This window comes from Tamandua tetradactyla, chromosome 4 (genome assembly GCF_023851605.1).
Source record: "Tamandua tetradactyla isolate mTamTet1 chromosome 4, mTamTet1.pri, whole genome shotgun sequence".
NCBI lineage: Eukaryota > Metazoa > Chordata > Mammalia > Pilosa > Myrmecophagidae > Tamandua > Tamandua tetradactyla.
The window spans coordinates 92,588,461-92,660,549 of NC_135330.1; the positions used below are offsets into that span (position 1 = coordinate 92,588,461).

At 41.2% G+C, this 72,089-nt stretch overlaps 2 pseudogenes; both read right to left on the reverse strand.

Moving 5' to 3' along the window:
• Nucleotides 1-9,896: 9,896 nt before the first annotated feature.
• On the reverse strand, nt 9,897-37,974 carry LOC143680400 (ATP-dependent RNA helicase DDX50-like; annotated as a pseudogene).
• Nucleotides 37,975-53,251: 15,277 nt separating this feature from the next.
• Nucleotides 53,252-54,097, reverse strand: LOC143680402 (olfactory receptor 8K3-like; annotated as a pseudogene).
• Between the last annotated feature and the right edge of the window lie 17,992 nt (nt 54,098-72,089).

Sequence of the window (72,089 nt, forward strand, 5' to 3'; positions counted from 1 at the left end):
GAATTTAGCTCAGATTTATCTCACAGTGAGTTCTGTGGGTCCTTAGACCCATTTGGCGGTCATTTCCCAAGTCCCAGAATGTATAATTGGAATGCATATACACAGCAACTGGCAAAATCCTGATATTGGTTCTCTGACTCATGGATTGAGGGCTATTATGATAGTGCTCTAGTTTTCTCGCTGCCAGAATCCAAGATAGCAGAAATGGAATGGCTTTGAAAAAGGAGAGTTTAATAAATTGTACATTTATAGTTTTTAGGCCATGAAAATGTCCCAATTAAGGCAAGTGTATAGAAATGCCTTATCCAAGGTATCCATGGAAAGATACCTTTGTTTAAGAAGGCTAATGAAATCCAGCCTTTCTATGTCCACTGGAAGGGCACATGGAGAACATGGTAGTACCTTCTAGTTTCCTCTCAAGCCCTCTTCCTTCATAAAGCTCCCCAGGGGTGTTTTCCTTCTTCATCTCCAAAGGTCATTGACTGGTAGATTCTGTAGTTCTCTCATCATTCTCATGACTCTGCTCTCATTCTCCCATCATTAGGCTTACTTTCTGATCATTCTGAAGCTTTCTCCAAAACATCTCCTCTTTTATAGGATTCCAGAAAACTTATCAAGATTCATGGAGAATGGGTGGAGAAATGGCTCTAACTAAGTAAGTTTAATACCCACAATCGATTGAACCACATCTCCATGGAGATAACCTAATCAAGTTTCCAACCAATAGTACTGAATAGAGATCTGAATAAATGGTTGCTCCCACAAAATTGATTAAGATTAAAACATGACATCTCTAGGCTACATAAATCCTTTCAAACCATCACATGTAGGAAAGGTGAAGTGGAAGCTACTAGAATTGCTCCTCCTCTGCAAAATAGCAAATCAGGAGGATTCTGACCCACCAAGTCATACATTTTGACATCAAAGCAGCAGTCCATATAAAATGTAAATGCTGTATTAGAGATAGCACTTGAGCAAGTCCTGAAGGCACAGTATGTTATATGAGGAACTCCTTACTCATTACTCCACTAATGAGGCCAAATCAACTTCTCTTTCACAGAACAGAGCCATGGCCTCTTGGGGAGTTACTTAGAGTCAGTTTCCTGGAGGAAGTATAGAGAGTATTGCCACTCATAAGGACTTAAAGGATGTAGGTGTAGTGATTTCCACCACATCCACATTCAACTCATATTTGGCCTGTGCAGAAAACATATGGAACTTAGAGGATGAGCATGGATTATCATAAACTTAACCAGGTAGTGAGTTCAGTTGCAGCTGCTGTCTCAGATATGGTTATCACTGCTTGAGCAAACCTACAATCCCATGGTACTTAGTAAGCAGTTATTAATCTGGTAAATGTTTTTTCCCAATTTCTGTAATTCAGAACCAAAAGAAACTGCATTCAGCTTGCAAGGCCAGAAGTATGACTTCAATATCCTGCCTCAGGGGTATATCAGTTCTCCAGCCCTATGTCACAATCATGTCTGCAGGGAACTTGATCATTTCTCCATCCCATAAGACATCACACTGCTCTATTATTTTGATGATATCATGCTGATTGGAACAAGTACTCAAGAAGTACCAACTACTCTAGACTTCTTGGTAAGGCATTTGAGGGTGAGTGGATGAGAGATAAATCCAACAAGAATACAGGAAATTCCACCTTGTGACACATCAAGGTGTCCAGTAATGTGGGTCATGTTGAGATATTCCTTCTAATTTGAAAGGCAAGCTGTTGCATCTGGCTCCTCCTTCACCAAAAAAAATGCACATTGCCTTGTTAGCTTTTTTGGACTTTAGAGATAGCGTATCCCTTATTTGTGGGTGATACTCTAGCCCATTTACCAAATGACCAGAAAAACTGCTAGTTTTCAGTGGGGACTGAAATGAAAGGAGGCTTGGCAACAAGTCTAGGTTGTTGTGTAAGCTGCTCTACCATTTCAACCATATGATCCAGCAGATCCAATAGTGGTAGAAGGGTCACTGGCAAATAAGGTTGCTGTTTCGAGCCTTTAGCAGCCAGAATAAGAGAATCATAATGCAGACACTTGAGATTTTGGATCAAAAACCTTGCCATCCACTACAGATAATTACTCTCCTTTTGAGAAACAGCTTTTAGCCTACTACTAGACCTTAGTAGAGATGGAAAGCTTGCCATGGGCCACCAATTTAGCATAGTACCTGAATTGCCTATCATGATCCAGGTGTTGTCTGACCCACCAAGCCATGCATTTGGGCATGTGCAGCATCAGTCCATACAACATGTAAATGCTATATTAAAGATAGGGCTTGAGCAAGTCCTGAAGGAACAGGTAAGTTACATTAGGAAGTGGCCTAAATGTCCATGGCCTCCATTTGTGAGGCCAAATCAACTTCTCTTTCACAGAACATAGCCATGGCCTCTTGGGGAGTTACTTAGAGTCAGTTGAATGAGGAATGGAAAACTCAGGCAAAGATTACAGATAATTATACATGATATGCAGGGACTACCCAGAAGTGTACAGCTGCCACATTACAAACCCATATTGGTATATTCTTAAAGGAGAGTGGTGAGTGGAATCCTCCCAGGGGGCATAACTTTGAGCAGTGTACCTTGTTGTTAATTCTGCTTAAAAGGAGAACTGGTCAGATGTGTGTTTGTATTCTGACTCATATTCTGCTGCTAATGGTTTGGCTGAATGATAGGAGACTTGGAAGGATTATTTTTAGAAAATTGAGGATAAAGCTGTTTGGGGAAGAGGTATGTGAGCCAGGAAGCTCTGTATGCTGAATCAGCATTCACTCTATGGTGCAGTTTCTCCCATAGCCAGGATTACAAGTTCAGGAATCAAGGGGTAGCAATAGGAATGGCGTAACTGTCACTCCTCATAATCCACTAGGAAAATGATTGCCTCATATCTTTGAAACCTTAATTTCTGCTGGTCTACAGTTCATAGTTCCAAAAGCAGGAGTGTCCCTTCCAGGATACACAGAAGTGATTCCATTGAAATGAATATTCAGACTGCTTTAGGCTTCTCATGCCACTGAATCAGCAGGCATGGAAGGGGATTACTGTTCTGCCTGGGGTTATTGATCCTATCAAGGGGAACTAGGACTGCAACTACACAATTTGGAGTTCAAGTACTGATTTCCTGGGATACAGGAAATTCCCTAGCATGTCTGTTAATACTACCATGCACTGCGATTAAAGTCAATGGAAAACTGCAACAACCCAATCTAGGCAGGAATACCAACTGCCCAGAGACTTCAGGAATGCAGGTCTCTGTCACTCCAAGTGGCAAAGAAACATAGTCAACTGAAGTGTTTGCTGAGGGTAAAGGCAACATGGAATGTGTAGTAGAAGAAGGTAGTGATAACTGTGAACTACAATCACATGACTAGTTACAGAAATTAAGACTGTTATTGTATGAATATTTCCTCCTTGTTTTGTCATGTGTATGCTTGCATTTGTACATAACCAAATATCTTGCTTTCCTATTATCATATGGGATAAGATGCTTTGTTCATGTTATAGTATTTAAGTCAAAGGATATGAAGTTTGACAGTAAATGTTACCTAAGAACTTGAATCCTATTCTGGAGAGATGTAGTATGTTTTTGGTTGAATATGAGACAGTTGAGCATTGTTAGGTAAAATGTATCTTTGTGATTGTGTACTATTTGTAAATTAAGCATGTTCCAATAGTCTGTGTATAGCTTCCAAGTTGACAAGGGTTAGACTTATAGTTAGATTCTGATGTCAACTTGGTCATATGATCGTGTCCAGTTGTCTGTTCAGGCAAGAACTGGCCAGACCATTTCTGTAAGGATATCTCATGGCTGGTTGATAAAACAGAAGGCTGGTGTATTAAGTCATCAGTAAATTGATTGCAACTGTGCCTGATTAGGCACACATGGTGATTTGATAATCCAGTTTGTTGAGGTCCTTTTTTTTTGACATGGTCTGACTTTGGGAATAATTGAAGGCTTTTAAGAAAGAAAGAAGAGAGACTCGTTCACAGCTTATGCAGCTAGTGAGGCTCCCCTTTATAGTTCATCCAGATCATTCACTGGAGCCACCACCTTCACAGCCTACCCTATAGATTATAGATGCCTTCATTCCCAGAGCTTTATGAGACACCTTCATAAACCTCATATTTACAAATCTCTCCTGTTAGTCAGGGTTCTCTAGAGAAAGAGAACCAACAGAGAAATATCAATATAATGATTCAGCAGTCACACTCTTTGGTGAACTTGTCTTCTCTGTTATAACTCCTCCCTCTACTTTGATCATTATCTCAATCTTTAGTGGTATATGGGATATGCCCATTCGAATATTTCATGTTGGAAAATATGTCACTAACCAGGGTAAGGAGATGGAACTGGTTGATGTTTTTGGAGAGGCTGTCCCCTCTGGGTTTCAGGAACTACCTGGCCTAGGAACCATCTAGAGGTTGTAGGTTTCTGGAAAATAATGTTAGTATGCAAAACTTTTATAGAATCTCACAGAGATCACTAGATGTTCTTTTAGGTTTAAAGTGATTGTTAAGTTGGTTTTCAGCAAGCCATGCTAATTAGCAATATCTAGGTTTAACTTGTGTCAGAGTAGGCTCCAGAACAGCATGTCAATTCTATTTGAACTCTCTTAGCCACTGATATCTTATTTTGTTACACCTCATTTCCCACTTTGTTCAGGAAGGCATTGTCAATCCCACTGTGCCGGAGCTAAGGTTACTCTTAGTAGTCATGTCCCATGTTTCCAGACAGACTTTCACCCCGGGTTATCAAGTCCTATATAGGGGAGTGGGTGCTGACTTTCTTGGCAGAGTTGGGCTTAGACAGAGAGAGAACATGTCTAAGCAACATAAGAGGTCCTTTGGAAGTAACTCTAAGGCATAACCACAGGAAGACTTAGCTTCTCTGCTAGAGAAATGTTTCCCAAAATCAAACTTCAAGATTAAGGGCTTGGCCTATTGATTTGGGGGTCTTTAATATCTGAGAGAATATCAGGGATTTCCTTTGAGGTAATAGTTCCATATTTTTCCCCAGTACCTCAAGAACATTTTTTTCTGCCCAACATATTCTGGGATATATCCACATATTACATTAATGTAAATAAAATTACAAGCCCTCGTTTCCATTCTGAGCTCCATGCATTTGGGTTGTTTGATGGGCTATCCAGACAGGTTGAGTTAGATTATGTGCTCCAGAAAATTTAGGTTTTGGTCAAAATAAACCTCTCTTCCTTTGGTCTTGTACAGTAGGTAAAGCTTTAAAATATAAACAATATCTTCCTTTACACTGTATTCTGATTTATCTTAGTCCCAACCAGATGAACTTCACTCTTATCTCTAATTGATGCCTGATCACCTTTTCTGTTTCTTTAACAGCTGCTGCAGGTAGCAAGGTGCTGATTTCAGAGCTGCAGAACTACTATTCTGAGTCTCAGGTGTCACAAAGGAAGCCAAAGTTCCAGGGAGCTACCAGGTTATACAGGTATAGCACAGCAACACAATATTCAAAACTAATATTTACAGCTCCAGACTAAATGTGACTGTTATAAAAGCTTACAATCTAGACACTAATTTTTATAAATATTTTTAGAAGAGACTACACAATATTTGCTCTTTCATCTCTTGCTTATCTTACACACCATAATGTCCCCATGTTCATTCACCTTGTACTTCACAACTTCATTCTTTTGTGCAGCCACATCATATTTGATCATATGTGTACACCAGAGTTTTCCATTCTACTTCTCAAACAGCATACATTTTGAACACCTCCATCCATTGAACATCATGTGTAATGTCAAAGTAAACAATCCATCTCTCACATTATGCTCACTTAGTTGTACAATCATCAACAGTCTGAATTTCAGACAATTTTTATTGCTCCAAAGAGAAAAAGAATAGGGAAGCACATCTCACCAAAGAGAAAATCCAAACCTCCCCTCAACTTTTGTACTTATCCTCATTATTTACCATTGGTAGTGATGTGCTGTTGTTGATGTCTTATTTTTAAATATAGGCCATGGCACTCAATTCTAGTTTTCCCTCTATTTTTCCCACAATCCCTCAAGAGACTTTACCAATGAATTGGAATTTTTTAATAAGTTTCATACCTTTGAAGTAGTCCATGCAAGGACTTATTTATATTTGGAGTGTTGGTTGGTAGAATACATCATTCTATACAACCCCTTTAAATAATGTTCAACACCAATATGGCAATATTACTTATAAATCCACTAATGAATTGTCTTCATTTCTATCCATTCACTTATATTTAAGTTCAACCTCACAAATTAACCATTCACCCACCTCTAGCTTATGTGTGTGCATATTGTGTGTATGTGTTTTTACTGTGTCAATGCCACTATGAGATCCAGCTGATCCTCTTTCCTGTATTCTCTTGGTCCTATATATTCAACATTATAATCCAGTGAATTTACCTTTAACAAGGTCATAATAGGGAAATCATGGAGTCTCTGTCTTTTTCTGTTTGACTTATTTCACTCAGCATTTTGTTCTTAATGCTCATCCATGTTGTTATATGCTTCACCACCTTATTTCATCTGACTGCTGCATAATATTCCGTTGTATGTATATACCACATTTTGTTTATCCACTCACCTGTTGATGGACATCTGAATTGTTTCCATCTTTTGGCAATTGTGAATAATGCTGCTATGAACATTGGCATGTAAATGTCTTGTTTGTGTCAGTGTTTTCAGCTCTACAAGGAAGATATTCTAACAGGATGTGGTCCCCTGTTTCTACCACTGCTGTTTCTATAATGGATTTCTTCCCTGGACACTTTCCCCACATAAGAACCTTTAGTTTTGAAGGTCTGACATGTCCAGACAATCAAGATAAAGATCATAAATTTGAGGGAAGTGGCTGTGACTCTTCCCACTCTACTTGGTCATTGCTGCATGAACACAGGTGCTCCACACCACTCTTCCACTTGTCTGCTTGGAGCCTATGTGATTGATCACCCAGTGCTTCACCTGCAAGTATTTTGGATGCAAAAGAAAAGGTGAGATCTGGTCTCTGAGGCATAATTGGTTAAATTCAGTGTTTCCCATTTCCTTTTACCCTGTGCTCCCATTTGGATTGGCACCAAGTTGGGCTTAGTATAAGATATAATACTACAGAATTATAGTAGTATTGACTTCCTCATCACTTATGTTTGCCCACAGTAGGGCTGATCACTGGGGAGGGAACTGATCAGGAGTTCAAAGTGAATGCAGCAGTCTTAAGACTTCTCAAGTGTCCAGGATTCTGGATTTCCAAAGGCTTTTGGGGAAATTAACTAGCAACACATATCAAAATTTAAAGTACAAAGCTTTCTATTTTACAGAAAAGTATAAGTACACACATGCACACTTGGAGAGGATTCTATGTGTGTGTGTGCCTGTATGCCTATGTATTTGTTTTGTGTCAGTGCCACTATTAGATCCAGCCCATTCTCTTTCCTGTATCGGTAAAGTCATTGATGATTTCCTTCTAAGTGGAAAATAAAAATTGCAGAACAATGTTTCAAAAAGGTTTGGTTTTCTAACATATTAGTGATGTACATACAGGTGATTTGAACAAACACAAACACACATGAGGTTTGTGTGTATTGTATGAGAGGTGTGGGGAGACTCACCAATACCTACACTGCCCATGTGAAGCCAGGAAGGTAGGAATGCCATTCTCAGGGGAACGCTGACCTTCAGGATGACCTCCTGTGCCACCTTGTTCTCTGGATTTCTGTGTGAATTCTGTAAAACATGAGCCAAGATAACTGCTCCAAAGGGTCCAGGGCACCCATCTCTGGCAAATCTGCTCCAGTGCAAAGGCTTACCACCCACCAGTGGCCTGGAAGGAAGTAGAATCTCACCCTAAGATAATGTAACAAACAAAAATTGGTGAAAGCTTAAGCTACCTAAGGATTTCTGCAGAAATTTGAATTGAGCTATTCAAGACAAAGCTTTCTCTTACCTGGCACCATTGCTGCCCAAGATCATAGGGAGATGAGATGGGAGGGTAAAACTTGGCATCCAACATACTTTATTTCAAATTCCATGTTCCATGAGCCAGATAATTTTGGGGAGATGTTGCATCCTAGAAGCTCTCATTTGTCATGGTGTGTGGGGACCTCAGAGACCACCATCCCCTGGCCTGGTTCTGGAAAGGGCTGCTACTACAGAAAATGAAAGCTCTAACCACATGATCTTCTGGCCATGTGATGATGCATAAGGAATGAGATTGAAAAGGATTGTGTTCTAGTGTTTTATCTGCCATATCTTTCAAGGAGTAATTGAAGAAGCATATACAAAGAGAGAAAAAGAAAATGAAATATAATAATAAAGGAAAAGCTTTGGAATAAGTCTGGAGAACCAGGGGGAGCCAGAGAAAGTACTGTGTGGAGTCTTGGAGCAGTTGGAACCACAGGGAACCCACCTATGTGAATATGCAACCACATGTATATAGATATGTGTGTATATATATATATATATGAATATACATTTGACCTATATGTGCAAATTTGACAATGCAGGGGAAAAAGGCCACAAAAACCTAACCTATTCCACATGTTGCTAGAAGCAACCAGTTGCTTGGAGTGTAGGCCAGAACTATGGCACATACAATACTCAGTCTATTCTGGAAGGGATTATTGGTCTCCTGTCTCCACACTGGAATTTTGGTCATCTAACACATGATGTTGTTAGTGATTAAAAGGAATTAATACTTCAGCAGGAACAACCACAGCCAGAAAACAATGCCTTTAGTTAGTAGAGGAATATATAAACCCTTGGGGAAAGTTTTTCTGGAAGATATGTGTCCAGGTTTTTACTCTTCATCATCTAAGCTAAGGAAGCATGGTCCCTGTGTTCAAGTAGAAGACATATGCCCCGTGGGAGATGGGTTCTTGTGCATGAGACAATGAGGCTTTGAGTCTGGGAATGAAAAACTAAGATAATGCTCTGCACCTACCCTAAATAGGATGACCACTCATCCTGGCTGGCCCAGGACACAGGGACTTACACAACTTCCAGTGTTCCAACAAGAGTATTCCAGACCCTTGGGATAAGTTGGTCTCCTGAGCCCAGGAAGCTGTCTTCAATGTGGGGGTGAAGGGAATTCCTATGTGAGAGTGAATGCTATCTCTAGTTAAGCTAATTTTTCAGAGGCTTCAGAAAGGTAAGTTTCTTATGCTTTCAAAGTCTGCAGCACTAAGGTTTCTAATCTGTAAAATGGAGACAATAATACCAACCTCAAAATGTTTCTTGAGTTTTCTAATGTGCTCAACTCTTTCCCACTTTACCTTGAACAAAACAGTATTTCCATGGCTGGTTGATAGGGGCTAATGAGGAGGAAACCAGAGTGGTTTCTTTGGGCAGAGGTGTTTTAGTGATTGCCCAGTTAAACATGCTTTACACATCAGGTTGGCTTAGAGATTTCAATGTGAAAATTCAGATGGATTCCTTCCCTCCCTTACTAATCTTGGGTGCTTCATTTTGGGCGTGCCTGAAGTATACAGAGAGAACCAGACTGTAGTAAATATGACTTAGGGCAGGATGAATGCTTAGTGTCTGTGATGACTTCCTTAGTAAGATGGGGTCCTAGACATGCCCACAGAATCTTCCTGAGAGATGTATTTATTTACTGCATTTATCAAGTACTTACAAAACACTTGGTATGTACCAGACATTGCTCTATGTTTTTTTGAAGGAGATTTGTTTATTCAAAGTTATAAATAGATATGCTAACAACCATTCTTGTGCAATACTTTATTAAAAAATTATGAACAACTTCTTTTAAAATAGTAGACACATACCTTCAGTCTGATGACCTAGTTTTTGTTGAGTAAAGTACATGATTAGGCAGAAGTAGGCAAGCTCACACTGGCAGATTAGCTATCAAATGCTCAGTCAAAATTCCATTTGTAGCCCCAACTTCTTGATTGATTTCTATTCCCACATTTCTTCTACTTTAATCTCAATTTCCTGAATTACTTCCCTGTCTACTCTGTCTACCTGACTGGCCACCAGATCAAACACCTGACCAGCCTTAATGGCCATCTGACCACAACTCAACTGTCTGAAATTAGAAGGCTTAGTTCCATTATATTATTCTTTAATTTCAGGAAATTTGGCGGGCACTGAGAGTATCCAGTCTGAGTCATGCCACTCTGCCTGTAATCTGATTTGGATGTAGAAACAAGAAAGCAAAAACCCCTATTTCCTTTTAGGAGAAGGAAATACAAAATTTGGTAATTTGGAATGCAAAAATACTATGCAGCCTTCAATTAAGTTCTTTCCAAGCACAGCTGACATCCTGTATTTCCTCTGTGCTTTCCAGAGCCATAATCACGAACCCCTTATCAGAGTTGATCAAAGATTGTTCAAAATTTGATGCACCAGAGATATGGGCTAATGCTGCAGCCTCTTTCTCTTTCTCTTCTATCAGTCTCAGAGCTGATGGTTGGAAAAATTCAACAACAGCATAAGAAACAGAAACCAGAGACCTAATGGCATCCATCCTTGTAGATTTAACCAAATCCATTGTAGAAGGAACACCTACATGTTAAAAGTAATTCTTGATTTTTGTTTTACATATCTTAATTGACCTCTTTCTCTTGGCTGATAAAAACATATACAGGTCGATGTCCAGCCAGCTCTACCTGTGTGCATCCAGAGAGAGAAATAGGACACAACATCCTGAGGAGGAGAAATTTGAATCACCAGGTCAACCTCAGGAATGCCCACACCATAGGCAGCAACATTGGTTGCCACCATAATGTTACAAATAACTTCTCTGAGTATATTGTGGCTATGCAATGTCCCCATGTAAACACTGGACATTCTCTTTTATGTGTGGATTAATGGCCTTTTCCATCACATTCTTCTTTGATGCACAGAAAATAATAGGCCTCTCTTCATTTCCACTGTAAATTTGGAGAATATTTCCAATAACTGCTGGCTTCTGAGACCAGTGGCACTGGATGGCCAAGTATTCCACAGAAATTGCAGCCTTCTGGGCCATTTTTCCAACAGGTGAACTTGTTTATATCTGGATTTCATGGATATTTTTTCAACTTTGAATACCCACTGTGGGCAAGTTGTAGAAAAATATAAAGTTTGAGGATTATCTTTAGAATGAGTTTGGAAAGACACATGGATACTATTTCAACTTGTTCAGCAAAACTTAAATCTAGTACTTGATCCACTTCATCAAGCACAGGATGGTGCAGTTTTAAATATCCAATCAGCTGCTCTGCAGATGGTCTTTTATGTGACCAGGAGTCCCAACTAATATACCAATACAATTTTGAGTATGATTAATTTGGCTTTGTATTAAATTCCACCATAAAGACATGCTATACTGAGTTTTCTAGTTATGTCTTTGAAGTCTTTGGCTACTTGGTTTACTAATTCCCTTGTTGGAGCCAATACAAGGAGTTTTGGTGAGTGACTTTTAAAAATTGTCTCTTGATTTCTTTGGAGTTTTTCAATCAAGGGGATGGCAAAAGAAAATGCCTTTCCTGATCCTGTTCATGCTTGAGCAATTAAATATTTTACTTCATATACAAGAGATATGCCACCCCTTGACCTTTCTGAATTTTTGTAGTTACTTCAGAAATAGAAAAATTAAAGAAGAATACAGTTCTAGTCTACCAAAGCTACCAGAATGCAACACACCAGAGATGGATTGGCTTTTAACGAAAGCATATTTATTTCATTAAAAAAGGATAGTTCTTCAGAGGAAAGTCAGCTAACTTTCAACTGAGGTTCTTTCTTACATGGGAAGGCACAGGACAATCTTTCCTGGCCTTCTCTTCAGGCCTCTGGGTTCCAACAATTTTCTTCAGGGTGATTCCTTTCTGCATCTCCAAAGGCCTTGGCTGAGCTGTGAATGCTGCTATGAGGTATGCGGAGCTGCTTGGGCTGTGCTATGTTAAGCCCTCTCATTTAAACATCCAGCCAATTAAATCAAGCATCATTCATTGCAGCAGACATCTTTCCTAGCCAAATGCACATGTAATCAGCAACAGAAGAGGTTCACATGCCATTGGCTGATGTCCACAGCACTAGAACTAGGCACCTTCACCTGGCCAAGTAGACACCTGAATGTAACTACCACAGCTACTTCTTTCTGTTCACATGTTAGGGTCTCCTCTAGTTTATTATCTCTTGATTTATGGGTGAAACTACCCAAGGATGTCAGTCACTTTTATCTTTTTTCAATTCATCAATATCTCCATTTGGGAGATCGTCTTTTGATTTTTGACATTTAGAGAATTCATTTGAAAATCTATTCAATATTTCTTCAGTGTTACCATTTAGCTTCTCTTTCATTTTAGCTTTTTTGGATTTGGGAACATCCAGGTCTTCTGTAAAATCATTTTCTTTTGTTTCTGTATTCTTATCTGAGTCATAATGGTGCTTTTATTCCCTTCCATCCCCCCAGAAGTGTTTAATTTTTTCAGCTTATTTTATTTAAATCTTCACAACAACCCTTTAAGGGAAGTTTAGGTCAATAATCACACATCTGAAATTCTGATAGCCAAAAGCTCTTTCTCCTTTCCTTCCTCTCAATCTCAGACACCTTCAAGGGTACCTCCATCTCTATAATGTCCCCTCAGAAGTTTCCCAGGTATCACTCATTGCCATCACCACCACTGCTGCTGCCACCTTCCACTGGGCACAGTTGCTACAAACAATTGTTATATGTTTTTTTTACATATGTCAACTATTTTATTATAATAACCTGTTGCCTATTTACTATTATCAGCTGCAGTTTGAAAATAAGGCAACTCATACTCAAACAGATTGACATGTCTGTGACACACAGTTTGTGGGATGGAGTGCAGATCCAAGCCAAGCGGGCACTGTTGCCAAGCATCTATCATTCTATCAGCAGTGTGGTAGGACAGGGCAGAGGGAACCCACCTCTGTGACATTAAATGTGGAAAGGGACCTCAGGTGTCACCTATAATCTTGCTACCCACGGTAGTCCCTTGTTAGAATCAATGCCAATCCATGGAGCTTGTTGGTAAAGAGCCACTGAATCAGACTGGTTTTAACAAGGTCCCTCCAGATTCACATGTGTAATCAAGTCAGAGACACTGCTGCTTTACATGAACCCCTCTCTGTTAACAGATAACAGTGGGTCCTGGCAGGGAAAGTGACTCAGCTGGTGTCACACAGTGTGTATGAGAACAGAAGAAAAATTTAATACACAGTCCAACTATTTCCTCCTACCAAAAGCCAGAGGTTATGACTGAAGTGGCCATAGCTCACAGAAGTCAACCTGGAGCTGCATATTGAGAAACATGCAGTTAGAGCCTGTTGCTTGAGTTTCATTTTGGGTGTTCCTTGGGTGGGCTCACCTGGTAACTCTTGACACTAGGAGTTCCCCAGATAGGAAAGAGGACTGAACTGAGTCAAAACACCTTTGCTTTCTGCCAAGCATGGCTTTTGAATCTGCTATTATTGCCCTCAAAGACTTCATACTCTAGTGGGGAACCAAACCTCTGGGGCAAAGATTTTGTATGTGTGAAGGCTGTGACAGAAATGTGGACAAAGTGTACTGAGAGACCAAAGTGTAGGGTTTTACAGTGGAGATGATACGTATGTGAACAACTTGGGAGGAAAACAAATTATAAAGTGGCATTTGAGACATGACAGGCAAATGGTAAAGAACAACAGAGCACCATTGGGGATAGCTAGAGTTTTGAATTGCTAGCTCTATTAGTTCCATAGTGCTGTCATAAAAAATTGTCACGAAATTCAAGACTTAAAACAAGAGAAACTTACTCTCTCAGTTTTGTAGGCAAGATGTCAAACCAAGTTGTGTTGCAGGGCCTTGCTCCCTCTGAATGTTTCAGAGGAGAATCTTTCCTCAGCCCTTCCAGGTTCTGGTGTTTCTAGTCATTTGTTGGTTTGGTTCCACCACTGCCACTTCTGCATCTTTTTTCACATGGTCTTGTCCTCTTTTCTCCAGCTTAAATACCCTCTGCTTCTCTCTTATAGATACTTGTTGTTGGATTTAGAGTCCACATGGAGAACCCAAGATGGGCTCAACTCAAGAGACTTAATTTAATCACATTTACAAAGATACTTATAAAGTAAGGTTTCCTTCACAGTTTCCAGTAGTTTGAAATTTAGTCATTACATGAGGAGAAGCAAATGAAAAAAATGAAAAACTGGGAGTTGAGTGCCAAGGAACTATTTTAGAAAGAACATTGTGGCAACAGTGTGGGAGGTTAACTGGAGAGGGCAAGTTTGGGGAAACTAAAGAACAGGTTATTACTCCAGGTACAGAAGACCTTAATGTAATTGATTTTGGAAACGTTGAATAGGTAATTCAAATAAATGAGAAACTGAATAAATTGATACAGTGATGGACTTGGGAGGGAGAGATAAACCAGTGTGAAATCTGTCATTAGATGTTATTTAAGCCTCATACATAGGATTGATATACAGAGTGAATACTGAATGGGATTGGGATAATTTGCTCTTTACAGATCAAGTTTTTAAATGTATTTTTATGGAAAAAAGTGTTTTTTATGAAAAGAGAAATAATCAAGATACAGCTTATTCTGTGGCTAAGACATTTACCCAAAGAAACACTTGGGTATTAGTCCATTTCTACACAATCACTGATTTATTTTCAGCCTTTAGTGTGAAGTTATAGCATCATGGCCCCTTCCTGGCCAATTTAGCATGGGAATGCTATCCAGCAACCTTTATGTTTCTGAAGTCTAAGCCAAACTCTAGTTAATGTATATGACCAATGTTATCAATGTGTCACTCTTCCAAGACATCAACTCAGTGGAAAAATCTGGGCAGTTATCTCATTGCATTGAGACTCTCACCTGTTTTTCCATCTACCAAACACTTCTTAACTTCATGACTGCTTTAAATCTCACCATAGCCATTACTACCACTAATTGTTAAATGGCCTCTCTGCTTATTTTAATTCCTGGCCCCTTCCCACCTGCCCCACATGCATAGACATAAACTTCAACAGCTCTTCTAGAAATTAGTAAAATAAAGTAAAAGAATATGAGTATTCTCCCTAAAAGTTGCTGCAGGGAGTAAAAGTTGCAAGTGAAAAAAATTCAAGTAAAGAATATATGTGACAGAGGGTGGTATATATGATAATTCTGGTATTTCTCAAATTGAATGTGCAAAATATGATAATTCTGGCATTTCCCAGACTTGAATTTGCAAGAATATTTCTGGTGAGATTCTTAAATGCATGTTACCAAGTGTTGTGTCCTGCTGAAACAACAGTGGTTCACCCCAAAATGTGAAATAAGGAAAGACCCAGGCAGAACTGCCTCCAACTGCCATACAGTGGGGCTGGCTGTAGTTCTGATGAAAGAGGCATTAAATAAAAGGGTGATTAGTTCAAAATCATTTATTAAGGGAAATAACTGAGAGCAAAATTTACCTTGTGATGGACAGTTAGAGAGCAGTAAGGTCATTAGCATAGGTCTGCTCCTAAGGAATCCACCCAAGAGAGTATATATGTTTGAGAAATAAGTGTTGCCAAATTCTAGGGACTTGTGTGTCAGTATTGGGAAGACATTTTGGTGTGTGCTGTCCTCTCAAAGCAATATGTGACTGGGGATGTGCAGCACTCAATATTACAAGAGCCAGGGTTCAGTGGGATTCAACGGTGTTATGGGAAGTGGTGCTTGAGGAGGAGGGGAAGGGATGAGGTCAAATTTACTTCTTTTTGCTGCTCACACTCCTGGCCTCTGTAGGCCCCCTGTGGCTCACATCAAGAATGAAATTAACTACCTACCCCACTTCTCAGGAACTGGGGCCTAAGGACTCTGCATCTAGGGAAAACACAGATGTAAACTCCTTGGTGTATTTCAGTTAATTATATACTCTCATTATTAAGAGTTCATAGAGAGATCACTTCATTACTAGGATGTAATTATTTTATATTACATATTACATATTGGAACTGGAATATGTTCTATCTGCTTGGAAGAAGAAACACTGTAGGCATTGTTTGTGAATAGCCTACAGTCTGTTACTTGGTAACTGCTGCATAATGAAGCACTAAAGCATGGTACTGATGGTACTGACAGTAGAATATGGGTCTAACCCGGGTCCTGACACTTGCAGAGTTACCACTACTTCCCTAAAGTTGCAGAGTTATGAATTCCCAATTTTCTCACCTGTAGAATGAACTATCTTCCTCAGGGCATTGCCACAAGGATTAAACTCATAATATGATGTATGGATAAAACCTGACAAAGAATAAGTGCTTGGAAATATTACCCCCTATTTATAGATTTAAAGTAAATGCTTGTGGAGCAAAGGAAATTGGACAAATGTGAACCAGAGAAGGATGTGCTTCTAAAGCAGTCCATCTGGAGCCTATGCTCGAATAATATTCTATGGGCCAGTTCTTCTCTTCCTTTTATGTCCATACAGATCACCAGGGCACCTTGCTAAATTGCAGATTCTGACTGATCATACCAGGGCAGTGGCTGAAATTCTGAATTTCCAAAGGACTCCCAGAAAATGCCCATGCTAATATTTCATGAGTCACACATTGAATAGTGAGGGCATTTTTAAATCATTTTTTTTTATTTTTGTAAAAAAAAAACAACAAATGCAAGCATTCTTAACTTTTGATCATTCTGTTCTACATATATAATCAGTAATTCACCATACCATCACATACTTGCATATTCATCATCATGATCACTTCTTGGAACATTTGCATCTATTCAAAAAAAGAAATAAAATGAAGAAAGAAAAAAAATAATACATATCATACCACTTAACCCTCCCTTTCATTGATCACTAGCATTTCAAACTAAATTTATTTTAACATTTGTTCCCCCTATTATCTATTTTTATTTCATATGTTTTACTTGTCTGTTGATATGGTAGATAAAAGCATCAGACACAGGTTTTCACTATCACACAGTCATATTGTGAAAGCTATATCATTATACAATCATCTTAAAGAAAAATGGCTACTGGAACACAGCTCTACATTTTCAGCCAGTCCCTCCAGCCTCTACATTACATCTTGACTAACAAGGTGATGTCTATTTAATGCATAAGAATAACCTCCAGCATAACCTCTCGACTGTTTTTTGTATCTCTCAGCCATTGACACAATTTACTTTGTCTCATTTCACTCTTCCACCTTTTGATCAAGAAATTTTTCTCAATCCCTTGATGCTGAGTCTTAGCTGATTCTAGGGGGTTTTTCAATCCTTTGATGTTGAGTCTCAGCTCATTCTAGGATTTCTGTCTCATGTTGCCAAGAAGGTCCACACCCTTGGGAGTCATGTCCCATGTAGACAAGGAGAGGGTGGTGAGTTTACTTGTTGTACTGGCTGGAGAGAGAGGCCACATCTCAACAAAATATTTTCTTTTGGGGTGAATTTTATACCTAATTTTAAGTAGGCTTGAACTATCCTTTGTGGGGTTAAGTTTCATATGAACAAACCCAAAGATTGGGAGCTCCGTCTATAGCTTTGGTTGCCCACACCGCTTGTGAGAATATCAAGAATTCAACTTGGGGCAGTTGAATTTTCCCCATTTCTCACCATTCCCTGAAGGGGACTTGGCAAATACTTGTTTATTCACTGTTCAAATGACTTCAGGATTTATCAGGGCATTACTCTGGACAAACCAACAAAATCTCATGCCCTACTCAAGGTTTCACGTACTTACGGTGTTCAATTAAGCTCTCTACATGGGTTATATTAAGAAACGCACTGGTAAAAATATAAATTTTGTACAAAATAAACCAGTTTTTGCTTTAGTCTCACACATAAGTTAAAATTTAAAAATACTAATTAACATCTATTTTCAGCACCCTGCAGTAATGACATTCCTTTGTTCTTCCTCATGCAAAAACATTTTTTAAATTTGTACATTTAGTCACTATCATTATACACTCTAGGAATTCCTAGATTATACCATCTCAGTCTTTATGATCTCTTTCTTTCTGATTTCATTTGTGCCACCAGTCCTCCTCATTCTATTATTCAGTGAGGGCATTTTAATAAAGCACCCTCTCATGGTTGAATGTACATGAGAGCTCAGAAAACTGTTCTACATCTCAGGAGGCTGTACACATTAAATAAGGCTCATTCAATGTTATTTTCTAGGAGTTATGACATTGCCAGCTGTGGGATAGCTTCTGAAATAAGGAGCATTGACTCAGAAATTTCTGTAGGATGTAGTGAAGTGTATATGAATGTGAATACCCTTCTAGGGAAATGGTAAATGAAGCTACTGTCTCTTGAGTATTGAGTATAATTTATTCCATTTTATATAATTTTCATATCAAATTTCTGAAGAATATTATAATTGACAGTTTATACTCAAAGAAAACCAAAGCTTACAGAGTTAAGCATGGTCTTCAGGGTTGCACAGCTATGATTAAACAAACCTGTCACTTTCAGTGTCAACATTCTCCAGCTCACTGCCCTCCTAGCATAACATTCTGACAATGGTAACAGAAGCATAAGATCCTGCATAGTGGGCATGATACCAGTGACTTTGTACTTGTCTCAGTCCTGGATATCTCTGGGTCATTTGTCCATTCCCTGAACTTCTTTTCCTTTGTTCTACTGGGCAGTTTCTTTTCCCCATTTTCTCTTTGGTCCATTGGACATTGCAAGAAAATGGGTGTTAAACAGAGCTGGAGGAAAAAGTGCAGACCTTTGACTTGCAACTCTGCTTGGGGCAGTGAGATGCTGTGAATGCAATACTTCTCCTACACATTGTTCAGCATCACAGACAGGGACAGCAGCACCTTCATTTGTTCTTGAGCTCTTTAGCCCCATCTGAAAAGGCTATTTGGGAGTGCACAAACAACTAAACCTATTTTCCCCTACATCCTTTAATTAAAAACGCCTGCAACCACAATATCCAACCAGATAACCATGAATAATACTCATTAATGCACAGGATAAGATTAGGAGATGGGGACACTGTTAAAATTAGCCATGAACAAATAGATTCAGGGGCAGTGTGTGTGGGATTTCTAAGACAAATTTATCACAGCACATATGATCCATATTTTCAGAAACTAGATGCCATATCATGCATCAAAGAGGCAGCTTAAAATCTCTGGACCAGTAGCATCAGCATCATTTGGGAACTTGCTAGGAATGAATACTGAGGGTTAGGGCCAGCTCTCTGTAGTTAAACAAGTCTTCCAAGTCATTCTTATGTTTCAAAAACCAAGGTTATATTTTTGAAATGAATTTAAAATTCAGTATTTTCCCAGACCTTTGAAATGTGTCTCAGGGAGAAGAGAGAGAACAATCATAGACCAGTGGAAAAAGTGGTTAGGAGTAGCAAATCTGGAGTTGTGTAGACCTGTCCTGGTCACACCCATGTCCCCAATGTCACTCACTAGTTGTCTTGGACTAGTGTCAATTTCTCAAGAGAGTGTTTGGGAGCCTGAGAACAGGTATTTTGCTCATAAAAAGACAAGAGTGACACATCACAGCAGCTCAATGGAAGACAAATATTAAAATTCTTTCCTCTACAAGATACTGGCATTTAAGTAGGAACCCACTATCACATACCACATGAAATGACCAAGTATTGTCCAACCAATTCTTTAGTTATGAAATCTTTGTCCTGTTATTGCCAGTACCATTTAATGCATTCAGAAAGGAATTAAATGAAATTTGGGCCAGGCATCCATTCTACACCATCTAGTTCCCCTACGGCATTACCTTAGGGACAAATAAATCATCTTTCAGTACTTGGAGCCCATTAATGTGATGCTGTGGCATAGATGTTCTTTGAGGAAAATATTCATTTATCAGAACTTCTTCCTTCTCTTCACAATCCATCTACCAAATAATGGATCTGATGTTCTCCACTGTCTACTGATGTCTCAAAATCTTCCCTTATTCTCAGCATTTCAAATAGATTCTCTCTCTGAATAGCATCAAAAAAACATCCAGGTTGTAGTACAAATTCCCTTTGCTCATTTGCTGCTTACTGTAGGGAAAATGCATGTCACAGTGAAATCACATTTAAAAATCTGTCATCACAGAGCACTCCTATCTAAGTAGGAACTGCAGCAAATCCCAAGGCATTTCTGAAGCTATCTTGTAGGTAAGACACCTGGGGCAGGAGCAGACCAGATGCTGGCCCATAATCTCCTGTATAATTAAAAGTCAAGTTGAAGGTGTTAGTAAGAATCCAAGCAAACAAGATTTTTATAGATTTAAGGTATTAAAAGTAAGCCGCTTGATAGCCACAAAGTACACAACAAATATCATGCAAAATTTAGGAACAGAAAGTAGATTACAGGTTACAGAGTGTGGGAGGCAGAGGCAATAGGAGTTAATGTAAAAAGAGTGTTGGGTTTCTATTTGAGGTGAAGGAAAATTTCTAGTAATGAATGGTAGTAAAGATACAGCAGCATTGTGACTGTGATTAATCCAACTGAATAGTAATCTTAGGCAGGTTTAGTAAGGGAAGATAAATGTTGTCTATATATCTCCACAATTAGAAAAAAATGAGAGAGAAATTAGAAAGATGATAATTAACAACAATACATGATACTATATGGGATCTAAGAATAGAGGGAGAAAAGGTTCAAAACAACATTAGGAGACAAGAAAAAATCAGAATTAGAGTGTGAGGTTATATTAATATTAAGTGTCCTGAACTTCATAACTATCCTTAACTTATGATATTCATAAGTGAATATCATTGTTTGTAAGAAATATACATAGAAGTATTGTTTTCAAGGATTCTGTGCACAGCCTCCTTTCAAGTGTTCAAAATATAGATGGATAGGAACATAGGAAGATAGACATACAGACAGATGAGAAACAATGGTAGGGTACTTAAGGCAAAATAATAAATTAGGTGGATCTGGGATATGGGAATCTGGGATGTGGATGTGTGTATACATTCTCTCAATAGGGTTTCTATTATCTTTACAACTGTCATGTAGGTTTAAAATGATTTCAAACTACAATGTTGAAAAATACAGTTGCTGTAGTATCAGAGGAGAGCCACCAACCACTATGGTTAACACAGCTCTTGGGTGAATAGTTAGAAAAGAAAAACATGCAACAGAATCCATGGATAGTACTATTAGACTGCACATGCTTAAAATCTGAATCATTAAAAATTCTGATGTTTCTTCCTGATTTTTAAAGGTGAAATTAGGGAAGTTATTTGAAACCCTATGCAGGGTCCCTCATAACCTCTCTATTATGCATAGCATATGAAGGTCATTCAGACACAAAACAAAGAGCCCACTGTGATTCATAGTCTTTCTGACTACCAGAGTCAGGATTACATCACTAAGACCAGGGAATGAAACGTTTATTTATGAGAAATAATGTCTGGGGTCATCATTGGGTACTGCAAATCCCTTCAGATGAAGCATCACAACCAGACACCCAAATGGTTATAAGTTATGGGAAGTCATTTATCTTCTGATTTTCTCATGCAGCCAAGAGGGTTCTAGTGCGGCCAGGCCATAGATAATTCCATCTGGCCTATGGAGCCTGGTCCATTTCCCCTGGGTCATGTGATGGGTTCACTGATTTTGTGGGTCCATGTGTGTGGAACAATGAAAGGACTTTTTCCTTCCCCGGCTCCACCTCCATGAGGTCTGCTTGATTACCAGGCAGTTGAGTAATCTATATGGTGTTGTAGGGACAGTTTCATGCCCACCAGAGGTGACTCAGCAGAGGTCTTGGGAACCTCAGAGAGTCTGTACATAGCCATGATGCTCAGTGCAGTCTTGTCCTTCATGACCTTGTGTCAGCTGCTGGCAGCATTGCTAGAGGAATTTGAACCAAGACCAGATGCCCAAAGAAGGCTGTGGGAGATGGTGATTGGTGTATTCATGCTGGGAGATTTTATTTCAAAATTGTTTTCTAATGCTAGAAGGAGAGAGAAGACACTTGTGGCTCACATTTCTGTTCTTATAGAAGAAGCACATCAAATTTTCGATAGGTTTCACCACCTTGAAAGGGTGGTTGGTGATCATCAATCAACTATAAAAGAAACTAAACTCAAGAATGAAGTATCAGAAATTGTAAACATGAAGACCATGAATAAATAACTGGAAAGTAACAGCTCTCTACCAGGACTTAAGATCAATATGTATAGAAAGTTGTTGAAAAGAAAAACATATAAATAGTTACAAGAATTTCAGATGAAGGCTGACATGGCAAGCAAGACTCCTTCTCATGAAGACTCAAAAAGGCAAATCCAACATCAAGTACCTCCAATCAAATCATACATCAAAATCCCTCAAAAGAGCAAAAACATCTTCACACAGGAAAAACAGATGCTTTGGAGGAAAATTCCAGACTTGAAAATAACAGAAAACTATTTTCACAGGAATCTCAAATATGGAAGGAAAGAGTGGGCAAATTTGTTAAAGAAAAAAAAATCTCAGAAAACTAAACTGCCAATGGAGCCAGTTGTTAGCAACAAAGTGGATCAAGTTAAGCTTCAGGTGAGCACCTGTTAATGATGAGTGATTCAGCTGCTTTTGTTGAGGAAGATAATATGGATTTGGGGAACACTGAACTGTATATAGTGAAGACATCAGAAAATGGACAACCCATAGATGAATAACCCAAAGGTGTCTTGATTGATGGAGTGGAGTTAAAGAATTACATACAAACTCTAAAAGAATAAAGAAAACAAATGTACATGAGACTAAAAGAAGAAACTGAAATGATCATTGGGCTTAACAATCACATGGAAAGATCCCAAACTGAAAAAGTCTTGCTCCAGTCAGAAATCACCCAATTGGAAAGGGAGAGACCAAAGCTCCAGCAGAAACAACAAGTCCATCCCATACTTCTCTCTGTTCTGAAAAGTAAGGAGGAACCTCTCCAAAAGACCTTTGCTAAAAGAATTCCCTCTCTGAACACTTATCTCCACTAGTAACAAGAGTTTATCAACACCTACCTCTAGGCTTCCTACTCTGTTTATATAACCTGGAAACAAGTATTTCACCTGCTATGTGATCTTCGTTCCATGGAGTCTACTTTGAACATCCATAATAGTAGCAAGATAATTTTCTGTCAATGGATATACTTTATTTTCTTTTTGTTTTATTCGATTGAGGATTAACAGAATGACTCAATTCGAAATTTGATAGGTTATAGTTGTTATTGAATTTATAGCTATAGTTTGTATAATATGAATTTTATTAGTTAAGGCATTCTACTTAATTATATTACTAAGTATACATAGTATGTCATCTATAGTATCATCTGTGGTAACAAAGCATTTTCCAACCATATCTGTAAATGGTGCTGAGGCTGGGATAAACAGTGCCAACTTCTTCGGTGCTCAAATATTGACTCCTCCAATGTTCCCAGGCTTGCACTGGGAACTTCTTTTCCCAGGGGCTTTAGGTGCCCTTGCTTTTGATTCATATAGAGGAGCCCAGTAAACCGTCAAACACTCCCCAATTAAATTCATTAAATTGCAACTCCTGGTTACTCCCTTCTAGGCTGGGAGATCCATCCAGGTGAAGATTAACACCAGATCCTTTGTATTTTATTTATCCCAGGTATAAAACATTGAATTTATCAGGCCACTTTTTAAACAGAACGTATTTTAGTTCCTCTATAGAACAACTAAGAAAAATTTGGCACAAAGGAAGTAGTAAATATTAGTCCAATCGAGCATACATCTGGAATCTGCTTATACACCACTTTCACTCTACTACTGCAGCCAGTTAGCATGATGGATATATTTAGAAAAGACATCTTGTTCCATGGGAATTGTAAGCCTCTGTCAACTATAACGAGTGGAGTTTGTACAGGGCTAAGTGATATGGGTTCCAAGTGATCTAGAAGCCACTGTATATCCTGTTTCTGCAAGTGGCTGAGCTGTGGTCACTCAACCTCTGACCAAACTCAAGGTTCACAGTAGAGTGTATAGGATCCCACTTTGTCTCTGATGGCTGGAATATATTGAAGCTACACTTTGGTATTGGACATACAAGTTATAAGGGCCTCAGGGCCTCAGGGAGTCTTAATTTGGGACAAATGAGCCCCAAAATATACTTCTCTAAGCTCTGGGTGATCGCACCAAATATCCTCAGCTTGGGACTATGAATCTGCAGCTTGTATGACCTTCATAAACATGAAGCTGATGACCTGGAGTTCTCTTTCCTCCATCACCTAATTAGCCCTGATTTTGCCTACTTGTATGGTGAGCCATTCCCTCAAGCCTTTGGTACTCTGTTGCATATTCCCAAAGAACTGGACTTCTGACACTCTTACTTGAAATATTCAGAGGCCACAAAAAAGTGGTGTCATTTAGGACACAGAGCAGCCATGGTAATTTTTAATCCTTTTATTGTGTACTATAACATAAATACATAGCAAGGAAAGAAAAATGCAATGATTTTAAAAGCACCCTTCCGCAAGTAGTTACAGAAGAATGGCTTACAGTTCCATCATCTCAGATTGTTCCTTCTAGCTACTCCAGAACATGCTAGGCTAGAAGGGATATTTTATTATCATCAAAACTGACTATTTTTCTTTTTATGTGAAAGATAATATATATTCAAAAAAGCAATAAATTCCAAAGCACATCTCAGCAATTAGTTGTACAGCAGATTTCAGAGTTTGGTATGGGTTATAATTCCATGATTTTAGGTCTTTATTCCTAACTGATGTAAAATACTAGAGATGAAAATAAATATCAATATAATGATTCAACAATAATATTCATTTTTAAACAATATCTTCTCTATATAGCTCTACCATCCCCTTTGATTTTTCTCCTAATCTTTAGGGGTATTTGGGCTATGTCCACTCTAAATTTTTTTTATGTTGGAAGGGGCTGTCAATAATATGGGATGGAGGTATGGAACTAGTTGAAATTCTAGACAGGAAGGCTCCTCTTGGTTTCAGGACTTATCTGTTCCAGGGACCCATCTTGAAGTTGTAGGTTTAAAGAAATTTACCCTAGTGGGTGAAACATTTTTGGAATCTCATATATTGCCGTAGGTGTACTTTAGGATTAGCTGGAATGGTTTTGTTTAGGGGTTGGCAAGTTATGGTAGGTATCAATGGCTAACTAAAGCTTGCATAAGAGTGACTTGCAGAGTAGCCTCTCAAATCTATTTGAATTCACTTAACCACTGACACCTTATTTGTTACATTTATTTTCCCCCTTTTGGTCAGGATGGTATTGATGAGCCTACAGTGCCAGGGCCAGACTCATCCCTGCAAGTCATTTCCCATCCTGCCAGGGACACATTCACCCCTTGATGTCATGTCTCATATACAGGGGAGGACAATGATTTCACTTGCACTTTTGGGCTCAGAGAGAGTGAGGCCACATCTGAACAACAAAAGACGTCCTCCAGAATTAATGCTTAAGTACACTTGTAGGTAGCTTCTCTGCTACATACATAAGTTTCACAAAAGTAAGCCTCAAGATCAAGGGCTTGGCCTCTTGATTTGGGTTCCCTAATATTTGACACAGTATCAAGGGTTTCCCTGTAGTAAAGTTTATTAGTTCCATATTTTTTCTCCCATCACTCCAGGGACTTGGCCAATACTTTTTGGTTATCTGCTTAATAAACTTTGGGATGTATCTGGTCATTACATTAAGCTATACAGGATTAAAAGTATTCATTCTTGTTTAGGGCCCACTGTGTTTGGACTGTTAAAATGAGCTTTCTGTATAGGTTGAGTTAGATAATGTACTACAGAAAATTTACATTCTGGAAAAAATACAAACTTCTTTCTTTGGTCTTAAAGAGTAGATGGGGTTCTAAAATACCAACAATATCTTCTTTACTCCCTTTGTTCTGAATTACATTAATCATGACTTGATTGGCTTAATTTTTATCTCTAAGTACCAGATAATATATATATAAAACAATCACTCAAATCCATAAATAATAATTACCACTCTGGACTAAACATGACTGCTATAAGGTCTTACAATCTAGGTCCTTGTTATATGCATTTTTGAATGAGACCATACAATAATTGTTCTTTTGTTTCTGGCTTATTTTGGTTCACCAAATGTCCCAAAGTTCATTCACAATGTTCTATGCCTCACTACTATGTTCCTTTTTGTAGCTGTATAATATTTGATCATATGTATAAAGCAACATTCACCAATCTACTTCTCAGTCAGTGCATCCTTCAGCCACCTCCTTTCACTAGGCATCACGTGTAATGTCAAAAGTCAACAGTCCACAGCATTGGCAGTTTTTATGACTCAAGAACTCCTCTTTCACCATTATCTTCCCCTTTCAGATTTGTGGGCCTGAAAACAATGAACAAAAACCATAAAATGCAACAAAAGTTATGTTTGTGCAATTCAAAATCCTGTCTGCTAATGAGTCAATGAACTCATTAAATTTCAGCTGAATTTCTTTTATATACTCACTGAACTTTTCTCTGCATCACAGCCATGAAATCTAAGCATAAAGTCCACCTGATGTTGTACTTAATATTTTCTGATAGTGCTATCCACCAGCAAATCTTCTGAGGTTTTGCCACTGATACAAGCACATCTCTATGGGATGAATTGTTTGTCCCTATGTCTTCCCTGTAGCTCTCAAAGTCTCCTTTAGTATAAAATCTAGACTCTGTGAGAAGAATTTAAAAACCCTGTACAGAACTCTCCACTCTTAGAAATTAGGGTTACTCAGTGTTTGCCACTCTCCTGTTTGCATGACCTGTCAGTGACTGACTAAAATGCCCTGTAATAGGTTGAATTCTGTCTCCCAAATGATGTTCTCAATTTGTCCCCCATTACACGTGAAGGTGACCTTATTTGGAAATAAGTTTATTTCAGTTGTAACCAATATGGACACTGGATTAAATGGGCCCTTAGAATAAGAGAAGACACACAGAGAAACTTACTCAGAAGGGATAAGGCTGTGCGAAATACAGCCTTATCTGTCCACAAGCCAAGGAAAGGCCAAGATTGCCAACAGGCACTAGAAGCTAGAAGACAGGCAAAGGCTAGATAATCCTTCAGGAGTCTCTAGAAGAAATTAATCCTGTCAAAACATTGATTTCAAAGTCCTGGCATCCAGAAGTGTGTGAGAGTAAATCTCCATGGCTTAAGGACCCTCAGTTTGATTGACTCCATTACAATGGCCCCAGGACACTGAGACAAGCTCTTCTTCTACATCTCCCCTGGCTTTAACTACTGTGATGATGGTAAGAAGAATGACAACTGAACTTTCCATTTGTTATCTAATGTAGTCATCACAAGAACCCTTTAACATAGGTTCTGTTATTGTACCAGCTTTACAATTGAGGATACTGAGTAAAAAACAGTTTAATTAACTTGCCCTAAAGGTCAGACAGGTACAGATGTAAATCTAGGTACTTTGGGTCTAGATTCTGTGCTCCTAAACCCTGGGCTGTTCTCTTTCCCTTGACCACCAAAGATTTCTTACCATTTCTTATTCAGCAATTCAATCAACTCTGAGATGTCAATACAAATCATCCAACCTAGAAGAGGTCTGTCACCATTCTGAAATCTTATCACATTTTGTCTTCCCTCTTGCACAATTGGAAAAACTATCTTTAAATGATTTGTTTAGTAGTAGGGTTAATAGCTTTACATAAATCATGGGTAAAATGTATATGAAAATTTAAATTTCCTTTTGGTTTTATTATAATTTAGAAGAAGACATTAACATGCCAATCACATTATCTTAATAAATTTTAATTTTTTTGTACATCATTTTAAGATATATACTTGTGTAATCCCAGATATGCAATTCCAGGTGTGAAATCTTAGGAGCATTTTCTCTGATACTTAATTGCAAACACACTTCTCTCATTTAGGGTCTTCCGAATTTAAATAGCTATACAATACTTTATATTAGTTCACTAAGATAGTTAAATTATATAGCTATTAAATAGCTATATAATAGTTTATCTGTTATAGTACTGTTGATCATTAGGTTATTTCCTCCTTTTTTTTTCTTTAGCAAGGGCAGGTACCAGGAATGGAACTCAGGTCTCTGGTATATTTCTACTTTTTAAATATTCCTTTTAATTATTGTTAATAGCAATATTTTATGCATAAATTTTTTTATTTCTTTTATATATCCATCTAAGTATTTTAAGCTCAGAATAATTTCCAAGGAGTGTAAATAGAAGGTCAAGATTATGGGCATAATTAATTTTATTTCCTAACTGTTTTATTTGAGGTGGTGTAGAATTCCAAGAATTCTAGGAAACCTCAAATGTGGTTTTCTCATGCAACTGTTGCTCCTAACTTCTCTCTGATGAGCCCTGGGAACTGACCATGATTATTAAAATAAGGCAACTCCTTTTCCATCTGTGAAGCAAGATGAAATGCTAATAAGAATGGGGCAAACTATCTTATGAGAGCATGCACCAATCTTAAAAGCAAAGTTTTCTTCTTATGGAGCTCCTTCTTTCACACCTTAAATTCTGGAGTTGTCTGTAATCATGACTTCCTGCTATTATTGTCTGGAATATTAGTTGAAGCCAGTCAACACTTTAGGGACAGCAAGGCATGGGAGGTGTTCTAGTTGGCTAGCTGGAATGCAACACACCAGAGACGGATTGGCTTTTTATAAAAGGGGATTTATTTTGTTGGTTCTTCAGAGGAAAGGCAGCTAACTTTCCACTGAGGTTCTTTCTTACGTGGAAGGCACAGGATGGTCTCTGCTGGTCTTCTCTCCAGGCCCCTGGGTTCCAACAACTTTCCCCGGGGTGATTTCTTTCTCCATCTCCAAGGGCCCGGGCTGAGCCGCAAGTGCTGAGATGAGGGATGCCAAGCTGCTAGACTGTGCTACATTGCGTTCTCTCATTTAAGCACAAGCCAATTAAGTTAAACGTCACTCATTGCAGTAGACACGCCTCCTAGCCGACTGCAGATGTAATTAGCAACAGATGAGATGCACCTACCATTGGCTCATGTCCACAGCAACAGAACTAGGTGCTTTCACCTGGCCAAGTTGACAACTGAATCTAACTACCACAGGGGGAAATGCAGTGAAGGAGGTACAGAGAGAGGAGATGATATAATAAGCACTTGTGTTGGGGCAGAAGCACATGGGATGAGTGAGCATGATGGATAAAGTTACAGAGAAAAGTATAGGAAACAGCAGTAACTGGCCACAATAGATAGAAAATCAGAGATGGAGGTGATTCAGAGAGAGACAAAAAACAGACAGAAAAGTGACAGAGAAAGAGGGAATAGAGAGATGCACAGAGAGACACAGAATGACACAGAAGCAAAAACTGTATGTGTACCAGTAGTGGTCTAGTTCCAAATCTGTTACTCTCACAAACCCTGTGTTTCATTCCTATCCTTGAGTGTGTTGAGTTGCCCTTTAAATTCTAACACATACACCTTTATGTGTAAATTCACTACAGTGGGTTTTGTTATGTAAAACAATACTAATTAATACACCTAATTCTTAAAGGGAAACTTTAAAAGGTATTTCCCTTAGTGTTGATAAGGAAATGTTTATTTTCTCATTAGATAGATGTTTATAATTGAAAATTTTCATGAAAAATATGGATATGCTAGATTAGATTATGGCTCAAAGAAAACAAATATTTATCTAGGTCACTGGAGGGTGAATATATTGTAAATAGGATCTCTTGAAGATGTTATTTTTAGTTAAGGTGTGGAAAAATTAAGGGTGGGCCATAATCCGTATAATTAGATGACTTATAAAGAGTAGAATTCAGAAGGTAAAAATTAGAAAAACTACAGGAAGCAGCTGAAAGTAAGTGGAGACCAGAAGATTAGAAGAAGGAGAAGACATCACCATGTGACTGGAGGCAGAGATACAAGGTAAGGCAACTCTAGGGTGTATGGGCCTCAGGCAAATATTTTTATGTGTTACATATATGTCTAAAACTTTTGAGCTTCCCCAAATCAGGAAGCAACTCCATGAAAAAAATCCTACTCTGGGCAATAATGAGTATTTGTTCAATAGACCACTCTTATTTTCCTAGGCTTTGCAAGTAACTGCTATAAAATGGGTAACATCAAAATGGGAATTTAATTTTTCATGGTTTTGAGGCTAGCTTAAAATCCAAATCAAGGTTTGGATTTTGATTTCTTCCCCTAGACTGGTGTTCTAGGGCAGGCTGCTGGAGACCTGAATTCCGTGGATATCTTTTCACATTGCAATGTATATGGCAGCCTCTCCTGGCCTCTTCACTCCCTTACAGATTCTGGTGAATTCAAACATTTGGTTTCCTAGACTTTATCTCTATCTGTATTTAATTCTGCATATAAAAGACTCCAGTAATAAGATTAAGACTGATTTATTGAAATAACCTCATCAAAATATCCTACTTAAAAATGGATTCACATCCACAAGCCAGGAATGCCATTTAGGGCAAATGTTTTCCTGGGATACAAACAGCCCCAAACCAGCACATCTTCCCTTCTGGAACCATGGCCCAGTCAAATTGTCCTGGTTCTCCCCACTGTTATGAGTCTTAGAGTACTTTGGATCTGATTGATCCCACATGTGTGCAGATGTGGTTATTGCCCAACAGATCTCAAGCTATTGTTCTCTTGAAAGTGAGCCTTTTTATTTTTTGCATGGCAGGCACCAGAATCAAACCCAGGTCTCTAGCATGACTGGCAATAAGTCTTCCATTGCAACACCATCCTCTGCCCCAAATCCCAAGTCCTTGAGGTTGACTAAGAACAATGCCAGGAAGACACTTAAGAGAAAGGCATGAGTCCCCTGATGGGCAGGAAACCTCACCTGCCTATAATTGCTACTAGATTTGTTGGGAAAATTAAAGGAAGTAGTTTGTTAAAAGCAGGCAGATAATTTTCACAGTTGCTAAAAAGCTCTCCAAATGAGAGTTGATGTTATTACCAATAGTAATAATGTGCAGACTTTTGAAGATGGATAGGAATTTCCATGGGAATTGACTAGTGGGTGCTAGAAGCCATGGGTTGGTGAACTCAGAGATTATAATCTGGTTAAAATAACTCTTTAGATGGCTGTGTAAGCCCAGGAGTGTGGGACACATTTCCATTCCCCTAGGTGTAAGGGAAGTAGGAGCACATGTGCAGCTAAGAACCAGAAGCAAGAAATGCAGGGAGATTCTGGGATATCATTGGCAAGTCCCTCCCCAAACTGAAGCTGAATGATAAATTGAAGAGCTTTTGTGCAAATTAAATTGAAGAGAACAGTCTTGCATGACTTTACTGAAGGGAAATGGGACATCAGAATAGAAGAAAATAGCACTCCCTGGAGTCCAGTGGTCAGCACCTAGAGACAAACCACAGGTATATTGAGGACATGGACTGTATCCACAGAGCAGAACCCCCCAGGAGAAATATTTCTTGCAGCCAGGCTCCTCAATCTATTTGATGCTTTCATGGTTTTGTGCACTCAAATGGTGATGGGAGACTTGAGGCTGTGTGGCTAATTTTAAAACAGCATTCTGTGTGTGCTTGTGAACCCTGAAGTGGATTGATTAAATTACATTACTAAGATTAAAACTTGGGAAGGAAAAATCTGAAACAGTTCATTTTAACTAATGGCTTCAAATAGGTAAATGTCTCTGTTCAAGCAATTAGGCAGATGTAGTGATGAGAAACAGCCAAATGCCATAGCTCTATCATAACAGCTAAGGTTATGGCACCTATTTGGGTGGGAAAAGCTCATGGGAAATGAGCTCTGTACCATAGTTCTCCTGCCTTGTATCCTTTTAACACCAACAGCCTCCTCCTTGGCTTTTCCTTGTTCACCGAGAATGAGGTGAGCCCTGAAGTCATAGCAGAAAGCAAGTTCACAGACATTGAGACCTCTCTCTTTTTCCTCAGTAGAGGTATGATCTATATAAAAGGTGGTGACCTTTGCAATTCCTGCAGGAATTCCCCCACACTGCTTCTCACAAGGAAAGACTTTAAAATATGACACCATTTTTCCTTTGTTTTCTCATTTGAATAGAACTTCACAAGGAACTTGAAAAGTACAGAAAACTACAAGAAAAAAATTTCCCACTGTCGCATACCTCTGATATTCCAATTACCAGTTCAGTATGTGATAGGTTGAATTTTTAAATATTCCATTAACAGCTGACATCAGGACATAAAAACAACATTAAATGCTTGTTTGTTGTCTCAAAGCAGTTTTGAAGTAAATAGTTTATCCACAAAGACACAGAATGAAAACATTTTCTCTAGGCAATGCATACAGGACATATTCTAAACTGTTGTCAATGTATTTTACTCAAAACAATCCTGCAATATGTATCCTGTAATGCCAGAGGTGGGAACTGAACTTATTCCCTTCTAGAAGCATCTCTTAAGTTAAGAACTGAACCTGGGGGAGGTATTCATAAGTGAGAATGTTCATCATTAGTGGGAAAAGCCAAAACACCATTCCCAGGGGAAGAACCCAAAGAACCATGCTGGCTGGGATGGGGTGGGGTGGTAGAGTGTCTTTTCACCCTGTGATAACCCCTGTTCTCTTCAGTAAGTGGGATGGTTTCCAGGCAACCCAATGCTAGCCTAGTTTATGTGGATTTTGATGCAGAAAATAAAGTTTTTCTCTTGGCATGGTGCTTCTTAGCTGTCTGTGGAGGGTTCTGCATGTCAGTTCTTCCCAGATTTGTTTTCTGCATTCTGCATCACTTTTGGAAACTCTGTTTTTTGGCTTTCATCTAATAATCTTGAATATAAGGAAAGATTGAAAAATAAGCTACAGAAAGCATCCCCTTCCATAGATACTAAATAGCTTAGACTTAAAACTTGAAAATGTACTAAATAAATTGCCTCTGTAAGCATTTACCTCTGTTGCAAGTCACAAGTTTCCCTGGTTTGCTCAAACAGCTCTGTCTCTAAAGTGCATCCTCTGAGCTATGGGAGGAAATATGTTTAGTCCTGGTAGGAGGAAGGAAAGCAAGGAAATACTTACCCAGTTGTCATGAGCCTTCTTATGAAGAATATTCTAAAAAGACAAAACATCAAGAAACATATGTTTAGGGATACTGAGCCTCATTGTAGTCATCTGCATTAGGTGCTGAGTAATTCTGCTACTTACAGGCTTGGGGAGGCTACCTGAAGTCTGAACCAGTACTCTGCCTGCAGCAGTTTTTCTTCCATTTTTTCCATTCTTTGCCTATGAATCACAATTGCTTTCCTCAGATAATGTACAATACTCAATACAAATATAAATAATATACACATTTCCCATTACCTTAATAATCAAACACTGAGACTTTACCCATAAATTTCACATGATTACAAGAGTACAGTAGGATCAAATGTATTTTGACCTAACTTTCTTACTTAACATTTAATGTGCACATTATGATTTGATATGCTATAATGTTTTTAATTGCTCTGACTCTGTCTCTGAGATGTTCTGCTGTTGTCTTCCATTAAATCTTTTTTCTTCTTTTCATTATTTCCTTAACATACTTCTTAACGTGATATCAATTGGGCCTATGAAAATGCACTATATTTTTTATGGGCTCATGATTCATAAAACACCAAAATACTTTCTCAAGAATTTTTGACAATTTACACCATAATAAAGAAATATTATTAAGAACAAACTTTTTGATGTTTGAACATCACTGGAGATCAGAATGGTTTAGTTATTAAACATTTTTTAAACTTATTTTATATCATAAAAATTCTCAATATATATGTACTCCCATCATTTACTTATGTTATTGTGAAAATGATGTGTAAATATGCACAGAAGATTAACAAAAACCCAACAGGTGTTCTATGAGCCCCTGGTGCTCAATAGCTGAACTCGTATTTTTGTACATCTTCTGCAGCCAAATTTGCCTTGTGCTCTGCAGATAAGATCTGCCACTTAATTTTTTGCTGCTCTTGTACTTTTAGTTCCAGCTTTCTGACATGAGGAATAAATATATGGCATTGCTAACTACCTATGGGAAGTTCTGCTTTTCTTCCCTCCCAGTAGTCTTAGCACATGATTCAAATATTCTGTCCTACCTTGCATATACTTCCATGAATTTGCAAACACAATCATAGTAGAGAATCAAGTATTCTGTTGAGAGATAAAGAAAAAGCAGAACTCTGGGTTCATGGGTAATTTCTCTGCAATATTGAAATTCTCCTTATAACTCTCTTCTATTAATTTTTACACATAATGAGAAAATTTAAATGGCACATATGAAGCACTTTATGTGCCTTTGTGGAATAAATCTCTTAGGTGAAAGACTATTTTATTCCAATGAAGAGAACCAGAACTGATCAACTCATCAGAAACTGGCCCATGAGGATAACTTGGCTGACTCCTCTGATTTACCCAAGGGAAGACCTATTTGTTAGTCCAGGGAAGTGACTATGACACTCATGGATAGACAAAGACACTTAAGGTTATGTCATCTGTGAAACTCTCAATTGACCACTGGAGGGACCACAGCCCAGATATGGGGTTCCTGTTGCCTAACTCAATTTCATGGGGTAAGACAAAAGAAATCTTAGTACTGGCAACATCTAGTGAATTAAAATGTGATCTGAAGCGACCCCAATCAGATTCTTATCTCTTGGAAATAAATTTTGCTGGAAAACCTTTGAGTTCAGTGTTGATCTACTTTAAGAAGTCTGCAATCATTGATACTAAAGGCAACAAAAGGCAATATTTTAAAGTTTATTGTTTTGCATTTTATTCATGTGTCTGATTCAAAAGAGATTCATCTCAGCATGTGATATTCCATGGATCAGGATTAAAATAAAGAATTCCATGAATCAGGGACAAAATACCCAAAAGAGAAAGTAAGCCCTGTGCATTCATTTCTAGCTACCTGGTCAATACTCCTGAAAATGTTCTCTTCAGTGACTACCAGGGAGTCAGACCCCTGTAAAGTCATGAGAATACAAGGAGGCCTGCTCATGGCCCCTGCCATAAAGTAGTACACAGGCTTAAACATGCTATGTACCAATGACAACAAATCAAGTCTAGCCTTGGTCTTGAGAGGTCAGAACACAAAACCTCATTTTTATTATCTTGCATTTTGATCTGAGCATGTTTGTGTGTGTTTCTTACATCTTAAGAGGGGAGCAGAGATGATCAGTCTCTTATCAGATGTTTCTGGTGCTGCCTCAGGTTTCTTTGGCTCAGGGTTCCTGGTGGGACGTGATAAGCATCAGTCTGGAGAAAACCGTGCTTATTCCTCTTGGCATTCTTCTCAGCTCTGTCTCCTTTCATCCAGCAGGAGCGATTGAGGAGTCCCCCATGCCCCTGGCAGGATGGCCATGCCACATCACACCAGGCCGACCTGATGGGCGCTCTTCTTGTCTGCCTAGTGGCCTCCCTTGCTGGGGCACCCCCTGCGTGCCTCCTGCCGCCTTCACCCACAATCCCCCCATCACACCACCCCCACAGCCTGGCGGTCTTCCTTTTCTGACCCCTCTTGCTGCAGCACCTTCACCTCTATGAACGTTTCATGGGCCGTGCCAGTCATATTCACAGGAGGCGAGCCGGACGGGCTTTACTGACATAAGCTTATCGGTCCTCTTGTACCCACGAACATGGATGGACATGGGTGATCTCCCGGCTGTGTTGCAGGTGTCACTCCACTCTACCTGACACTGAAGGGCCAGCTCTCTGCTTTACTTGACACGGGTTTCACCTTCCTGGGGGCTACCGAGTTGTTTGCCTTCTGTCATTGCAGCGACTGACTGATCTCATCAGTTTGCTGGCTTTAGACCTGGCGCCTCACTCTTTCTTATCAGACCCACTTGGTTTTAGTTTCACTTTCTCCACTTGGAGAAATAGGAGATAACTCTTGCCCCCTCTGCATCGACTGCACACCCTCCCCCTCCTCTTAACCTGTCACCAATCCCATGGATGATCTGGAAATCCAGTGAACACCCCTGCCCATGTGGTCTCAGTCTGGTCCACCAGCTCATCACTCTGACCCTTGGTACAATGAGCCAGCAGGCTGCTCTGTCTGTGCACTCTGATTGCATCTTTCCAGACATATAAAATGGAAGAATGAGGGACTCCCCTGCCTGGTGCCAGGGATTGGTGTCTCCTTGATGCTGATACCTGTGTCTCATGAGTCCCACATCGGGATTCCCTGTTGGCTTTCTTGCCCTGGCCGAAGGTTTCTGGGTCCATTTGGGTGTCTTTGCAGCTTTGCCCAATGTTCAGGAAATATTTTCTATGATGGAGTCCAGGCCCTGAACTCGAGCCATGGGACCCCAAGGCCACCCCCACTCCCAACCCCAACACCAGTCCCAGAAAAAAATGTCCCAAGCCCACTTCAGGGATCAGGTATGGATCACACCGATGAGGCTATTTCCTGGGATGGCGGTGGTGGTGGGTTGTGGGTGGCCGGCGAGAAGCCTTGGTGCCAGCTGACTGAGTTCTGTCCCACCTGGCCCAAGTGACTTGTGCTTGGAAGTGGATGAGGGACAAAGCATGGGGCCTGAGTGTATGGTGGTGTGACCTTGGCAGCCTGAGACTCACATCTATCCTGTTTCACCCTTGCTGGTTGTCAGGTGCCACCTGGTAGCCACTTTTATATAATTTTCTCTGACACTCTTGTGAAACAGGCATGGGAGGTGATCCAACCACTGTGATGATAACACTGTTCCAGGACACTGGCAGCATTTGGCAGCTTTTTCCAGGCAACGACTAGACAATGGCAGTGAATTCATGACCTGGAGGTTGATCCTGTGAACTTACAGACAGGTGACTGTCACAGCTCTGCCTGGTGGCTTGTCGTGGGTGCCTGGGCGGGTTGGCCAGCAAACACCAGTTTTCACCCCCACCACTGCAACCAGTCCATGCCTCCAACCACAGGCACCAATGCAGGCCATCATGGGTGACATGGAGAGATCATGTTATGTTTGCTCGGCATCCCGCCTGTGTCCCTGTTGGCGGAGGACCTCCACCAAAGCAGTCCCAAGTCCCACTCTGGAGGTGTGGACAGGCCCCTGCAGCCTGGCAAGGATGCTTCATTCCCGGCTTTGGGAATGAAGAGAGAGAGCCTCCTGAGAACTGTCTCTAGTTCATTTCCAGAGGTGGGGACCTGCCCCTACTGCCTGGGCGAAGCCCAACATGGATGCATCAGTGCCAGCTTTGGTATCGCACAAGTCTGGGCCATTGGGAGGGCCTCCTGAGAAATATCCCATCCTATTCCAGTGGAACGGACCAGCCCGGGATGCCCAGAGGTCACTGTGGAGGCTGACTGACCCAGTGCCAGCCCCACCTTGATTCAGTCCTTTCCGTTCCCAGCCATGCATCCTCCGTGTGGAGTGAGATGGGGTTGGCTGTCTGGTGGAACTGGATCCCTCCCCATGCTGCCTGAGAGCACAGTGGGGCGTCCCCCCTGTGGGATATTTTGGGAACATCACGTTAAGATTTTCAAGCCTCCCTACACCAGAGATGGGAGCCATATTCCTGCCCATGCACATAGTTGTAGAGGGCCTGCCTGGATCACCGCCACCACCCTTACCTTTCCCTCAATCTGGCACACCCTTCACCTGTGATATCTTTGTTGACAACATGGCCCCAGGGCAGGGAGCTCTGGGTGACATGGCTATGGGAATGCCATTTGGGCTGGTGGGTGGTGTGGTGGTTCTGAGGTCAGTGTGGCCAGGAGGCCACTCCCCTGTTTCTGGTCACTGTCCATTTGTCACCCAAAAATGGACATTTTGCATGAGGAGATTAATGCTGACACGTTCTCCCTCATAGTACCTGCAGATGGGAGGAGCACAGTTGAGACTGGATGTCACGTGGAGTTGGACCCTGATGGCCTATCACCTGATCCATTCCTGCTTTTGAGCTGATGGCCTGGGTCCCATGAGCCAGCTCTTGTGTGCTGTCTGAGTTCTCCAATGGCACTCACGCGACTTCCTGTCTCTGGCACCCAAGGGTGGTGGGATTTGGGAGCTAGCATTGGGAGAAGTTAATCCTGTGTGCTCACCAACACAGGCACTCAGTGCAGCTGTGACAACATAGACCCCTGCTCCTGAGAGCTCCTGTCGCATGTGAGGAATTTATCCTGGAGCTGTTGGCTGCCCTTTACTTGTGCTGTGGCACATCCCTTGAGGCTGAAGCAGGCCCCTCTGATTGCTGACCTCACCAGGGCCTGCCAGGCACCTGGTTGTCACATGATCGATGCAGTGGCATCGTGCTCTTCCAGGCCTAAGCCACTCCAGGTGAGGGAATGGTGTTCATGGTGAATGGGACCCACTCTCCTCCCTCTCTCTCTGTGGGTCTTTTGTCTCTTCTCTGACTGCTTGTTGTTACAAGGGAGGCAGAGGTGTGAATCCAGACCACCCCTGCTTCTGTGTCCACCTCTTTGCAGCACCGGTCACAGTTGGGATCTTCTGATGTGAAGGGTCATCCCTTGCTTTGCTACTCCTGGCTCTGTTTTGTGCTGGGCTCCTCCCCACAGTGGGGAGGGGCCGTTCCACCGCCACAGTGCATGCTTGCGCCTCACCGGCTCCTTGTGGTGCCCATGGAGTGCTCCAGGTTGTCTGTCAGGTGCCCGTGGCTGAGTGGCAGCATTGTTTCCCGCTCCCAAAGTCCCCCTCTGGCTGCCACTGTGAGTGCTCTGGTACATGCCAGAGGGTTGGGGGAGTCGAGGTGGTAAGTGAGGAGCAGTCCTTTGTGGAGGGAGGATACCCCATGTGTGCACTCTGGTCAGAGCGCTGGGGCCAGCTTTGGCCATCCCCTGCATGGGCCCTCCTCCCACTTCTCACCAAAGCTTGGAAGAGAGTGGGCTGCCAGCGCCCCTCCTGGCTATCTGTGCCCATTGGTCTCACCAGGAACCTTAGCTTTGGGTGTTTCCCATGACTACGCGAAGGCAACCGGGGTTTGTGTGGTACCCATGGGTGTGTGGAGGCCACGCCCTCGGGGCATCCTCTGGTGATCCTTCAAGCCCATGAGGTGTTGTGTTGAGCACCAAGATGTGTGCCTCTCCCCAGGGCCCTGGGTGCTACCAGAATCTGTGCTCTCTCGCCTGCAGGAGAGTGTTTTCCTCAAGCTTTTTGCAGTGCAGGGGAAAGGCTGACAGGCAGGCATAGGAGGCCGACCAAGAGGTGGACAGGAGGGACTTTTGGGCACTGGTAGGCGGGCAGCAGGTTCCTGGTCCCTGGCCATGAGTGCTCGGGATGTGAGCGTTTCCTGCCTTGCCTATACTGCAGACTCCCCCTTAACCCCCTGCCTGGTGGGTGTGTCTGCGCACCTTGTGGAGCACAGTTGGAGTTGATTGGTGGGGGTGGGCGGCCCCGCCCTCAGTGAGAAAGGCCTTCTCTAGCAATCCACGAGGGTGCCTTGGGGTACCGGACCCTCAAGGTGCCCTTTACTTGTGCCATGTAAAGGGTACCTTGTACCGCCCTTCCTCCGCATGTGTAAGCCACCAAATGCAGCTACCCATCACATGTGTGCATAGGCAGAGCCCTCCTCTTTTTGCAGGAGGCGTCTGATTGCCCTGAGGTGGGGCCGAGTGCTGCTCATCACATATTATGGCCCATAACTCCACTCTTCGAATCAAGGGATGGTCCCAACGGGCTGGGTCAGAGTCCAGTGTTGGGGGTTTGCAAGTGCATGCATGTGCCCCAGGTGAAGAAGGGGGGCCCCGACAAACACTCCTTCAGTGTGAGTGGCTCTCTGGCCCAGCTCCTGGCCCCAACCGTAGCTGGTGATGTTATTGCGGGCACAGATCAGGTCACTTCACCCTGGAGGGTTCCTGGTGGTCTTGTGGACATGGCAGGGGGAGACCAGTGTCGAATAGAGCCCCAAGATGGTGGGGCAAGGCTATGGGTTGTAGGAGGGGCATCCAAGGCCAGTCAGTGTTCCAGGCACTGCAGCACCATCCAATGTGACAGTGAGGCCATGCATGTGTTTTCCTGCTGCATACCACAGCTTCTTCGGTTCCAACCAGTGGGTCCATGTCCCTGCCCTTGCTGTTCCTCACCTCTTGCCTCTCCACACGCAGGCCTTGCATTCTCCTCCTATGGGGTCCAATGACCTGAGCTCAGCTCCCCAGAGACCTAAGGCAGCCACGTCATGGTGAGCTTCCCTCTAGTCCACATGAACCCTCACGGACCCAGGATGGACCATGGGCCATGGGCCTTCATGAATTGGGTAGGTTGGCAGTCTTCATGGTGAGATGACCATGTTGGTGAGGTGACATAGAGTTCCACTCCAGAGGTGTGTAGGATAGGAAGATGAAAATTGGCATCCAATGTCACAGAGAACCGACCTTGGGCCTTGGGGACACGGGGCAGTGAGGGTGTGTGTCTGTATGCCTGGAGGTCCGTATGCATAGATATTTGTTGGGGTCTCCTAAACAGTGGCTCTTGGCCTTTCTAAGATGTGCCCTATGCATACGGCACTCCTCATTGCCTGCTGAGTCCCTTGAAAGTCCCATTAGAATCGAGGGGTGCCCAGCCGAATATCACTCTCTGGGCAATATGTGGCCACCATTATGTGAAGGCCAAACTAAGAATATGGTCATGCCAGGGGAGTATCCGTCACGGGATGACAACATAATTGGGGGCCTGGAAACCGGAGAGCATAGAAAGCAACCACCTTAATATCGGTGTTCGATCACCACACCCCGCACCTCACTGTGGTCCCACAGACAGTGCCCACTGTGGATGGTGGTGGCGACATGTTGCAGCTGACCCGCAGGTGCCGACCGGCAAGATAAAGGGTTGATGAGTGATAGGATACACTCTGGCATCATGATGAAGAGTATGCAAATATGTGATGGCATTGTGAATTACTGATTGTATATATAGAGAAAAGAGTCATCAAAACTTAATGTTTGCATTTATCTGCTGTTTCCTGGTATTAAAAAACTAATACTGAAAAATTAAAGAAGAAATAAAAACACATGGGAAAAGCCCCTGCATCACAAAGGTCTATGGCAGTCAGCTGGGGGATGGGGCTGTGGGAGGGGTTGCTAAGAAGGAGGCCCCACCCTCAGCACAGCCCCTGCTGCAGCCACTACCACTGCCACCACCACCAGGGGCCTGGCAGCAACTGCAGATCAGAAAACACCAGGGAGTTTATGCTGCTCCAGCGATCCAATGCGTGGAGGCTTCTGGCAGGCAGAGACCAATCGGCATAGCGAGCATGAAGGCATCGATCTTCACCGCCAGGAAACGATGCCAGCGGACATCCTGAGGGACAACCAACAGCCAGAGTGCAAACGACTCACCAACCCCTGGGGCGCTGACTGGACTTTCCTGTCAGAGCTGAGGGCAGAAGAACCACGAGGTCTCCCTGACTCCTGAGAGGATTGCAGGCACCCCAGAAAAGTCAGGGGTGTTGTGCGAAGGGCTGCCTGGTGTCCTGCCTGGTGCAAAAGTTCCAGTTTCAGGAGTCAGTTTCCTGTGAAGCTGTTTCCCAGATCACAGGCTGGAACCTAGCCCCGAATGCTGCTGCGGCCAGCCCCAGGGGCCAAGTGGCTGAGCAGCCGAGCAGCCGAGCAGCTGGGGTCACTGGCAGTTTGGGAGTGATGGTGGGGAGAAGCTGTCCCCAGGCAGTGGTGTGTCCATGGGGTGTGAGGGGTGGGTTGCACAGTAGGGTTGGCATGGCAGGGGGCAGTGTCAGAGTGCTGGAACGGACCCCAGAGTGTGGGGTGGCAGGCAGGGTGGCAAGGGGAAGCATCATAAGTGCACCCGAGGTGGTGGGGTGTGGGAAGCAGGATGACCAAGGATGACACTGGCACAGGGTTGGTGGCCAGCAGGGGCCTGAGGTCGGGAGCTGGACAGCAGGATGGGGAGGACCCCTTGCCACTATCCAGCTAGACAGTGCAGCCCTTCCCAGCACTCGGCTCTTGGGGATGCCAGTGGTGGACATTGGCCTCAAGTTCCTAAATGGGTTCAGTGTGCATGCTCATGGTTGAACTGTGAAGATAAGCAGGCTCAGGTATGGTTCAGGCTCAGATGGGAGACTGTCTACCGATCGCATCTCCTTTCAGGTTTCAGTGGATGGTGCTGGACAACTCATTACCAGTACTGCCTGGGTGATTAATGGAATGATTGCAGACTTCCCATCTCTGTGCTATGGTTGCCAGTCTGGGGAAATTGGGGACTCTGGGATCAATCTGTACGTATCAACTGCACTCAATCTGGAGATTTTGGAAAATTATGTCTGCCATAAACATTGACACTGGTGCATTTCATTGAGGTGGATAAACAATGGCTCGCAGTCTCATTGCACATGTGTGGATTTGGATTTAGGACGATGATCAATTTGGAGAAGATGAGATCTCACAGGAAGAAAACAATTCACAGAAGCCATACCCTTCTTCCCTACTTGTCACTCACCATGGGTATATGCAAATACATGACTTGCTTTATACTCTTCCCGCTCTCTATTACATATTGATTCTTTCTCTACCGCATTTTCACACCCTGGAGGAAAGGAGCAGAGCAGAAAAATGGATTTCCTTAGAACACAGTCTCATTGTAAGCACTGAATCTTTCAATGATCATCGTCAAGTTTCAAGGCTTAGGGAACAGGGCTCAACAGTCTCAGGTAATTCCCTGCAGCCACTCCACACCCCCAGAAATGGAAGTTGGATGTCCACTGAATGCCTATGAATTATCAGCAGGGTAACATCAGGACTCCTTGAAACCTCTTGGCCACGGAATTCTTCTCTTGTCTCATTTCTCTTTTCCTCTTTGGGTCAAGCAGTCTTGCTCATTCCCTTGATGCTGGGTACCAGCTGGCCCAGTGAGTTTCTACCCCATGTTTCCAGGGAGATATGCACCCCTGGAGGCAGGTCCTACGTGTCAGGGGGGGAAGAGAGTTCACCTGCTGAGTGGGCTGAGAGAGAGGAGTCCCCTGGGAGCCACAAAAGATGATGACTGGCAGAACTGACTGCAGAGTCTGGAGGAAAGTGCCTGAAAATGTAGAGCTGTTTTCCAGTAGTCATATTTCTATAAGATTATTGTATAGTGATATAGATTTCACAATGTGACTGTGTGACTGTGAACACCTTGAGTCTGATGTTTCTCTTACCTTCCTTGTTCAATAGATGAAAAGAACATAGGGAATCAAAACAAATCATAGTGGGAATAAATGACAAGATAAATTCAGTTGGAAATGCCAGTGATCCCTATAAGTGAGTGGTCAGGAGGGGTATGGTACCTAGAAATGTTTTTCTGTTTTTGTTTTAGTTCGTTTCCTGAGTAGAGGCAAAATGTTCATAGAAATGATCGTGATGATGTAAATGCAAATGGGTGATGGCATTTTGAATTACTGATTGTATATATAAGGAAAAGAATCATCAAATGTTAAGAACGTTTGCATTTATCTGGTGTTTCCTGGTATTAAAAAAGAAATACTGAAAAATTAAAGAAGAAATAAGGCACAGGCCACAGCCCCTCCATCACAAATGTCTGTGGCAGTCAGCCAGGGAGCAGGGTCGTGGGAGGGGTTGCTAAACAGGAGGCACCACCCGCTGCCTAGCCCCTGCAGCAGCCGCAGTCACTGCCAGTGCACTGGCAGCAACTGTGGGTCAGGGAACAACAGGGAGGGTCTGCTGCCCCTCTGCTCCAATGGGCGGGGGCTTCTGGCAGGTGGAGACCAATCGGCGTGGCGAGAACGAAGGCATCGATCTCTGCTGCCAGGGTACAATGCCAGCGGACATCCTGCCAGACACCCAACAGCCAGAGTGCAACTGACTTGCCAACCCCTGGGGCACAGGCTGGGCTTTCATGTCAGAGCTGAGTACAGAAGAACTGCGAGTAATCCTGTACTCCTGAGAGGACCAGAAGTGCCCTGCCAAAGTCAGGGGTGTTGTGCGAAGGGCTTTCTGGTGTCCTGCTTGGTGTGACCTTTCCAGTTTCAGGGGTCAGTTTCTTGAGGAGTCATTTCCCAGATCATAGACTGGAGCCTGGCCCTGAACACTGCTGCACCCAGCCTGGGGGACCAAGCGGCTGAGAGACCCAGTGGTCGTGGGGGCTGGTGGTTTGGGAGTGGTGGTGGGGGGAAGCTGCCCACAGGCAGTGGTGGGTTTGTGGTGTGTGAGGGGTTGGTTGTGTGGCATGTTTCAGCCTGGCATGGGTGGTGTCAGAGTGCTGGAAGGGACCCCAGAGTTTTGGGTGTCAGGCAGGGTGGCAAGGGGCAGCATCATGAACATGCCCGAGGTGGCAAGGTACTCGTGAGAGGATGACCGAGGGTGAGGTTGGCACAGGGTGGGCCGCCAGCTGGGGCCTGTGGTCGGGAGCCGGTCAGCAGGTTGGGAAGGGCCCCTTGCCACTATCTGGCTAGAAAGCACAGCCCTCCCCAGCCCTCGGCTCTTGGGGATGCTGGTGGTGGCCATTGGCCTCAAGTTCATTAATGGGTTAAGTGCACATGGCTCACAGTTCAGCTGCGAAGGTAAGCAGGCTCAGGTGTGGTTCGAGCACGGATGGGCAACTGCCTGCCAATCACATCTCCTTTCAGGTTTCTTGGTTCAGTGAATGGTGCCAGACAACTCATTACCAGTAATGCCTGGGTGAAGAATGGAAAGATTACAGAATGCCCACCCCCGTGCTATGGGTGCCAGTCTGGGGAAATTGGGGACTCTGGAATCAATCTATACATATCAACTTTACTCCCTCTGGAGATTTTCGAAAATTATGTCTGTCATAAACATTGACACCGGTGCATTCCATTGAGGTGAATAATGAACAGATCGCAGTCTCATCACACATCTGTGGATTTGGATTTAGGATGGTGATAATTTTGTAGAAGATGAGAAGATATCACAGGAAGAGAAGAATTCACAGAAGCCATATTCTTCCTCTCTCCTTCTCATTCAGCATGGGTATATACAAATACACAACTGCTTTATACCCTTCCTGCTCTCTGTTACGTACTGATCTTTCTCCACATCGTTTTCATACCTGGAGGAAAGGAGTGGCAGCAGAAAAACGGATTCCCCAAGAGCACAGTCCCATTGTAAACACTGACTCTTTCGATGATCATCATCAAGTGTCAAGGCTTGGGGAACAGGGCTCAACAGTATCAGGTAATTCCCTGCAGCTACTCCACTCCCCCAGAGATGAAAATTGGATGTCCACAGAATGCCTATGAATCACCAGCAGGATAACAGCCGGACTCCTTGAAAACTCTTGGCCACAGAATTCTTCTCTTGTCTCACTTCTCTCTTTGCCTATGGGTTAAGCAGACTTGCTAATTCCCTTGAAGTTGGGTACCAGATGGCCCAGTGAGTTTCTGCCCCATGTTTCCAGGGAGATATGCACTCCTGGGAGCAGGTCTTACACGGCAGGAGGGGAGCAGTGAGTTCACCTGCTGAATTGGCCAAGAGAGGGGAGGCCCCTGGGAGCCACAAAAGATGGTGACTGGCAGAACTTTTGCAGAGTCTTGAGGGAAGTGCCTGAAAATCTAGAGCTGTGTTCCAGGAGCCATGTTTCAGAAAGATGATTGTATATTGATATAGTTTTCACAATGTGACTGTGAACACCTTTTGTCAGATGCTCCTCTTACTGACCTTGTTCAACAGATGAAGAGAATATAGAGAATAAAAACAAATCATAGGGGGAACAAATGACAAGATCAATTCACTTGGAAATGCCAATGATCCCTGAAAGTGAGCAGTGAGGAAGGGGTATGGTACCTAGAAATGTTTTTCTGTTTTCATTTAATTTGTTTCCTGAGTAGAGGCAAAAGGTTCATAGAAATGATCGTGATGATGTATATGCAACTGTGTGATGGCATTGTGAATTACTGATTGAATTTATAAAGAAAGAATCATGAAAAGTTAAGAATGTTGTGTTGATCTGGTGTTTCCTGTTTTTAAAAAAGAAATACTGAAAAATTAAAGAAGAAATAAAAATGCGCGGTCCACAGCCCCTGTGTCACAAGGGTCTGTGGCACTCACCTGGGAGGGGGGTCGCAGGAGGGGTTACTAAGCAGGAGGCCCCACTTGCTGACCATGCCCCTCTGCTACCACTGCTGCCACCACCATCACTGCTGGGGCACTGGTGGCCACTGTGGGTCACAGAACACGAGGGATGGTCTGCTGCCCCACTGCTCCAATGGGCGGTGTCTTCTGGCAGGCCAAGACCAATCGGCATGACAAGCATGAAGGCATCAATCTCTGCTGCCAGGGTACTATGCCGGTGGACGTTCTGCCCAACACCCAACAGCCAGAGTGCAACCGGCGCACCAAACACTGGGGCGCTCACTGGGCTTTCCTGTCAGAACTGAGGGCAGAAGAACCATGAGGTTTCCCCAACTCCTGAGAGGACCGGAGGCACCAAGCAAAAGTCAGGGGTGTTGTGCAAAGGGCTGCCTGGTGTCCTTCCTGGTGCAATATTTCCAGTTTCAGGGGTCAGTTTCCTGAGGAGCTGCTTCCCAGATCGCAGGCTGGAGCCTGGCCCCGAAAGATGCTGCTCCCAGCCTGGGGAGCGAAGCATCTGAGCCACTGAGCGGCCAGGGATGCTGGCGGTTTGGGAGTGGTGGTGGGGGAATCTGCCCCAGGCAGCGGTGTGTCTGAGGGTTGTGAGGGGTGGATTGTGCAGCAGGGTTCGGCCTGGCAGGGGCTGTGTTGAAGTGCCAGAAGGGACCCCAGAGTGTTGGGCGGCAGGCAGGGTGGCAAGTGGCAGTGTCGTGAGCGCATCTGAGGTGGCGGGGTGCAGGTGGGAGGACAACCGAGGGTGACACTGGCACAGGGTGGGCACCAGCAGGGCCCTGTGTTAGGGAGCCTAACAGCAGTTTGGGAAGGGCCCCTTGCCACTTTCCAGCTAGACAGCACAGCCTTGCCCAGCCCTCGGCTCTTGGGGATGCCGGTGGTGGCCATCAGCCTCAAGTTCCTAAATGGGTTCAGTGTGCATGCTTGCAGTTGAGCTGCGAAACTAAGTAGGCTCAGGCATGGTCTGGGCTCAGATGGAAGACCGCCTATCAATCACATCTCCTTTCATGTTTCTTGGTTTGGTGGATGGTGCCGGACAACTCATTACCATTACTGCCTGGGTGAGGAATGGAATGATTGCAGATTGCCCACCTCTGTGCTATGGGTGCCAGTCTGGGGAAATTGGGGACTCTGGGATCAATCTGTATGTATCAACTACACTCAATCTGGAAATTTTGGAAAATTATATCTGTCATAAGCATTGACAACAGTGCATTCTGTCAAGGTGTATAAACAATGGCTCGCAGTCTCATTGCACGTCTGTGGATTTGGATTTAGGATGGTGATCATTTTGTAGAAGATGAGAAGATCTCACAGGAAGAAAAGAATTCACAGAAACCATACCCTTCCTCCCTCCTTCTCATTCACCATGGGTATATACAAATATACAACTTGCTTTATACCCTTCCTCCTCTCTATTATGTATTGATTCTTTCTCCACACGGTTTTCATGTGCTGGAGGAAAGGAGCAGCAGAAGAAATACGGATTTACCAAGAGCACAGCCCCATTGTAAATGCTGAATCTTTCAATGATCATTGTCAAGTTTCAAGGTTTGGGGAACAGGGCTCAACAGTCTCAGGTAATTCCCTGCAGCCACTCCACTCCCCCAGAAATGAAAACTGGATGCCCACAGAATGCCTATGAATCACCAGCAGGATAACATCCAGACTCCTTGAAATCTCTTGGCCACAGAATCCTTCTCTTGCCTCCTTTCTCTCTTTCCCTTTGGGTCAAGCAGACTTGCTCATTCCCTTGATGCTGGGTACCAGTTGGCCCAGTGAGTTTCTGCCCCATGTTTCCAGGGAAATATGCACCCCTGGGGGCAGGTCCTACATGGCAGGAGGGGAGCAGTGAGTTCACCTGCTGAGTTGGCCAAGAGAAGGGAGGCCCCTGGGAGCCACAAAAGATGGTGACTGGCAGAACTTTTGCAGAGTCTTGAGGGAAGTGCCTGAAAATCTAGAGCTGTGTTCCAGTAGCCATGTTTCAGGAAGATGATTGTATGGTGATATAGCTTTCACAATGTGACTGTGTGACTGTGAACACCTTGTGTCTGATGATCCTCTTCCCTGCCTTGTTCAACAGACGACCAGAACATAGGGAGTAAAAACAAATCATAGGGGGAACAAATGACAAGGTAAATTCAGTTGGAAATGCCAGTGATCTCTGAAAGCAAGTGGTCAGGAGAGGGTATGGTACCTAGAAATGTTTTTCTGTTTTTGTTTTAGTGCATTTCCTGAGTAGTGGGAAAAGGTTCCTAGAAATGATCATTATGATGTATATTCAACTGTGTGATGGCATTGTGAATTACTGATTGTATATATAAAGAAAAGTATCATCAAAAGTTAAGAATGTTTGCATTTATCTGGTGTTTCCTGGTATTAAAAAAGAAATACTGAAAAATTAAAGAAGAAATAGAAATGCGTGAGCCGCAGTCCCTGCATCCCAAAGATCTGTGGCAGTAAACCAGGGGGCGGGGTTGTGGGAGGGGTTGCTAAGCAGGAGGCCCTGCCCACTGCCCAGACCTCACCTCCACCACTGCCACCACCGTGGCCACCGCCGGGGCCCTGGCAGCAACTGCAGATCAGGGAACACCAGGGAGGTTCTGCTGCCCCACTGCTCCAATGGGTGGAGGCTTCTGGCAAGCCAAGACCAATCAGCATGGCGAGCATGAAGTCATTGATCTCCGCTGCCAAGGTACAATGCCGGCAGATGTCTTGCCTGACACCCAACAGCCAGAGCACAACCAGTTCTCCAACCTTGGGGGCGCCGGCTGGGCTGTCCTGTCAGAGCTGAGGGCAGAAGAACCGTGAGGTCTCCCTGACTACTGAGAGGACCAGAGGTGCCCCACAATTGTCAGGGGTGTTGTGCAAAGTGCTGCCTGGTGTCCCGCATGTTGCGACCTTTCCAGTTTCATTGGTCAGTTTCCTGAGGAGCTGCTTCCCAGAGCACAGGCTGGAGCCTGGCCCTGATCATTCCTGTTCCCAGCCGGGGAGCCAAGCATCTGAGCATCTGAGCAGTCGGGTGCATTGGCGGTTTTGGAGAGGTGGCGGAGGGAAGCTACCCCAGGCAGTGGTGTGTCTGTGGGGTGTGAGGGGTGGGTTTCACGGTGGGGTTCAGCCTGTCAGGGGTGGTGTCAGAGTGCCAGAAGGGACCCCAGAATGATGGGTGGCAGGAAAGGTGGCATGGGGTAGCATCATGAGTGCACCTGAGGTGGCAGGGTGTGAGCTGGAAGATGACCAAGGGCAATGCTAGCAGAGGGTTGGTGGCTAACAGGGTCCTGCATTCGGGAGTCAGACAGCAGGTTGGGGAGGGCTTCACGCCACAATCTGCATAGACAGTGCAGTGCTCCCCAGCCCTCGGCTCTTTGGGATGTTGGCTGTGGCTGTTGGCCTCAAGTTCCTAAGTGGGTTCAGTGCACATGCTTGTGGTTGATCTGCAAAGCTAAGCATGTTCAGGTGCGATTCTGGCTCAAATGGGAGACCACCTGCTGTTTGCATTTCCTTTTGGGTATTTGGTTCTGTGGATGGTGCCAGAAAACTCATTACCCAGACTACCTGGGTGAGGAATGGAATGATTGCAGACTGCCCACCCCTGTGCTACGGGTGCCGGTCCAGGGAAAGCGAGGACACAAGGATCAGTCTGTACATATCAACTGCACTCCCTCTGGAGATTTTGGAAAATTATTTCTGTCATAAACATTTACACCATTGCATTCCATCTAGGTGGATAATCAATGGCTCGCAGTCTCATCGCACATCTGTGGATTTGGATCATTTTGTAGAAGATGAGAAGATCTCCCAAGAAGAAAAGAATTCACAGATACCATACACTTCCTGCTTCTTTCTCATTCACTATGCGTGTATACAAATACACAACTTGCTTTATGCACTTCCTGCTCGCTATTGCATATTGATTCTTTCTCCACACCATTTTCGTAACCTGGAGGAAAGGAGCAGCAGAAGAAAAGCAGATTTCCCAAGAGCACAGTTCCATTGTAAACGCTGAATCTTTTGATGATCATTGTCAAGGGTCAAAGCTTGTGGAACAGGGCTCAACAGTCTCTGGTAATTCCCTATAGTCACTCCACTCCCCCATGAATGAATACTGGATGTCCCCAGAATACCTATGAATCCCCAGCAAGATAACATCAGGATCCTTGAAACCTCTTGGCCACGGAATCCTTGTCTTGTCTCATTTCTCTCTTTCCCTTGGGTCAAGCAGGCTTTCTCATCCCCTTGATACTGAGAACTGGCTGGCCCAGTGAGTTCTGTCCCATGTTTCCAGGGAGATGTGCACCCATGGGGGCAGGTCCTCCATGGCTGAAGGGGAGCAGTGAGTTCAACTGCTGAGTTGGCCGAGAGAGGCAGGCCCCTGGGAGACACCAAAGATGATGACTGGTAGAACTTACTGGAGAGGCTGGAGGGAAGTGCCTGAAAATGTGGCGCTGTGTTCCAGTAGCCATGTTTCAGGAAGATGGTTGTATGATAATAGAGCTTTCACAATGTGACTGTGTGATTGTCTAAACCTTGTGTCTGATCCTCATTTCATCTGCCTTTCCAATGGATGATTAGCACATAGGGAATAAAACCAAATAGGGCAAACAGCTCAGCCCTGACCTTTGGAGATGCCTAAAGGAATCTCCCCAGAGAAAGTTGTTGGAACCCAAAGGCCTGGAGAGAAGGCCAGTAGAGGTCTTCTTGTGCCTTCCCATGTTAGAGAGAAACTCATATGGAAGTTAGCTACGTTTTCTCTGAAGAATGAATGAAATAAATCCCCTTTTATTAAAAGTCAATCTGTTCCTGGTGTGTTACATAGACAGACACCACAGGCAGCTTCACAAGTGCCAATGAACACCCTGGGGCATCTAGGTTTGTATTTTCCCTGGCACTTGCATCTGGGTAGTGGGACCTCAGATAATCTGGACCAACTGAAAGTTGGCAGTGGTGGTGCCTGTAAGCAAGGCTCTGGGCCTGGTGGGCATGACCATGGTGAGCCAGCAGTTTTGCTGCTGTGGATGCTGGTATAGTGCACCTATACTTGAGGTATGAGGGGCAGGGGTGCTGGCTGAGCCAGTGTCAGTAAGAGCTGTGGGGGCAGCTGTAATTTCTGCTTCTGCATTTTGTTAAGGTATTCCAGGATAAACTTGACTGGCAGCTGTGATCTGTGCTGGAAGCTGAGCCTTGATGTGGATCTTTGGACTCTCCAAAAGAGAGCTTTTGTTGTTGCCACCCCTGCTGCCTGAAAAGCTGGAAATGGGCAGGTGTGACTGCTTTTCCAGGAAGCTGGTTAGGGACAATTTCATCACCAAAGTCTGCGATGATTGCACTGATGCCAGGTTGCACTGATGTCAGGCTGTCATACAAGTGGTCACCCCAAAATCAAGAGTTGCTGCCATGAAAACAATGTCTGTGCATGTTGTGGCTTGTTACAAATTGTTCTGGCAGGAGCAGAACCCCTGGATATGGTTAAACCTTCAGATACCATTGGCAAAGTATGACACTTAGCTTGGAAGATGATACCAGGGAAGCCAAATATGACACTTCTGCTCACTGTGCCTTCTGTAGTTCTTGCCTCACTAACTATGGTTTTAATGACTCCTGCCAGCACTACTCACTGTAGTTATTGCAGGCCTCAACTTTGGCTGAGGATGATGATTCTGGGTCTAAGGGTGGGGTTGAAGCTGTGGCTGGGACACAGGTTGGGCCTGGAATTGGGCCAGAGCACTAAGCCCAGTTGCCTCTTGGGGCTGTGCCAGTGGTAGCAGCTGTTGTGGTGGCTGTTGGTGCTGTTGGGAAGGCAGTGCCACCACAATCTTTCCTACTGTTCCTCCAAATCCTTTTTCTCCTTCACAATTTGTTCTGCACAAGGAGATGCAATCTGATTAGGAGACACGGGCTTGACATAAGTGATTCCACTTTCTGCCAATATGCTGTCATGCTTGGGATTTTTCTGAAACAGAATCATGCCAAACAGAGGCTTTCCTAGTGGGCTTCTCCCAATTCAAAGCGATTTGTTTACAGCTGGGTGTGTAGGTCATTATCATCCTGGGAACAGATCTGCCTGGTAAGGAGAGGATGAACTTTTACCATTTCCCTCTTCCTTGTGAGTGTTGATGCTCCATTGCATTACCTTTACTGTTTGGAAAAACAGTACATTTGCCTGTAGAAGCTAACAAAATTACTGGTAAGGTCTCAATTAGGTATTTCAGTAGTTGACACAATTGTCAGGTTCAGAGGAAGCTGCAGTAACTCTCTTACAGCCTGTAGGAGTGTCCAGTCTTCACTGATGAGTTACTCATACCTGGAGTGGCTTGGCCAAATGGTGACTGAGGAGGAATGACTGCCTCCCTGAGATGCTTCTTATTTTCCAAACTTGTAGTTGAGGGGTCTGCCTTGTGTTCCTTATACTCTTTCCTCACATACTTGGGAGGCAGTTTAGAACTTGGGAAAGGGGTGTTCTTGTACATGAGACACATGACTGAATCAAAAAGATGTGATTGTCATCCTGAGAGTGTGTGGGTGGGGCCCAAAAGCGTAATTTCTGTGTGTTCATCAGCATCTTCACAGACTTACTTAATTCAGAAGGTGCCATATCTGGCATATGTGAGAAGCCCCTTTCACTTCTGAAAGGGCATTGACTTCCAGGACTCCCCCTCCTTCACTGAAGTCATGACTCAAGGCTCGGTGTTTCTTTATCTTGCTTAGTGGAAGTATAATTTCAGGTAAATCAAAACATATTTTTCCACTGGTGTAAGCTGTTCTATGAACTTGGCTAAGTCCTCTGTGTGGGCTCTTTACTAAGTTATGACTTGCCTAAATATGATGGTACAATATCTACACTTCATTCAGATACTGGCTCCCATGTGCACACTTGTGCATATTCAAGACTATATTCAAGGCCCCTGAGGTATGAGAGTTCTTGTGATTTTGAGTACAATGGACTCAGTAGCAGAAGTTTTCTAAAAAAGGACCATAAACTCCACTGCTTTTACTAAGAAGCCCGCACCATCAATAGGAAGATAAAGCTCAAACAGCTTGGATGGTTTTCTATGTCTGGAAGACCTTGGCATAGTTAATTACTTGGGCAGTGACTTCTCAGACCAAGGCTTCAACGTTATTCTTCAAACAAATATATATTCAATGGAGTTGCCTCTCACAAGTCCATAGATGTGGACATCCCTGCACCTCCCGATCCTGCTGTACCACTCCTTGGTCTTGGCATCCATCATCAGATTCAGGTCATTCTCACAGAACACAACCATGATGAAAGCACAAGGTTCACATCTACACATCAAAAATGGGTGTAAAGGAGGGCACACAAAACCTGTCTGTCCCTGCTGAAAAACTTCATTAGTGTATGTGTCCTAACAAGAATTGCATTATATCACCAAGATATAAAATACAGAGGCCATTTTATCAGTATCAAAGGAATTATTGGATTTAGGCTGAACATTCAAAAAGAACAGAGTTCCAAAGAAGACAGCCACCACTGTCAGGTGAGATCCACAAGTGGAGAAGGCCTGTGTCTGCCCTCTGCAGAGTTCATCCTGAGGATGGCCATGAGGATCAGCACATAGGACATGAGAACTATCAGAAGAAATGACACCAGATTAAAAGCTGCAAAGACCAGTATTATCAATTTAATTCCATGTGTGTCTGAGCAGAGTAGAGATATCAAGGGCAGACTACCACAGTAGAAATGCCTGATAACATTGTAGCCACAAAATGAACATAAGAAATCTTTATATGATCAGCAAAGACACAAAAACACCATAGACATAAGTTATCACCACCAGCAGGTGACAAGCTCTTTGTGACATGATAGTTGCATAAAGCAGAGGGTTGCAGATGGCCACAAAGTGGTCATAGGCCATTGCTGACAAAATTAAAATTTCGTCAGAATTAAAAATACTGAAGAAAGTGAGTTGGATAGCACACACATTAAATGAGATTGTATGTTGATCTGCAAGAATATTAAGTAGCATTTTGGGTCCCACAGCTGTTCAATATCCAAGGTCAGTGAAGGCCAGATGTCTGAGGAAAAAGTACGTGGGTGTGTGTAGCCTGGAGTCTATCATGGTGAGGATGACTAAGCCCAGGTTACCCACCACTGAGACCATGTTAACTATGAGGAGGAGCCTGAATAGTGGAGTCTGCAACTCAGTGTGATCTGTGATTCCCATCAGAATGAATCCATTCAGAACTGTGAGATTGGTTTTGTCCATCCAGGCCACTAGGCAGAGAACCTATACTGAAAATAATTATAAGAGCAAGCAATACATTTTGGTAAATATGACTAAAAATAAATTGTTTAATTAAGAAACCAAATAAAACATTAACATACAAAAAATAAAAAATAAAATGTTTATGTAATTTGTCTAAAATTATTGCAGGAGTACAATTTCAAACTGTTCACAAAAAACTTTTTTTCTCATTTTTATGGCCAAAAAGTAACTTTTTTTGTAAATTGTCAGCATCATTGCAGAGAATAAAATATTTGAATGGTGTGCATTATTAGAAAGATAAAGATGTTTTCAGCTTTACTCAGTAATTTTACTGTCACTTTGGGGACAAAGGTTTGGAAGATGATATTCATACTGCCCCAGAGTTTATTCTCACATATTGCTAGTAACAAAATGAAAATCATACATTTAAATGGATCTTAGCATTAAGACTTTAACCATGAATTAATTTATTAGTAAAAATAATAAAATCTAGCATCCTGTGCTTCCTAAGGATATAAATTCTGGACTATACATCAGCACTATGAAATATAAGTGAATTTTTAAATTCTAAATATAACCACAATTCAGAATTTATTTCCAGTTTGTAGCTAACCCGGTGAATAGAAGAAAAACATAAATGTCACTAGAAAAAATGTCAACATTGACAAAATAATATGTCCAGTCTTCTGCAAAATGTTAATTCCATCCCAAAAGATTTTTGTCATTAATAATTAATATTATGGAAATCTCCATAAGAAAACCTAAATGGATTCTTAAATGGATTTGGGTAGAAAGAGAAAATGAAAGAGAGAGAGAGAGAGAAAACAGAAGAAAGAAGGGGGAGGAAGGGTGAAGAGAAAGAAGAAAGAAATGAGAAACAAGAAAATTCAGTGATAATATACACAAAATATGTCTTTATGACAAATATGACCATTTTAATTGAGGAAATAAACTTGGCATTTCTAATTTAGGCAGTAACTTTTGTGTCTGTTTCTTCTTAGCTATGAAAATTATATGATGCTTTATCAAAAATGTTTTGATCTATGAAATCAATGCTGAAATATTAAAGGAGTGAAATTTTAAAAAGTTTATGAATTACTTTTTAAGACTTCAGCATATTAGTACCCATCTATCCTCCCTCTCTCTCTATCTCTAAACATAGATACTCTACACCCTCAGACACATATACAGATGAAGCAGGTTAAAACAAGAGATGTCCTTAAAAATGGCTGGAGGAAACACAAACAAGAAAACCATGACAAATTATTTTTTCTTCTTTTAAGGTAACTACAAATTAAAGAAACTTTCTGTTCTATCACCCAATTAGACATGGAGAAGACAAAACACTGGGAGCTAAAGTAGGACTACAGAAGAAATCATGATAGCCTTTTTAAAAACTTTCTCAATAAGGGAAAACATACAAGGGGGTTAACAATTAAGTGTAAAGAATTTTTGTAATGAGAAAAAATTGTCCTCCTATGCTACCAGCTAGCACCCCCATAGCCATTTTCCAAATTGTGCACTCACGTAGTGTATTGGATTGAAAAAGCAGGTAATATTAATAGTTTCTAATTTTAATTTTTCTCATGATTACATCATTGTTTCTAAATATTTTCTTCAATTATTTATATGTTCATCATTTCATATGCGAAATTGTCAGTATCTATTATGACAAATAAGAATTTAGCAAACCTACATCATCTCCTTCAATCAACTTTTAATAGACAGAACTAATTTAATTTCCTTTAAATCTTCATTTAGTCATCATTAATCAACAAAACCATACTTTGAAAATGTTTTCCATAGGTGAGTACCACTTACATATGGCAACCATTATTAATGTGCTCTAAGAAGGGTGAATTGAGAAACAATACTTAATTATTTTTACTTACCCATAAAGACTAGGATTAAAGTGTGACTATATTTATTTTATCTTGTATTAAGGTTGATTTATAATTATTTAAAAACATGATAATTGGCTTTTTTACCTAAAATTATCATGTGACTCTCCAATATGATTATCATAATGCTGTAAAAGAGCAATGATCAAACCTTAGATTCCTCTGGAAGTGAGATAGACATTAAATGTACCAACTAACCAAGTATAGGGAAAGTTCAACTAAGAGAAACAAAGGAGTACATCCCATTTACAAACATTAAACTACCAGTTTGCTTTGTTTTAATCTGCATAGCACAGACAAAAATGTGTGCTATACATGTATGGTCAAGATCATATCACTGAGAATCCTTATACAATCTATGTGTTATTGATGCAATAATTATCTTTCTATCTTCATTTTATATTCCATCAAATAAAGATGAGTACCTTTCTAATAAGTTGGATTGATGACTGAATTCCAACTTTGAGCCAGATACATGTTCTTGTTCTATAATTTTGCAAAACAATTCTTTGCTTAAACCTTTAGTGAAAGAGATTTTAATATTAGTTCTTATCTCCTTTAGCTGTGTTTAATCAGTCAAATGATGATTTTGGGTGATCTTGCAAAGACTTCTCGAAGCCTTTGAGGTAAGATCCAGCAGCAGTCTTTTTACTGTTTGATATCATGGTGTGGCTGAGTCACACTGAGACAGATACTTCAATAGTTTCATTTGGCCTCACTTCCATACAACTAAAGTAGTACCTTGCAAATGACACTGATAATTCGAACTAAATGGGTAAATTTAGAAAATAAATGAAGAGGGCAAATTCAATACAGAGTAAATATAAAGATCATAGGAAATATTGTTAATATTTGTATTCATATAAAGGTAAATGGAAAGCACTATGGAAATCTTGAGGTTATTTCTGAAACAAAATTGGTTAGCTACAAATGAGTATTTCTTAGTTGGCATCTTGTCTGTGTCCTAATGTAAGAAAATAATTAAGAAAATCTTAGGATATGGGTGTAGAATTTGCCCTCCTCAGACAGTGCAGGTTTGTACTATCCAAAGAATATCAATCAACTATTAAATAAAAATAGCCTTCCAGAAAGACCATAGTAAATGTTGTTGAAATACCACACTAGTCTAAAAAATAAAATTATCAAGGTAAATTGTTTATAGACATCGCTAAGTCACATAGATTAGGTACTAGAGAATACAGGCTAAATGGAAGATGGGAACTATGAAAGGCCATGGGAAATCTGAGGGATATTCCTTATTTTAGTTTCCTATGATGCTGAAACAAATACCATGGAATGGGTCAGGATAAACAATGGGAATTTATTCGCTCAGGTTTGAGGCTTGGACAAAGCCAAATCAAAACAAAGAGACATTTTCTTCTGAAATATCAGTGTCCTGGTGCTGACCCCTGACACACATTTATAACCAGAATCCAGATTCCACAACAACCACCAGACAAACATTATCAGGTCCCCTGAGAAATCCCACAGAGTTTACAGATCAATAATGCTATTTCTATATATTGCAATATAATTATTTATAGATAAATAGAATAATATTTATATATTATTAGCATACAATAAATATCACTATTATATATTAAATTCATTTGGCTAAAATTGCTCAGTCATATGCATACAGATCCTTCCTTAGTAAATACTGCTAAATTGTTTTCCAATGTGGTTATACCAATGCACACTCCCACCAGCCATGCACATCAGTTAAGGGTCTCAATATCCTTGTCATCATTTAATATTTTCCATCATTTTGATATTATATTATTTTCAGGATTCCTGTTTGTTTATTATTCACATTTTCCTTTAAATCTCAGCTTTTTTTTTTTGCCTGGGCAGGCCCTGGGAATTGCACCTGGGTCTCCTGCATGGCAGGCAAGAACTCTGCCTGCTGAGCAACCATGGCCCACCCATGTCTCAGCATTTTTGAGATACTATTTCTAAGTCTCTGTCTAGTAAGTAAAATGTTTGAAATTCATCAAGGTTGTTTCCTGCCATCTTATTTTTTCCCACTGAAATCACAATCTTGTTTATGTGATTAATGTTTGAAATCTGAACTTTTAAACATTTTAATGAGTTAACTGGAGAATTAAATTTTCTGGCTTCCAAATATTTGTTTTACTTTTTTAATTGTTGAAGATGGTATTATTATATTTGTTTATTGAATTTCCAACCTATTTTGCAAAAACTGTCTTCCCAGAGGTATGTAGTCACTGAAGTCTCTGTTTCAGCTAGTATTATGATGGATATTTCTTATAGAAAAGGAGCTAAAAGAACAACTATAACAAAATACACCTCTCTCAAGATTTGTAGATTATCTTTAGGTGTGTTTCTCCTTTATAGCCTACTTAACCTTCTTTATGGGGCCAATTTCAGTGGGGAAGTTTTAACATTTCACTATTGCATAGATCTTTAAAGCAAGAATTTTATAAATATCATTTGTTAGATTGATTATTTGTTTTATTGTATTCTGCTAGAACTTTTATCATAGACTGATGCTGAATTTCCCATTTAAATGCCCATTTAAATGTGCCCATTTAAATTTTAAATTATGAATCTTTTAATTGTATAGATTGAATGTCAAAGATGAAATCAACCTTGAATTCTTACATATGTGCAGCATCCCTTTAGCATTATCATATTTTCATATACTGTAATAAGAGTAGAGATTAACATGTTTCAGAATGTTATATCTTAGTGTAAGTTCTTTTGGGGATGTATTTTTAGTTTCAGTTAATATTATGCATGTTTCTATCATTCTCCTCTGTTTCCTTCTTCAATCATAGTATAAAATACACTGTATTAATATTTCAGTTTGCCAGGGATTCTGTAACAAAATCTGTACTGTAATAAACTTGTCCATGATACAATCAAGTAAAAAAAAAAGTCTCACAGTTCTGGGGGCTAGAAGTCTGAATTAATGTTTTGGCAGGACGATGTTTCCTCTGAAATGCAGAGAGATCTGGCAATGGGTGTGAATTCATGATGTTCCTTCACTTGTGGTATAATTCTATTTCTGGCTTAATCATGTAGCCAGAAATCTCTCTCTCTCTCTGGATAAACAAATTTCCCCTGTTTTTACAGATACCAGTGTTTAAGACATGGCAAGTTCATGAATACTGTTAGCAGAATATACACATCTGTCATAATTCATCTAAACACTGACCCTCTCTGATGTTTTAATTGCCCTGATTTTAAATTCAGTTTGGCCCTCATTAGAAATATATTCTGATATATACCAAGCCCTGCATCTCACTATGCATATGGAAATACCTGCAAATTTAATACAAATATGAAGCCCAAGGAATTTTATTATTTTACTATGGTGAATACATTAGCCTAAGTCAAATAATTAACATTTTACTTTGATTTTGTCATCAATTTACCATTTCAAATATCATTACTATAGAAATATGTCTCCATAATGTCTTAAACACTGGTATCTGTAAAAACAGGGGAAATTTGTTTATCCAGAGAGAGAGAGAGAGATTTCTGGCTACACGATTAAGCCAGAAATAGAATTATACCACAAGTGAAGGAACATCATGAATTCACACCCATTGCCAGATCTCTCTGCATTTCAGAGGAAACATCGTCCTGCCAAAACATTAATTCAGAGTTCTAGCCCCCAGAACTGTGAGACTTTTTTTTACTTGATTGTATCATGGACAAGTTTGTTACAGTACAGATTTTGTTACATTCAGCCACCCCTGATGTGCCCTGCAGCTCTATCCAAGCTATAGTTTCTCTGATCTTCCTTAGGAAAATTTCTAGATTTCTGCAAGGGACATCAAAACATTTCAAATGATTGTGTCTCACTTACAGTACTATCTTGCTCTTTATTTCATGCTTTATTTGCTTTTCTCCCTTCTCTGTCTCACAGTCTTCATGCCCATAATTATGCTTCCTGGATCAACTGCAAGTTAAACATCATATAAACAAGGTGTTCTCAAAGTATCTTTTCAGGAGGGAGTTTGAATTGTGGCAGTTCTTATTTCTTACATGGTATTGGTGAAATGAGAGCTGAGATGTCCATTGCACCAATGAAACTGTATAGGTGTAACTAGTGGAAGACAATGATAATGCTAATATCACATTACTGAATAACTGGAAGGAAGCTATCATTGGAAACTATTAGTATTTGAAATACAATCAGTTCTTCAGCATCAATAACCCTGACACTTACCATCTTTTCTAAGATCAAATTCTAAATTTCAAACTATGCTTTTGCCTTTCCTTTTCAGAATTTTCATTGCTTAGATTTCTGTTACCAATAAGGAAATCATTAAAAATAGAAACTGATAAACTGCTTTCCTCAAAGAGCATAATAATACTGGTAAAAACACAAAGTTACTCAAGAAAACATCATTAAAATTAGAACATTAATATGTATGACATACTCTGCATAGTCTGACACTGGTACTATTGTCATTTTCATAATTCTAAATTGAAAACATGAGTCAAGAATTTTTACTGGAGCTGATATGTTAATCATAGTTAGAATCCTCCACTCTCCTTAAATGAGGAATGTGTTATTTCTCCCCCACATGGTTGGTAACCTCACTGAAATAAGAGGAATTTGTCAGTGTCTCTCCTCTTTGAGAAACACTTCTGGGAGCTGAGTGCAATTTGTTATTATTTCCAGTGCATCTTAGACTGGGAAACAATGCCACCAGGCCTTTGTTAATTATCCAGGGTAACTTTGATTTCCCTACTGGAAAACATTAATTTATATACAATTCCCTTGCTTTCTTGTGTTATTTTGTCCAACCACCTTGATATAAGTGTATTATTTGTTGGAAACACATTTTAATTTAAAAAATTATTTCAGTATCAGCATTTTACATATGAATTCCTCCAAATCTGAATATGAAGGTAGATTTCTTTAACACACCCTAAAATATTTTTAAAAGATTCAGAAAGAATACAAATTGTGAAAATTAGTTTTTCATTTTATTTCTTTAATCTCACAACTAAATTGAGTTGATCATAACTTAATTGCTTATCTAGCAATCAACATCAGCCTTCATTCCCAATTCCACATCACTTCTCCTTCCTATATAGGCATCTCTCCTAGTAGGTTGATATAGGTCCTTTAAAAAGGCATCCATGTCTGGCAATGGCCAGCTGTCCACTCTGGTCCATCACATTACCAAGGAAGTCATGTGACTGTTGCTATGAGAAATTGTGGGAGGGATCCTAGGAAGTCTCCTGGAGGCTTGTCATGTCTTCTTCCTCAGAACAGAACAACAATAGTCATGAAATCAAACCCCCACACTGTGGGACTTCAGAGAAGAAATGTTCATGGGCCTCATATATGACCAACTCCTTGACTCGCATCATTCAGATTGTCTTACCAGCCTGGAGCAACACCTATGTGTCAAAGAAACTCACATGCTATCTCAACTGAATTGGGGTACCCAGTAAATTATTAAATCTTGGAGTGTTTGGTGTTAAGGAGTCAAGTTGTATATGTTTTATGACTACCATGAGTACGATAATAAGAAAGCCATGAAGATGTTCAAACAATGTGCTCTGGTGGTGCTGGAAGATGTTAAGGAACATCTCAGTAAGAAGAGTAGGCAGACTGTAATGTTTGATGTCACTAAATTCCTGGAAAGTCATTGGGGTTAAACCAGTAGAATGATAATCAGTTAACTGATCCCTGACCTTGAATTGGAAAGATGAAGGGGAGGAAAAATATTTGGACTAAATTAGTAATTAAGACTTTTTAGTTAACATGTCTTTTGTGGATTTTTATTTCTTATTTTCTCTGGATTTGAAAGAAATTACATGAAATTGGACTTTTGCAAATAATGGTCATACAGTTTACTCATTGACCAACAGGGGAGTCTATGTTTCTCTTTTTTCTGGTGGAGTTTGACTTAACAGTGATGTAGTCAGTGGTCTATTTCAACCTGTGTAGGATACCATAGACCACTTCCTAAAGCAGGTTGTGCAGATTCTGTTCTAAATTTTATCCAAGACTTAAAAAACCTGGATATTCCAGTTTAGTCATTACATAATGTGTATGCAGTGAATTGAATCTGTTTTGTACCCCAGAAAAGGCCATGTTTTCTTAATCCATTCCTGTGTGTGCAGATCAATTGTACGTGGGAATTTTTGAATAGTTCTTTCAATTGAGATGTGACAAGTTCATTCCAGTGGGTCTTAATCCTATACTGGAGTCCTTATAAGAGATGAAATGAAAAAGGTACTCATAGATAATACCATGAAGAAGCTAAGAGAGCACCCAGCAGAATCTCAGAGGGAAATCACCCAAACTCTGAAGTGAAAGATGAGCAGCAGATGCTTGCCATATACGTCCCCAGGTGACAGAGCTGTCCCAGATGCTAGCAGCCTGTCTTCAGAGTCCAAATATATTCCTATTGATGCCTTGAGTCTGACATTCCCATGGCCAAAGGACTGTAGATTTTTTTTCTTTTTTTATTAATTAAAAAAAGAATTAACAAAACAATTAGAAATCATTCCATTCTACATGTACAATCAGTAATACTTAATAACATCACATAGTTGCATATTCATCATTTCTTAGTACATTTGCATCGATTTAGAAAAAGAAATTAAAAGACAACAGAATAAGAATTAAAACATTAATAGAAAGAAAAGAAAACAAAAAACCTATACCTCACATGCAGCTTCATTCAGTGTTTTAACATAATTGCATTACAATTGGGTAGTATTGTGCTGTCCATTTCTGAGTTTTTATATCCAGTCCAGGTGTACAGTCTGTATCCCTTCAGCTCCAATTACCCCTTCTCTTTTTTTTTTTTAATTAACGGAAAAAAAGAAATTAACCCAACATTTAGAAATCATACCATTCTACATATGCAATCAGTAATTCTTAACATCATCACATAGATGCATGATCATCATTTCTTAGTACATTTGCATCGGTTTAGAAGAACTAGCAACATAACCGAAAAAGATATAGAATGTTAATATAGAGACAAAAATAAAAGTAATAATACTAAAGTCAAAACAAAACAAAACAAAACAAAACAAAAACCTATAGCTCAGATGCAGCTTCATTCAGTGTTTTAACAAGATTACTTTACAATTAGGTATTATTGTGTTGTCCATTTTTGAGTTTTTGTATATAGTCCTGTTGCACAGTCTGTATCCCTTCAACTCCAATTGCCCATTATCTTACTCTGTTTCTACCTCCTGCTGGACTCTGTTACCAATGACATATTCCAAATTTATTCTCGAATGTCTGTTCACATCAGTGGGACCATACAGTTTTTGTCCTTTAGTTTTTGGCTAGACTCATTCAGCATAATGTTCTCTAGGTCCATCCGTGTTATTACATGCTTCATAAGTTTATCCTGTCTTAAAGCTGCATAGTATTCCATCGTATGTATATACCACAGTTTGTTTAGCCACTCTTCTGTTGATGGAGATTTCGGCTGTTTCCATCTCTTTGCAATTGTAAATAACGCTGCTATAAACATTGGTGTGCAAATGTCCATTTGTGTCTTTGCCCTTAAGTCCTTTGAGTATATTCCCAGCAATGGTATTGCTGGGTCGTATGGCAATTCTATATTCAGCTTTTTGAGGAACCGCCAAACTGCATTCCACAGTGGTTGCACCATTTGACATTCCCACCAACAGTGGATAAGTGTGCCTCTTTCTCCGCATACTCTCCAGCACTTGTCATTTTCTGTTTTGTTGCTAATGGCCATTCTGGTGGGTGTGAGATGATATCTCATTGTGGTTTTGATTTGCATTTCTCTAATGGCCAGGGACATTGAGCATCTCTTCATGTGCCTTTTGACCATTTGTATTTCCTCTTCTGATAGGTGTCTGTTCAAGTCTTTTTCCCATTTTGTAATTGGGTTGGCTGTCTTTTTGTTGTTGAGATGAACAATCTCTTTATAAATTCTGGATACTAGACCTTTATCTGATATATCATTTCCAAATATTGTCTCCCATTGTGTAGGCTGTCTTTCTACTTTCTTGATGAAGTTATTTGATGCACAAAAGTGTTTAATTTTGAGGAGTTCCCATTTATTTATTTCCTTCTTCAGTGTTCTTGCTTTAGGTTTAAGGTCCATAAAACCGCCTCCAGTTGTAAGATCCATAAGATATCTCCCTACATTTTCCTCTAACTGTTTTATGGTCTTACCTAATGTTTAGATCTTTGATCCATTTTGAGTTAACTTTTGTATAGGGTGTGAGAGATGGGTCTCCTTTCATTCTTTTGCATATGGATATCCAGTTCTCTAGGCACCATTTATTGAAGAGACTGCTCTGTCCAAGGTGAGTTGGCTTGACTGCCTTATCAAAGATCAAATGTCCATAGATGAGAGGGTCTATATCTGAGCACTCTATTCGATTCCATTGGTCGATATATCTATCTTTATGCCAATACCATGCTGTTTTGACCACTGTGGCTTCATAATACGCCTTAAAGTCTGGCATCGCTAGACCTCCAGCTTCGTTTTTTTTCCCTCAAGATGTTTTTAGCAATTCGGGGCACCCTGTCCTTCCAGATAAATTTGCTTATTGGTTTTTTTATTTCTGAAAAAAAAGTTGTTGGGATTTTGATTGGTATTGCATTGAATCTGTAAATCAATTTAGGTAGGATTGACATCTTAACTATATTTAGTCTTCCAATCCATGAACACGGTATGCCCTTCCATCTATTTAGATCTTCTGTGATTTATTTTAACAGTTTTTTGTAGTTTTCTTTATATAGGTTTTTTGTCTCCTTAGTTAAATTTATTCCTAGGTATTTTATTCTTTTAGTTGCAATTGTAAATGGGATTCGTTTCTTGATTTCCCCCTCAGCTTATTCATTACTAGTGTATAGAAATGCTACAGATTTTTGAATGTTGATCTTGTAACCTGCTACTTTGCTGTACTCATTTATTAGCTCTAGTAGTTTTGTTGTGGATTTTTCCGGGTTTTCGACGTATAGTATCATATCATCTGCAAACAGTGATAGTTTTACTTCTTCCTTTCCAATTTCGATGCCTTGTATTTCTTTTTCTTGTCTAATTGCTCTGGCTAGAACCTCCAACACAATGTTGAATAATAGTGGTGATAATGGACATCCTTGTCTTGTTCCTGATCTTAGGGGGAAAGTTTTCAATTTTTCCCCATTGAGGATGATATTAGTTGTGGGTTTTTCATATATTCCCTCTATCATTTTAAGGAACTTCCCTTGTATTCCTATCCTTTGAAGTGTTTTCAACAGGAAAGGATGTTGAATCTTGTCGAATGCCTTCTCTGCATCAATTGAGATGATCATGTGGTTTTTCTGCTTTGATTTGTTGATATGGTGTATTACATTAATTGATTTTCTTATGTTGAACCATCCTTGCATACCTGGGATGAATCCTACTTGGTCATGATGTATAATTCTTTTAATGTGTTGTTGGATACGATTTGCTAGAATTTTATTGAGGATTTTTGCATCTATATTCATTAGAGAGATTGGTCTGTAGTTTTCTTTTTTTGTAATATCTTTGCCTGGTTTTGGTATGAGGGTGATGTTGGCTTCATAGAATGAATTAGGTAGTTTTCCCTCCACTTCGAGTTTTTTGAAGAGTTTGAGGAGAATTGGTACTAATTCTTTCTGGAACATTTGGTAGAATTCACATGTGAAGCCATCTGGTCCTGGACTTTTCTTTTTAGGAAGCTTTTGAATGACTAATTCAATTTCTTTACTTGTGATTGGTTTGTTGAGGTCATCTATGTCTTCTTGAGTCAAAGTTGGTTGTTCATGTCTTTCCAGGAACCCGTCCATTTCATCTAAATTGTTGTATTTATTAGCATAAAGTTGTTCATAGTATCCTGTTATTACCTCCTTTATTTCTGTGAGGTCAGTAGTTATGTCTCCTCTTCCATTTCTGATCTTATTTATTTGCATCCTCTCTCTTCTTCTTTTTGTCATCTTGCTAAGGGCCCATCAATCTTATTGATTTTCTCATAGAACCAACTTCTGGTCTTATTGATTTTCTCTATTTTTTTCATGTTTTCAATTTCATTTATTTCTGCTCTGATCTTTGTTATTTCATTCCTTTTTCTTGCTTTGGGATTAGTTTGCTGTTCTTTCTCCAGTTCTTCCAAGTGAACAGTTAATTCCTGCATTTTTGCCTTTTCTTCTTTTCTGATATAGGCATTTAGGGCAATAAATTTCCCTCTTAGCACTGCCTTTGCTGCATCCCATAAGTTTTGATATGTTGTGTTTTCATTTTCATTTGCCTCGAGGTATTTACTAATTTCTCTTGCAATTTCTTCTTTGACCCACTCGTTGTTTAAGAGTGTGTTGTTGAGCCTCCATGTATTTGTGAATTTTCTGGCATTCCGCCTATTATTGACTTCCAACTTCATTCCTTTATGATCCGAGAAAGTGTTGTGTATGATTTCAATATTTTTAAATTTGTTAAGACTTGCTTTGTGACCCAGCATATGGTCTATCTTTGAGAATGATCCATGAGCACTTGAGAAAAAGGTGTATCCGGCTGTTGTGGGATTTAATGTCCTATAAATGTCTGTTAAGTCTAGCTCATTTATAGTAATATTCAGATTCTCTATTTCTTTATTGATCCTCTGTCTAGATGTTCTGTCCATTGATGAGAGTGGTGAATTGAAGTCTCCAACTATTATGGTATTTGTGTCTATTTCCTTTTTCAGTGTTTGCAGTGTATTCCTCACGTATTTTGGGGCATTCTGGTTCGGTGCGTAAATATTTATGATTGTTATGTCTTCTTGTTTAATTGTTCCTTTTATTAGTATATAGTGTCCTTCCTTGTCTCTTTTAACTGTTTTACATTTGAAGTCTAACTTGTTGGATATTAGTATAGCCACTCCTGCTATTTTCTGGTTGTTATTTGCATGAAATATCTTTTCCCAACCTTTCACTTTCAACCTATGTTTATCTTTGGGTCTAAGATGTGTTTCCTGTAGACAGCATATAGAAGGATCCTGTTTTTTAATCCATTCTGCCATTCTATGTCTTTTGATTGGGGAATTCAGTCCATTAACATTTAGTGTTATTACTTTTCGGATAATATTTTCCTCTACCATTTTCCCTTTTGTATTATATATATCATATCTGACTTTCCTTCTTTCTACACTCTTCTCCATACCTCTCTCTTCTGTCTTTTTGGTTCTGACTCTAGTGCTCCCTTTAGTATTTCTTGCAGAGCTGGTCTCTTTGTCACAAATTCTCTCAGTGATTTTTTGTCTGAGAATGTTTTAATTTCTCCCTCATTTTTGAAGGACAATTTTGCTGGATATAGGAGTCTTGGTTGGCAGTTTTTCTCTTTTAGTAATTTAAATATATCATCCCACTGTCTTCTAGCCTCCATGGTTTCTGCTGAGAAATCTACACATAGTCTTATTGGGTTTCCCTTGTATGTGATGGATTGTTTTTCTCTTGCTGCTTTCAAGATCCTTTATTTCTCTTTGACCTCTGACATTCTAACTAGTAAGTGTCTTGAAGAACGCCTACTTGGGTCTAATCTCCTTGGGGTGCGCTGCACTTCTTGGATCTGTAATTTTAGGTCTTTCATAAGAGTTGGGAAATTTTCAGTGATAATTTCTTCCATTGGTTTTTCTCCTCCTTTTCCCTTCTCTTCTCCTTCTGGGATACCCATAACATGTATATTTTTGTGGTTTATATTGTCCTTGAGTTCCCTGATACCCTGTTCAAATTTTTCCATTCTTTTCCCGATAGTTTCTGTTTGTTTTTGGAATTCAGATGTTCCATCCTCCAAATCACTAATTCTATCTTCTGTCTCTTTGAATCTATCATTGTAGGAATCCATTGTTTTTTCTATCTTTTCTACTTTGTCCTTCACTTCCATAAGTTCTGTGATTTGTTTTTTCAGTTTTTCTATTTCTTCTTTATGTTCAGCCCATGTCTTCTTCGTGTCCTCCCTCAATTTATCAATTTCGTTTTTGAAGAGGTTTTCCATTTCTGTTCATATATTCAGCATTAGTTGGAAACTTCAGGAATGAAGGTTTGTGTGACCCAACCAGGCAAAGAACCACGGACATCTAAGTGCTTGCTGAGGGTAAAGGTAACATGGAATGTGTAGTGGAAGAAGGAAGTGACAAATATGAACTTCGACTACGTGATCAGTTACAGAAACGAGAACTATGTGCTGTTTTGTTCATGTTATACTATTTAAGTTGTAAGATATCAAGTTAAAGAATGAATGAGTTGTCCAAGGATTTGTACCCTATTCTGGAGAGATTTAATATTTTTCCAGTCATATGCAGGACAGTTGAGTATTGTCAGGAAAAAAAAATGTGTGCTTATTTGTTTTCATGTGGAAATTAAGTATGGTTTAAGGTGATATGTGTATATCACCTTATATATAGGTGCCAAGTGGACAGCGGGTGGACTGTCATGGTTAGGGACACATGTCAACTTGGGCAAGTGGTGGTACCTGTTTGTCTGGTTGGGCAAGCACTGGCCTGTCTGTTGCAATGAGGACATTCCATAGGATTAGGTCATGATTATGTCAGCTGCTTCCACAGCTGATTCGATTTGTAATCATCCAAAGGGGAGTGTCTTCTGCAATTAGTGATGCTAAATATAATCATGGGAAACCTTTAAGGAGGATTCCAGGGAGACAGGTTCCTTTCTTGCTTTGGATGGTGAGTCTCTCCTGTGGAGTTCATCCAGGCCATCCATTTGAGTCATCGGCTTCACAGCCTGACCTGTGAATTTTGGACTCTGTTTTCCTGTGGTCACGTGAGACACTTTATAAATTTTGTACTTGCAAGTGTTCCCTGTTGATTCTGTTTCTCTAGAGAAGCCTAACTAATACACGTACCATAGACCTTATGCCTACCTTCTTTCTTTGATCACTAGCATTCCTAACTACATTGATTTTAAAACTTGTTTCCTATATTACTCATTTTTATTCCAGAGGTTCTCCCTGTCCATTGACAAGGTAGATAAAAGGAGCATCAGACACAGGGATTGGTCTCTGCCTGTCAGGAGACCAGGACTGATGGTGCACTTAGGCACCTGAGAACCCCCTCTGTGCCCTAACAAGCAGATATCCCCACCACCCTGTCAGCCAGGCAGCTAGGCAGTGGACGTGGCCTCCTACTCAGCTTCACATCCCCGGGTTCCTCCCCCACTGAGTGTGACAGAGCTTTGTGATCTAGGAGCTTTGTTCCCTGTGTTTTTTCTTTTATTTTCATGTCTTACTTACTGTTCTGAAGCACCAGAAAGGCACCAAAGAAAAGAAAACTTTCCTATTTTGATAATTCCATTCTGCCGTTATAGAATGAGGTATTCAGAATCTCATAACATTCTGGCATATTCATCATCATGATCATTTCTTGGAGCATTTCCATCCTCTCAGAAGGAGAAATAGAAAGCAAACAGGGAACAACTGTGCACGTACCATAGCCCTTACGTTTCCCTCCTTTCTTTGATCACTAGTATCACAACTATATTGATTTTAACACTTGTCCCTTCTATTACTCATTTTTATTCCATATGTTCTATATATCCATTAACAAGATAGATAAAAGGAGCATCAGACACCGGGATTAGCCTCTGCCTGTCAGGAACATGGGCCCAATGTTGCACTCTGGCACCCAAGATCCCCCTGGGATCTCTGACCCGTGGATGCCACCACCGTATTCTCAGCTGAGAACCTGGGCAGTTTAAAGGGCCTCCTGCTCAGCCAAACCTCCCTGGGCTCCTCCCCCACTGACTGTGACAGAACTTTGTGCAGCAGGGTCTGTGGTCCCTGTGATTTTTCCTATTATTTTCGTGCCTTAATAACTCTTCTCAATCACCAGAAGACAGCAAAGAGATGCAAACGTTCCTATTTTGATCATTCCGTTCTGCCGTTTTAGAATGAGGAATTCAGTATCTCATCACATCCTGGCGAATTCATCATCGTGATCATTTCTTGGAACATTTCCATCCTCTCACAAGGAAAAATAGAATGGAAACAGAGAAAAACTGCACATCTACCATCGCCCTTACACCTCCCTCCTTTCATTGAACACCAGCATTCCCAAATATATTGATTTTTATGCTTGCTCCTTCTATTACCCATTTTTATTCAATACAATCTGCCTGTCTCTTGACAAGGTAGATTAAAGGAGCATCAGACACAGGGATTGGCCCCTGCCTCCTAGGAGCCCAGGGCCAATGATGTGGTCCGACACCCGAGAACCCCCTGGGGATCCCTGACCCGCACACTCTGTCACCGACATTTCAACCTGGCTGCTGGGCAGGGGTGGGTCCTCCTGTTCAGCTCCACCTCCCCCAACTTCTCTCCCCACTGACTTTGACAGAACTTAGTGATGTAGGGGCAGTGGTCCCTGTGATTTTTTCTTTAATTTCGTGTCTTACTTACTCTTATCAAGCACCAGAAAGGCACCAAAGAAAAATAAACGTTTTTATTTTGATCATTCTGTTCTTCTGATAAAGAATGAGGAATTCAGACTCTCATCACATACTGGTACATTCGTCGTCATGATCATTTATTTGAACATTTCTATCCTCTCAGAAGGAGAAATAGAAAGGAAGCAGGGAAAAACTGTGCACGTGCCATAGCCCTTCTGCCTCCATCCTTTAATTTATCACTAGCATTCTCAGCTACATTGATTTTAACACTTGTTCCTTCTATTAATCATTTTTATTCCACACGTTCTACCTGTTCATTGACATGGTAGATAAAAAGAGCATCAGACACAGGGATAAGCCTCTACCTGCCAGGAGCATGGGGCCAATGGTGTGGTCTGACACACAAGAACCCCCTGGGGATCCCTGACCCGCACATTCTGCCACCAAACTGTCAGCTGGGTGGATAGGCAGTGGGTGGGGTCTCCTGCTCAGCCTCAGCTCCCCATGCTCCTCACTCCCACTGAATGCATCTGACCCTTGTGACACTAGGGCTTTGGTCCCTGTGATTTTTTTCTTTATTTTCGTGTTTTACTTACTCTTCTCAAGCAGCAGAAGACACTAAAAGAAAAGGAAACGTTCCTATTTTGAACATTCCATTCTGCCGTTATAGAATGTGGAATTCAGAATCTCATCACATCCAAGTACGTTCATCATCATGCTCATTTCTTGGAAAATTTTAATCCTCTCAGAAGGAGAAATAGAAAGGAAACAGGGAAAAACTACGCACATAACATACCCCTGTTTCCTCTATCCTTGCTTTGGTTGCTAGCATTCCCAACCACGTTGATTTTAACACGTATTTAATCTATTGCTCATTTTTATTCCATATGATCTACCTGTCCACTGACAAGGTAGTTAAAATGAGCATCAGATACAGGGACTGGCCTCTGCCTGCTAATAGCCTGGGCCCGATTTTGCACTCTGGCACCTGAGAAACCCCTGGGGTTCCAAGATCCACAGAGGCCGCCATCAAATTGTTTGCCTTGTGGCTGAGCAGTGGATGGATCTCCTGCCCAGCTCCACCTCCCCAGGCTCCTCCCCCACCTGGCTGCGAAAGACCTTTGGCTTTGTGAGAGGATGGAAGTTTTCCAAGAAATGATCATGGTGATGAATGTGTCAGTATGTGATGAGATTCTGAATTCCTCATTCTATTATGGTGGAATGGAATGATCAAAACAGGAAAGTTTCCTTTTCTTTTGTGTCTACTGGTGCTTGAGAAGAGGAAGTAAGACACGAGAATAAAAGAAAAAATCACAGTGACAGCAGACCCTGCATGACAAAGCTCTGTCACAGTCATTTTGGGGAGGAGCCTGAGAAGTGGAGGTGAGAAGGAGGCCCCGCCCACTGCTCAGCCGCCTGGTGACAGGGCAGTGGTGGCTTCTGCAGTTCCAGGAGCCCTAGGGGGTTCTTGGTTGCCAGAGCATACCATTGGGCCAGGGGTCCAGGCAGGCAGAGGCCAATCCCTGTGTGTGATGCTCCTTTTATCTACCTTGTCAACGGACAGGAAAAAAGTTTGGAATTAAAATAAGTAATAGAGTGAATAAGTGTCAAACTTAATGTAGTTGTGAATGATTGGGAACAAAGAAATTTGTGGGGTGTAAGGGCTATTTTATGTGTGAGTTTTTTCCCTGTTTCCTTACTATTTCTCCTTCTGTGA